This window comes from Curcuma longa, unplaced genomic scaffold (genome assembly GCF_044706935.1).
Source record: "Curcuma longa cultivar G26 ecotype Majalengka, Jawa Barat unplaced genomic scaffold, ITB_CL_G26_1.1 utg2646_np1212_2152390_RagTag, whole genome shotgun sequence".
NCBI lineage: Eukaryota > Viridiplantae > Streptophyta > Magnoliopsida > Zingiberales > Zingiberaceae > Curcuma > Curcuma longa.
In genome coordinates this window covers 1535025-1603626 of record NW_027435599.1, presented here as the reverse complement: position 1 = coordinate 1603626, position 68602 = coordinate 1535025, and the positions used below count along the sequence as shown (strand labels likewise).

Genomic DNA, 68602 nt, shown 5'->3' with positions numbered 1-68602 from the left:
CGATGATGGAGGGCTCTGCTTGCTGCAGGAGCCACTGGATGGTCTCCCCGTCGGACTTGTGCCCCAATTCCCGCGTAAGCTGGAACACCCTGGCGGCGCACAGGGCGGGCATCCTGATCCTCCTCCCCCGACCGTCAACTTTGGTGTGCCGGTCCTTGTTGGAGCTCCTCTTGGGCGCAAGCTGCCTCCTTTGCTCCGCTGCCGCCCCCGATCCCGTGGAAGGCAAAAGGTCGCTGCTTTGTGATCCGGATGAGACCGCGGCGGCATCCCCCTTCTTCTGCTGAAACTTGGGGACCTCCTGTGGCACCTTGGAATCCATCAAAGTGCGAGATGGTGACCTTGATAGAGGAGGGGGAAAAGGCAGGATTTTGGGGCCTGTGGCAGAGAGATGGAACCGAAGAGGGAGAAGAAGTGGCCTTCCCCGCCTCTCCTCCAATGATTAGCCTTGCAAATTTACCATCGCTTTTACTCTTTCTCTCGCTGTTAACGATCAATTTCCAGCGAAGTGGACAACTTGTTGGAGTGTCCCAATCCAGTGAGACTGTCTACTCTACGCGATTCATGTCCTCGACTTTAGATTTCTTTCTGCCTTTTGACTTCTTGTCCTCAATCAGCGACTGATGACGCTTAAATATTCCTTCCTCCAATTCAACTGATTGGATTCCCTGTCTCATGATTACTTCTACTGCCCTGTTTCCCTCTTTCCACCCTGTCTGTGACATGATTGCTCAGGACAGTGAAGCTGCACCACTTGGCAGGGATGAACGATTGGCCCTTGGTGTGGACGATCTTTGCTGATTTTTCTTGTCCTTTCTTTGTAGATTTTCTCCGCCCTTTCTTCCACGGAGCAGACAGCTTCACAGGCGATACAGAAACAGGATAATAGGTAGAAGAAAATGACAGCAGCTTCTTGGTCATCCTTTCTGTGTTTGTATGCCAAGCTTGAAGAAGCTCTCGATCCATGTCCAGTCATCACAGTGACAATCTTAGCTTCATCTTGTTAAAAGTCCACACACATCTTGATAAGATTTCACAAGACAGATCGTTGATAGAGACATTTTGTAGAGGCAAGGCAGTAGTAGGGTGGCATTAAAATAAGCCAAGCTTATCCACCAACTACATCATTGCCACACAATTTGTTTGACTCACAATTTGTTTGACTATCATCTTGAAGATGAAGATGACATGTGAGACATGGGTATCAAACAATTTTAACTGAAAGAAGGAATTTTTTGCCCCCATAAAATTATTGTGATGAAGCAAAATTAATCTCTTATAATACATGGATAAGTATACATAGATTGTTTTATTTTTAAAGGAGAGAAGGATTTAATTTTGAAAGTAGATTGTTGTATTTTATTTCTTCTTTTATATCTTAATAAAAAATTAAAAATAAAAGGATTTAAAATTGCATAAATTTATTTAGGGGTTGATAAATCTAAATCTTCTATAATTTATAATATTTTATTAAATTTCAATGAGTATATTTTTAAAAACTTAAAATATTTGCTTTATTAAATATTTTAAAGTTATTGTGGATAGAAAGTATTAACAATTATAAATTATAAATCAATCTCTTTTCTAATGTTAGAGTTTTTACTTTAATAATTATAATAATTGATGATCAAAGTGGCTAATAAAAATGATATCTATAGGGGTCATAGATTCTTTCTGTAATACTTGTTTCACTTGATGTCTCATTTTATTATAGCTACAAAACTATTTGAGTAGGATCATTTAATTTAGGGATAAACATTTTATAAGTAAATTTTACTTTAAAAAATAGAAACACTAGATAAGATAGAATAATATTCATGACTATTTAATAAAGAAGATAATTTATTTTTTTCCATCAAATTTTTAAGAAGCATTAGTTTAATCAAGCACCTCATGTAAAAAAGTTTTTAAAAAATGTTGTCATGGTAAGTAAAATGGAACTAGTAAAAGAACACGGGGAAAAGAATTGTCAAAAAAATAACTCTCACTTTTTCATTTATTACGTATTCATAACTAGTAGGATATAAAAATTTCAACCCTATCACACTAATAACAGTGTATTTATATAACCTCTAATCAATATTAATTAATATTATAATATAATAATATTTTAATTCTGATTAATATTTTAATATTATATTATAAAATTTATAATTTATAATTATTATAAGATAAATATTTCATATCAATATTATATTATAAATAATTTATTTTTTATCAATATTAATCTATATTATATTATAACAACTACTACATCATAATTATAATAATGCAAGAATTAAAGATAATTTTATATAATAAAATGTGTAGAGGCAAAAATGAAATTTTATTTTAATAATAAATAAAAAAAAAAGATGCCTTTTCGCCCAAAGAACATATTAGTCATACATATTAATAATAAACATTCTGTGTATGTAAGTTATTCAATGAGAAATTTTTAGTTGGCATAAAATATGCTGTCCTTGAACATGTCACAGTCTAATAATAGGTTCTTGTGATGATAAGTACCTTCTTAAGTTGGGAATGAAACATCGCATGCCTAACATTAATGAGAATGATAAAACAAGCAAATAACACTGTTGGCTAACAAAATTCTATCGATCACCCAACACCAGACTGCTAGTGAAGAGTTTCAAGTTAAACCCTGGAAGTGCCTAGCTTCCTCTCGAAGAGGCGACGCAGAAGAAAAACTTGCAGAACACTGGCGCCAATTAGGGCTGCTGACTCGAAAAGTGCCTTGTGAATCGCCCGCCGGCTCATGCTTTCGTTCACTGCATACAAATATAGCGCCAATCAATGTTAGGACTGAAATGATTATATATCAAAGTAGTGCATTCAAAGGGTTAGTCGGAAGTACTTTTGAAATTTTATGTCAAACAAGATTCAAATATCACAATCACTTCATGCCGTCATCAAAAAGTTAGCTCAATTATTTAGAATCAGTCACGCACGCTGGGCTTGCAAGACTATATCACCAGTATTAAGTATGAAAATCAATGTGAAAATTTTGATGATGAGAGATGGTTGTATAAATTATTCACTCTGATGAAGGTGCAAACCAATGAGTATGATATTTAACTCTTCTAGCGAAGAGGAATATGCCAAATGATTTGTGAGATAATCACAACACAGAATCATACGTCAGGTAGAAGCGAAAGTTTATTACGAGCAATTGTGGCAATAAATTCATCAAGCATACCTATTGCTTGGCGATCGGTCTGAGCTTCCAACCAATGCTGTTCAAATTGTATATTATAAAGAGCTTCTTCTAGTTTTCCAATCTGCTCTAGTAGAGGTCCAAAATGCTCTGCACATGTTCAGCTCATGAAGTAATTACCGGGAGAAAAAAGACCACATTCGTCACATGTTAAAGAAATTACCAACTGAAGGACAGTGATAAGTGTGCCTTACCGTCCTTCGCATGTTGCTCAAAGTATGAAAAGTGGCCAATATATACATCGAAATCAACGGTTTCATGGTATGGGGACTTATTTGTGAAACAAAACCGATAAAGACCTCGCTTCTGAGCCATAAATTCAAACTTTTCGCTTGTTTTGTCACGATAATCATGTATTTGAGTGCCTGAGGGATCCTTCACCTGATATATCATCCAGGTACAGTGGCAGGGTTAAAATTATTAGTATAATTGAGCACAAAGAAAAGCTCCATGCATCATAAGTTAATGACACAGGTACAATGACACAACAAAGAAAATAGTCGTCACATTTGAGGTGGTTGTGCTGCACGTTGTCTACCTTTGGTGAATTAATGTAGCTACTTCTATGCAACTAGTGAATCTGATATGAATTAGACAAAATTCTAACTTCAAACAGTTACAAGTTGGCATGACCACACTTCCTTGCACGTCACGATGTACCACAAACTCTGTAATATATTCATAACTCAAAGGCTCCACATCGTGTCACCCTGAGAAGATCCACAAATGGATATACTTTTCATCTCATGTTTGGCTTTCAGATTAATTGGTAATAAGTTCAAATTTATTCGCAATGAAAAAATTTGATTAAGAGGCTTAAAATCTATTAAGTTGTTTGATGAAAATTAACTGAATTAGAATGTGGGCTATAACCAAAAAAGGATAAATTGGAAGAAATTTGATTAAGTAAAAGAAAAGGCACCAGAACAAATTACCAGAAACTATAAAATAATTATTGTGTTGAAATCAGCTAGTGAACTTTTTCAAGCTAAAGTAGAAAAGGCAGTGTCAAGAGCAAATGTATAATTCAGTAGGTGGTAGAAGTATGCTGAGTATACCTATGGCATGATTTAGATGCCAGTTGGCATTAATATCAGCAAAAATAGCAATCCTGGTACCAATCACAATTGATTTTAATCAACAGAGGTTTACCACACAAATAATATTTGGTGCTATAATTGCAGAGATCATTACTCTTATTATTTCCATAACTACTGTGATTGTGTATCATGTTCACAATTATTATATGTGTTGTGATATTTTCTATAAACTCTTGTAAACAGCTTGTATAAATGCTAAAATATTATTTGGTTAATGATTTGGTGAAGATGTTAGCAACTTAATCATGCATGGACATATGAGAGAATATGTGGAGAATTGTTAATTCGCCACACATTTCAGAACAAAGTGCAAAATCAATTTCGACAAGTTTTGTGTGAGTATGAAATATATGTTGCACCAATGTTGTTACACCAAATATTAGCTGCAGTATTGGTGGGCAAATGTAATTCAGCGTCAAGCTAAATGATATAAAATGTTGCTTTCGCAATTACTTTATATTTGACTTTAGCGCATGAATGAGACACAATAGTTTGCTTTTTAGAATATCATGAAATTAAAAAAATACATGTTAGGTCCATACATGTTAAAAAATATAGGTCCATAACCCAAACAATACAACATATGAATACAACCTAGATCCATGCATGTGTTAGGTCCACATTTATATATATGCATTGATATGTGTTAGGTCCAGATACATGTTAGGTCTACATAAATACAACCTAGATCCTTAACCCAAACAGGACAGCATCTAAGTATATCCTTCAGCATCACATGAAGTGATAATTGAAACTATCCTCGAACCACAAGTATATGCAAAAAGCAAGTATTTCTTTATTTTATTTTTATTATCTTCATCATCAGTGTTTGTCCTATATAATTTTGTTATATGACCATAAAAGGCAAAATATTATTAAAAATTTGGTTTAATAACAAAAAAAGGCAAATGGAAATCTGAAACTAGGAAGTTGTTGAACCAATTTGATTAGGAACTTATAAACCATCTATATCCGGACCAAAATAGATCCAAAATTCAAGATATCTAATTTTGAACTTCTTTTGGACAAGAATAAGATAGCGACTAGGTGTTTGAACATTGTGATTCATTCAATATAACTGCTTTTTAAGTGCAAAATTATAGTGAAAACAAAGCCTCTGTCATTTAAATGGAATCAAGATGGTCAGAAACGTAGTTTTAGAAGAAATAATTGTGCCCATAAGAAATTGAAATTCTAGTGCTCAGAGAAGCCCAAAGCGTACCACAAGATCAACACCATCATCACTATAATGCCATGGAGTGTCTGCTTTAATCACAACAAATGAGACATGAACTGTATCTCCTTCGTATGGTACGGAATGAGAAAAACATTCCTCTCTATCTATCACGAATCTGATCCCAGAAGCAGGATACAGATGTAGGAAAATACCAAATAAAAAAGTGACAATGAATCTCTCAGAGAAGGCCAGCATCTGTAGACAAGAACATGCAAATGCATCATCTGATACAAGTTGAATCTTTACAAAGCACAAACATTACAGCAAAGAAGACTTGTTATATTTACTACCATGCATACGAAGACGTATCAGAATCAATACCAATCTAAACCAGTCAAACTCTTATCTATCTAAAGATGATTGGTAAAAGGAGGAATAGAACATCCATCAGTTGATCATAAATGAGCGAGAGCTTGCTAAGATAGGATAGCAATTATACACAATATATGACCATATGGCCATTCATTCAAGAAAGAAAAAAGCTAAAAATATATATTGAAAAAGAACTACTACATTCAGCTAAGGTTAGAGATTATTAACACTAAACATTACAATGGATTATAAAAAATCTAAACATGAACCTTGTAACACACCATGTACTCATGAATATTAAGTTATTGTTCACTCTGATCAACATTAATACTATCAATCTTATGTTTGCCCCATGGTGAAATTTAGTTGCAAGATGAGAAGCTTCCCAAATGATCACCCCTCCTGGAATTGCACCACGGCGAGCACGTTTAAATATAAAATTCTCATAGGGAATTCAACAAACTCCACCAAAAAGCACCTTGTTATATAGAGTACATACTTCCATTTAAGATATTTTACTTCAAGGTCTCAGTCACACTTTTGTTGATTCAGTGTGTGTTTCATTTCACTCTTTCCCATGCACTCCAGAAGCATGTTAGGAGTCACACCTTTTTCGAGCTCCCTACCCAATGATTACTCCGTCAAACAAGGTCCCATCGTGCCCACCAGCTTCTGCTTCGTTTGTCCTCAAACCATATAGCTACTAAAGAATCAGAATATGTAACATACATATACCCAAGAACATTAAGGCGGTGTTCACTTTGACTGATATCTCACACTGAATCTCACAGTGTTGCCCTATGATGAAAATTCTCTCTTAGATGAGGAGAAAGTGAGGAGCTTCTTGAATGGTCACTCATCTCAGAATTGCTCAACATTGAGCAAACATGGCTATAGAGTTCTTATGAAGAATTCAACTAATTGCATCAAAATGTGACTCATTATTAAGAATACATAATTAATCAATTTAAAATAATTTACGCTCATGATTCAGTCACACTTTTCCTGGTTTAACGTGCACTTTTGGTTCATTCGTACCCTAGCATCCTAGGAGTCTACTGCACCTCATCCGAGCTCTCTACCTCAGATAGACCAGGGTACAGCAAACCTTCATGTACACCCTTTAGAATGATATATTAAAAGTGCAGTAAGGCAAAATTACCAATTTTTTCAAAACAGCCAGCCTTTACCAAAACCAAGAAGAAAAAAAAACAAAAGAGGCAGCTTCACAAAATTAGGGTTACAAAGGGCAAACTTTGATAGATTGACAATGATGGAAGATATGTAGGGGATTTGACCTCGAACAGTCGGTGTTAACAACCGATCAAAAAACTTGAATGTAAAATAAGAACACAGACACCGGAGCTCAACAGCTTATTTGAATCGATCGCACAACCAACTGTAGATCGGTGAACGACAGCAAGAAATTCATAAAGCACAGACTCTATAACGAATTTGATGCAGATGAAACTATACACGACCCTAGATCTACTGAAGATTACGAATCAAAACCAAATAATAAGTGAGGAGCACAGAACGAATCGTATCAGGGAAATCCGAAGAAGCTAGCTACGAATCATAATTTGGAGTCCAAGACCTCATACACACGAGAAACTCCATTAACTTACCAATAAATGATTTACAAGGACTCCAAATCGCAGATCTAAATCAAGTACCTTGCCGTGGAGAGGAGGGGGAAGCTGGACGGGTGGAGTCGAGGCAGATCCACCGATTCTCAACGTCCAGAAGCGGAACGAGGATCGATCACAAACCGCGGAATATCGTCGGAGATAACGGCGGTGGCGGAGGAAGTCGGCGTGGACTACGCCCTCGTAGAAACCCGAATAAAACGTAAGCTAGAATAAACTTCAGTTTTATTAAAACTATAAATTCTAATTTACGACAAATTTGCAATAAAGGATGCTATTTTTCGTTAATGTCAAATCAGGGCTCCTTTATCAAAAATGACCTAAATATTGTATTAACCATTATCATCAGTTGTATATGCAAATATCGAATAAAAATTGTAAACTCTTAATAGTATTATTATAAGTAACCTTTTAATTTTAAAAAATTACTCATTTTGTTCATGGCAATTTTCAACATTAAAAAACACAAATTATTTTTATAGTTTAAATTAAAAAGGTTTTATTTGAACATAATTGTCAACGTCAAGAAACAAAGAAGGCTTATATATATGAACAGCGTGAGCGCAATTTTTTGAAATCAATCTGTTCGGAAGAGCCTGCGCGCACTCTCTTGTTCTCCGTTTTTGATCAATCTGTTCCGACGGATCTGTCCCGTGCGCTTCTTTTTCTTGATCGTCTGCAAGCTCTATTCTTTTATTTTCTTTGTTTTTTCTGATTGATCGGTGAAGTGCTTCGTATACACGATCAGATCTTTCTTCCTTTCACTGACGCCGCCGACGACGTTCTCCATGGCGACCTCCTCGCAGGCGGCCGGCGACTCGGACAAGCCATCCTCGTCGATGCCTCCGCTCGATCACCCAGACGAGTCCAGCAGCCAGGATGAGACTGCAAAGACGCTCTCCGCCACGCTCAGCGGCGTCGAGAAGGCCGACGAGGGCCGTGGCGACGCCGTCGAAGTCAAGGAGTCCGAGGCGGTCGCCGAAGAGATCAAAGAGGAAGAAGGACAAGGAGTCATCGACGAGGTCATGCGAATCAAGGCCATCCTGATGATTCCCGACCAGGTTTGTATTTCAGACAATTTTTCTTCTTCTTCTTCTTCTTCAAATCGTTTACATAGCTTGGTGATCAATCCGTCGCAGCACGAGGACGTCCTGTTCGATTCACTGAGCATCCTGCAGCAAACGAACATCACTACCGATGTCCTCCAGGTGCCCATTAAACGACCCATTATGCAGTTTCTACAATTGATCTGGAATCAGATTGACGATCTTCTCCATTTCTGTTTCGGCCACAGGCGACGATGATCGGACGAGCTGTGACTACTCTGCGCAAGCACACGTCCAGGAAAATTCACCACTTCGCTCGAACTCTCGTCTCGTGAGCGTCTCTTACTCTGCATAAAATTCACACTTCGAGTCAAATAGACTGTTCTTGATCAACTTTGTTCTTTATTCTGTGCAGAGACTGGAAAGCCGTAGTCGATGAATGGCTTGCAGCGAATCCTTCCGCCGAGGTTCACGTGGAAGGCCTTGGTCCCTCTCCTCAGGTAGAGGAGGGAGCTTCATCGGCTGCGCCGACTCCCTCCGCAGAAAAGAAAGCATCGTCGGGCAAACGAGCTGCTGTTGCTGAAGAGGAAGAAGGGAGGAATCAGCTCAGAAGAATCGGCGATGAAACGAAGCCATCGGAGCTGCAGGGAACATCCACAGAAGAAGCAGAGCCCGTTCTTGGACAACCTGATCCCAAGCCTGGTCTGGATGTAAGTTCCGCTGCTAGTCTCTAACAGAGAGTGTACATAACGTAGTTGGCTAATGTATTTCTTTGATCAGGAAGCGTGCCAAATGGGACAAGACAACCCAACTGGAGGGGTTGAGGAGCCAAGTGGGGTCGATGGGTCGAAGAACCTAGGCGAACCAGATGAGCTTCTGTGTGATGAGAAAATTGAATAGGCTAAGCAAACTAAGCAGCCAGTGACGAACCCACCAGCTCAAGGTGGGCGAAAAATCAATGTAAGCAGCATGGTTTGGAAAACTTGTGCATAAACCACCTGATATGACAATTTCTTGCAAATAGTAAACAATGATTCACCAGATCCATTTGATGATCTGCTCAGTGCTCAATTTGCCAAATCACGAACCTATTCAATGCTAGAATGTTTACTCCACAAGAATTTACAGAAAAAACAATAGTATTCCTTGATTCGCACATACCATTTGTTCAATCAGGAGTGTCAGCAGATGCAATATGATGTAGCGATCAAATAACTAGAAACAAAAGATCACCAGATTAGAGAAGTTCACAATTAGGGTTTAGGGAAGGGTACTAGTGGCGCGTGCAGAAACCAATTCAAGAGCCTGATATTATTGAACATATAATTTACATACATGAATTCTCACTCGACGTAGAAGGCATGTTTTATCACAATATTTAGGAAGTTAATAGACGAGTGAAAAAAAAAACCACAGACTGTTAATCTATGTACAATGTATGCTACAGAGAAAATTTGGATCTTCTGGGATCCACCTTATTGGACAACATTGCTGCGGCAGTAGTCCATTTCTATCCTAGACCAAGAGCTGCATTTTATCCTTCCCCCGACCATGTTTGAGAAAGAAATTTTCGTAGATGATTTTGCAGCTCACATGAAGCTTCATATGAGAGTTATCATACAATTTGATGGACGAAAGATTGTTCATCTCCACTATCACCCTTTGAAAATGAATGAAGGGTGATCAGTTTCAGAATAGGAGTGTCAAAAAAGTAACTAATGTGCTTCAAAAGAAGGGTAAAACACAAGTTATGAAGATTAAAAATGGAGGAATGTAATAGACATGGCAAACGTTCATCAAAGGCTTTGAAACCATGCTTGATAGGAATTTAGATACCAACCACTGTGCTTGAACTATACCACTGTGACAGAAATATACTTATTTCTCAAATTTGTTAAAATTTTCTAGTATTTTGTAGAGTTAAGTATCTATTTATCATACTTGATGGGGTTAAAATAGAATAATATAAACTTGGAGCACTGTTTATACAGACAGGTGCTTAATCATCTTCAAATTTTAGTTCAATAAAAAAAATGTCACTACTACTGCAATTCCTAGGGAGGAGTAATAATTTGATTATGTGCGTAGTTTAATGAAATTATTATGTTTACTTGGACATCGTATTTGGGGTGGCCATCGTATTTGGGATTTGCCCTTACATTATTGCTAAAATTATTGACAACAGTCAGTATCAAAATCATTAGTTTTGCCTTAAAGCTATAGTTTGTCTTCTTCACTAGCTAGCTAGAAATAGCTCAGTGATAAACTGAGGTGGTTCTTCACTGAGATCCTAATTCCTGAACTACCTGAGTTGCTGTTTTGTATTTCTGGATTGGATGTGTTTACTATTTGATGCTTAGTTATGCAGAGTTCTGATAGTTATTGTGTGAAGCACGGTGATTGAGGACATGTGTGCAGTGATTATGATGAACTCTCAACAATGTTTTTATATTTACGCCAATTTTTATGTTGAGTTTAGAGTGGTATGGTATGTCTATGGATTATTTGGTTATATTCCATGGTGTGTCCTTCATGTGGGTCTTAGTGTAACTATTCTCAACTAGGTAAACTTAAATCTAAATCTTGTGCAGGATTGAAACTTAAAAATAAAATGTAGATAGCTAATTGCATGACAAGAAAGATCAAGCCTCCTATTCAAGGCAGATAGGCACCCTATCAGCTACCACTCTGTACTCTTTATTGAGAATTTCTATTCCAAACTCTATTGACTAATTGAGAATTTCCAGCAAATAAAAATTGTCAGGAAGCGGAGGTGCTCCTTTACATGTTTTAGATAGTCATGCCATTCTTTTATGATGCAGTTTGACATAACCAGAGGTTGCCGATAACAGAGTTGAACTATTTCCATGACCCTGTTATGTCAAATTACTTTTCTTCTGCTTACAATATATGAACATTAATTAAATAAATCTAAGGGTGCAAGCTACAATTCAGTATTCACATAACTTGCAGCAAGATTAGAATGAAGGATATATAATAACTGAGGAAAATAAGTTACAGCTGCTTACTGTAAGAATTAACTCAATATTCCATTGAGAAGTGCCTGATGTTGAAGTTGTTGAATACTTGTGCCACCACAACCTTACTTTGACCTACCTTCCCCATTTAATATGACTATTGATTCTTTTTTGTTGCTGTTTTAAAGAACCTAGTGAGCTCCCTGTACAACTGCTCCCCTTCGAAAGGCTTTGTCACATACCCATCCATTTCAAGCTTGAGGCACTTCTCGTGTGTTGCTTGGATCACATCTGCTGTCATGGCCAATATGGGAACATGCCAGTTTAATACATTCCCCAGAAAATTCAGTGGCACTTCCCCACTCTTTATTTTATTATTCATATCAGTTTCCATCTCCCGGATCCTTCTTGTAGCTTCAAATCTAAAGATACACAAAGTTATTATAAGGCCAAAAAAAATTGCTCACGAATCCTTTATTAAGTATACTTGAGGTGTGAATAATTTCACATCTTCTGCATAAGAGAATTTCTATTGTTAGAGAAACCTAAAAATGCATCGACAGACAAAAATCTGAAGGAAATGTAAACTATAAGGTAAAAAGTATAGTCAAATCGTATGCTAAAACAAAAGTTTACACATGCTAACAAGGATGTGTAAATGTGTAAAAGAATTTCTATTAGTAGAAAAGCCTAAAAATGCATTGACGGACAAAAATCTGAAGGAAATGTAAACTATTAGGTAAAATGTATAGTCAAATCGTATGCTAAAACAACAGTTTACACATGCTAACAAGGATGTCATTATTTTCAAGAGAACACTGAATTCTGAGAATCAATCGTGGAAGAAAAGGACAAGTGACAAAGCAAGTATATGGGATGTACCCGTCAATTTCAGGCATCTGGATATCCATAAAACAAGCATCAAATCTGTGTGGTGGCTTGAGCATATTTATAGCAATTTTCCCACTATCTGCACAAGTTACTTCAGCACCATATTTTTTCAGAGCCCCAGCTGCTACTCTTAGATTCACAACATTGTCATCAACAACCAGAATCTGTTTCCCATGAAGAAGGCTATGCAACGGCAACTGAGGAAGCCGTCCATTCCGGGAATGTTCCCCATCTCCACAACCCATAACCCTTTGCATAGATACTTGGAGCATGCTTGCTCTTAGTGGCTTTGTGATTATAGTTGAGACATTTTCCATTGAACTAGAAGGGTTATTTTTTGAAGAAGTTGTAGGATTTGCCAAAAGAATGACCTTAGGGATATCCAACTGATCATCCTTTAATTTGTTCATAATGAAAGACCAGATGCCAGCGTTTGTCAACCATAATTCCTGTTCAATTAGCATCAAATTCATAGCTACTGTCCCACTAGTTATTCGGTTAAGAACTTGATTCGGGTCCATTTCTAGTATAGCATTTATTCCCAGCCTCTGAAGGTGGTATTTAGTGACTTTTGCTCGTACTGGTCTATTATCAACTACCAATGAAGTAAGCCCATGAAATTCAAACGATTTATACTCATTTGAGTTATTAGATGATCTTGTAAGGACCACTGTAAAGGTAAATGTGGAACCAATCTGAGGTTCACTCACAAATCCAATCTCGCCCTTCATAAGACCGACTAGACACTTACTAATACTCAGTCCAATACCAGTCCCCCCATGTATACGAGAAATTGATGGTCTCACCTGCATGAAAGGAGTGAATACCCGTGATTGGGCTTCATAAGGAATACCCACTCCTGTGTCTTCAACAGATATTATTAGGTTTATTAGATCAGAAGTTGTTGATACAAGCGATGGATCAGATGCTGGGAGTTCCCTTTTGAAGATTTTGAAATTTTCCCAGCTACGCCTTCTATCTGCTACCGGAAAGGCACTCAAGCTATTTGTGGAATGGTATTCTGTTTCTATGTCCAATGAACTCATCACCTCTTCAGTAAGTTGGACAGTCAAGTATATATGTCCTCTCTCAGTGAACTGCAGAAACAAAATCATCTAAGCATATCGAGTAGCTTCAGTATGAATATTTCCCAAGGGCAAAGCTAAATAATTACCTTTATTGAATTTGCTATCAGATTTGTGATGATTTGGCGCATTCTTCCATGATCACCAATGACGACTTCAGGAACTTGATCAGATACATATACTGCCAACTACACAAAATAATCAAGCAGCACAAGAGAAACAGAATTAGTTTCTGGGACATCGAAGTACTAGTAAGATACCAAAAATTCATAATACCTCTAATCCCTTCTCCTGGGCCTTCCCATAGAATAGTGACAAAATATCATCCAATACTGCCCGTAAGTCAAATGGCACGGCTTCAAGCTCAAGCTTACCCGACTCAATCTTTGCTTGATCCAAAACCTCATTAATTAGCGAGACCAAAGCTTTACCACTGGCATGGGCAGTTCTAACATAGTCTTCCTGGGTCATGTCAAGATCGGTATCCATAAGCATTTGAAGCATTCCTGGGAAATAAAAAATTGTTAGCATCTGATCATGAGTAATTATTTTCTAATAGTAATCAAGTTAAAAGAAATTTTGACTCACCCAATACACCATTCATTGGAGTTCTTATTTCATGAGAAACAGTTGCCAAGAACTGAACAAGACAGGGTATCAAATATTACACGTGCAAAGAAAGCACACAAAAACAATGAGAAACCACCAAAGACCAATAATGTACCTGAGATTTGGCAACATCTGCAGCTTCAGCTCGTTTTTTAAGTTCCATCATTTTCCTATAATCATCTTCTACCTTTGCAATGCGGCTAACAGTTGCATGAAATATGTATCCTACTAATAAAGCAATGACAAGAGTTCCAATTGATGTTGTTAATGCAAGCCAAGGCAAAGGGGCCTTCTGTTTGAACCTGTTAAAAACATAAAACATATAAGAATTGTTTATTGAAGTTCAGATCCATAGCAAAGCCTAGTTTTATCTAAAGCAATATCTATCAACAGAGTCGTGTACATTACCTGCAATGCATCTCATGCTTTCTTATTGGATCACCAAAATGAAGGGTACTAATATGACCAGTACCTGTCACAGTTGAACCATACATGCTAATTGGTCGATCAGGATCTGTTGTATCATAAACATTGACCACAATGGAATGTTTGCTAGCAAGTTGGTGAAGTAACTTATCCACTAGAGACTCAACATCAAATATTCCACCTAAATACCTGCAAATGTCAAAACATAATTAAAGCTAAATCGTCAAGCATGGAGATGCTTTATATATATATTATATATAAGCATGATTAGTATCTGAAGTGCTACCCAATTGCTGCTTTGATGCGTTGAACTGGTGTTGCGTTTGAAGGAAGTTCGGACTTGTAAACTGCATATGTGAGAATAACCCCTAGCCTTTTTGATTTTAGAAGTGGAAAGGGAGCAGTTAAAACACCCTTCCCAGATTTCCTTGCACGTAGGATGTTTTCACGATCTTCCTGTAGATAAGGAATTATCATTACTTGATGGAAAGCCTAGGAATCATTAGCAATTCATTGGGTAAGTTGAGAAGGTTCTCCTAAAATAAGTAAAATCAAGGTCACTCTCAAATATGTAGCCACTAAGCACGTGTCTTGAAATCACACAAATTAAGAAAAGGGTCACATCCTTTATAAGAAAGAAGGCTATTTGTTGTTTCTAAAAAAAAATGGACTCACATACCCAACTAACTCCCTAAAACCCCTTGGCTATTTACAATATTTAAGCATAGATTAGCAACTCAGCATTAAGTTGCCCAGTCAACAGAAGATGGTCCAGAGTACCAACCAGCATACCATGTGTAACTATGGAATCAGTCATCACTGGTTAGGAGGAATAAAAGCCCTTGCCTGTATAAGATCACCTAAGATATTGCTTCTGCTTTTTCCATAGAAACACCTCTACTTATTTGAAAGTGCTGTTGCCAAAGAATAGTATTTAAAATCTTGGTTTCTCCCAATTGCTTTCAAAAGGGCATTTCATTCTAGTTCAAATATAAAACAAAGAATATTTGAAAAATAATAATACATCAAAGTTCAAACATATCATATAGTGCTTGAGAGTTCATTTTCTATCTGATTGCATCTTTATTTTGTATGTGAAAATCAGAATTGTAGCTCATTTATGCATCTAGAGATTAACATTGCAAATGGCACCATAGACTCCTTTTGTATCACTTTTACAGTAAGCAATTGATCAATAATTTAACATGCAATCCAAAAGCCTATAAATATAATAAAGACAGCTGAATATATGAAAGTAGATCCGGGAAATTTATTAATTGGTTATAAGTCCAGAAGTTTGTCATCAATGCATGTACAAAGCATTTGAATATCAAAAGCTTGCACACTGAATTCAAAAGGAATATAGTTTGTCACATAAAAATAGCATATGATCGATATGGAATAACATATTGCTAGAGCGGGCTAACAAATATTACATAAGCACATAAATGCCATGTAAATATAAATGATTGATCCAAAATCTTATGAACTGTGGGAATTGAAAGTCATCTGAGAAAACAAAAACTTATAATCTCGTGTAACCCTCATATAGTCATTCGTATTGAGTCCAGTAAAATAAATTCATCAACAAAGTTACTGGACAACAAAAAGTATGTTATTGACTCCATTGGCAATCCTCTAACTTACTAAAATTTTAAGAATACTAAGTGAACTCAAAATTTATAATCATAATATAAGCTTTCAGATCATATCATAGCTCAAATAACATAGGTGGATTTAAATTCAGCGATGTATTTGGTGATTTGGGTTAAGCATATGGTTCTAGCATTATATCAAGACCAGTGGAAGGGTGCATAGGTGATACTACTAAATAAGAAAAATTATGAGTAAAAATATGAATGTTATCTCACATTTTTAATCTTTCAAATTATAACACCTTCAAAGGTGCAACTTCACAATGAGAAATTCCTTAAATACTTAACTTACTAAAGCCAATTGTAGGGGAATAAATAGTGTTAGGGTAGTTCAGAGTATAGTTTATTAAAGAGCAAAGAGACTAAGTTGGATAAAATTGAAAACTCCATCAAAAAGTATAGGTTGGAATGCACAGACTATGCTAATCCATTTCATATGTAGATATAAGTCAATGAACAATGGTAAATCGCCATCATAAGATTCAGACATGTACCAAAACTAAGAATTACAATTTAGGTAGCATTTAAATGTGTAATTAGAGACAATAAAAAGAGGCAATTCTGTTAACTCATCAGAACTTGAACAAAACAAAAGCAATAAAAATACTAAAGTGGTACTCCGTGAACAAAACCTATTCTCCATCCTACTTAACGTTCAAATTTTAGGAACACTGCAGTTGCAGTCTAAACATAAAGAAAAACTGTCAGAAAGGCAAATATAGTATCTCACCTTTCCTGTTAACAAATCAACTGAAATTACATGCTTATAAGCGTCCTGGGCAAAGATAACAGGAGCATATTCATCTTGTATAGGAGATATCTCTGGGCTCTCGAGATCTGCATCTTCTTCTCGAACTGGGGGCTGCTCTGTTAAATCCATTTTCTTAATTCTCCATCCATGTTGTTTCTCAAACAGCTCTCTTTCTGAATGCCACACCTTTACAGCATATGCCACTCCACTAGTTAGCGGCCTCTCAAAAGCAGTTCTTTCCGCATATCGAGCAAAAGTTATCTGCACAATTAGAGGTTCTTTTTCACAATCAATAGAACAAAGGGTGGAAAACAAGAAAATACATGCTACTTTTTATATAACAGCAAACTGAACCAAATAGAGCATTCTGATTAAACAAATCTTAAAGCGATTTAAACTTAAAACATCATATAGGACATTGAATATTCTAGTTAAAGTTGGGAATATTCTAGACAAAGCTAGTACCTGATCAATAGCAGATGGTTCCTTGGCATGATGAAAAGTCGAGATCAGAATAGCTAGGGCCTGAAGATGGTTCATGCTAACATTGAACTGATCCTGAAGCATTCTTGCACGTTCATCACACATGCTTGCTAGCATCTCTCTCCTCTTTTCTACTGCTTGCGAGTTCATAAACCAGAAAATCCATATAGCACAAAGGAACCATCCAGCTAACCACAGGAATAGCAACCTCCTTGAGGTCTCCTTCAACTTCTTTGATCCAAAATAGTGGCTACAGAGATGATTCCTCAAACCCCTTACTGAGAACTTTTTTGGCCAACCCAACCATAGATTGAACTTCTCACTAAGATAACCAGTCTTCTGCTCCATTATTTGAGCATCAATGAGCCAATTCATGGGTATCTCAGAACATTCCACCAACATACCATCAAAAATAGTAATAGTAGACTAAATCCTGAATCAATTAAGCAAATAACTCATCCACATCACGATACATTTGGCACCTTTATCTGAAAGCCAGTTAATCCACAACAATTCAAGAACCTGGTAGTAGGCAAAAGCCAGAACAAATAGCATATGTAAGAAAACAGATTGAATTTTTATTAGATTATCCAGAAGTGTTGAGCGATGAAAGACATAGTCAAATGTCATATTTTAAAACATGCTAATATTTTTATCATTTCTCAATTGAACAGAACATATAAAATTTGGATTCTTGCTTTTAGATTATAGCTATATAGGCAGTAACAGTCAATATTAAGAACATGATGTTACAGAATTCTGAAGCTTTGAGTATGGAAAGACAAATATCATTAAAAAATCAAGAAACAATTGGCTCTAAAATAAAATTAATGTAGCAGAGATGATAATACTAAGATGTTTGTGCGGGATCAATTGAAAGGTAAAAAAAATACAAATATCTGAAAGCAATTAAGTTCAACTATAGTTGATGATAAAATGAAGGAAAATATACTAAGGTATTGACATGTTCAAATTTAGAAGAGTTGAATCAATTAGAATGGAAGCTTTATAGGATAGAGGAAGATCACAAAAAACTTTAGCTAACATAATAACAAATGATTTAAATTGATTTGAATATAATTAGTAATAATGCGATATAGCTTGGCATAGAGCTCAATGGAAGGATTAGATCCAAGTAGGCAACTCCAAATAGTAAACATGGTTGGCTGATGATGATGATCATCATCATCAGGAGAAAAAAATTTGTCAAGTATAATTTGATGCTACTGGTTTAGACCATCCAAATTTACTTTCATCTGTTTATCTTAACACATTCCCCTAATTGGAAATGAATCCATAAGATACAATTTTCAGCAGACTATTGCAATTGGCAGGACAAAGCGGTTTTGTTTTAGCAACTCAAAAGTTACAGTTGGGAACAACCCAATCAGATATATACTAAAGGAGCAATTAATCAGACAATTCAAATCTAACAGTGCACTTTACCAGAAAACTAAGAATGGAGGTGGAGAAGTATTAAGTATAAAGTAATGTGTCTGGCCTACTTAACTGTTGAAGTTTCAAGTCAGTTGACCATTTTAAAGCATATGTTTATTCTTTCTAGAATACAAAAACTACCATGTAGAAGAAATGTGTGTGACTGAGGTGTTTTAGAGTAGTTGAATTGCTCAGTTGTCTGCCCCAAGATTGGGTTGTGTTAGTCAACCTTTAGGCCAGGCAAGTTTAGAATCACATTGGTGGAACCAAGGCATCTGAGACTAGTCTGTCAAGTTCTTGAAACTTGGAGGGGGAGCAAATTATGGTAGTCCAGCTCAGGTACACAGAACAATGGGACTTCATTAGATAGTAGTATAGCAAAATATATTGAACAAAAGCAAGTAGAATGATTTGTATTAAGGCTAGCCAACAGTAAGTGACATTATTAAGTGATGATAGTAAGCCCATTAGGACGTTAACACAATATGTGGGGTTTCACACTTTCACTTATATCATGTGTGATTTAGTGTTCATAGCAGTATTGATGTAAGATAACATATAAATGCATTTGCCTCATACAAGGATATATGAACATCAAGACAATTATAAGAACGTTATGTGAACATGATAGTGAGCATCTTCACATTATAGTGAGCCATTGTAGTCTGTCTTTTTCTGCTCATACATAATCAGATCTCCTTCCTACCCATGGTTCTCCCCCCGAGTGGCATCTTTGATGATCGTGTTACATTTAGCAACAATTGACATTAAAGTCATATCAGCTCCAAACAAATGTGTATTAAAGAGATTATGTGATTTGGCAACAAATTAGTATTTTAGCTATATAAGGTCCAAACATATTGGTTTTAACATGATTATGAAGTTTGAATCTTTAACAAATTAAATAGTATCATAGTATTACAGTGACCATGTGCTATTTAGATCAGTAATACATAATTTTCAAGGTAGCCCATTCGGCTTGTCAAAATGAAATGATCATCAAAAGCACAAGATTATGAACTAGATTAAGTAAATAGAATAATGATCTCCAATAATATACACCCTGGAAACGATTCCAATACTAACAACTAACTGGTATTGATGCCACAGAGAGCAGTACCAAAATTAAATTACAACCAGGACGCCAAGGATCATTAAGATCAAGTAACCTAACAAGAAATCTGGAGCAAAAATACACTTACTCTTTTCTCTTCCCAGCTTAAATCCTCACGCTCGATCCCTTCCTGAGAACCGCAGAGCCATAAAATCGGCGTCCCAAGCCCCAACATAACATAGACACAGACAAGCGGAGCTCGAACAAATACTAGCAACTAACTGGTACTGATGCCACAGAAAGCAGTACCAAAAACAACCTGCAACCAGAACGCCTAGGACCATTAAGATCAGTTACCCTAGCAAGAAATCTGCAGCAAAAATCCACTTACTCTTTTCTTTTCGCTTTAAACTTTACTCGGAACTCGAGCTCTTCCCGGCTTCGATCCTCAGGCCCGATCCCTTACTAAGAACGGAGGAGCCAACAGAACGTCTACAGAAACCAGCGGAGACGATCTGGCGGGCGGGCGAGGGCGTGTCGCAGCGAGCGAGGTTTCAGCTCGGGAGGTCGCGGAGGAAGCGATGGGAGACGCGACGGCGGTTGAGGAGAGCGCAAAAGAGGCGAGATCTGGTCTCGAGGGGGCGGCCGGCGGGGAGTCGGCGGCGATCAGGGAGAGAAGAGGCGGATCGGAGGGTAAAAAAAGGTGACGTGCTTGTTGGCGAGTAGGGAACTGCGTTGGTTCGTTGGAAGATGAGATGAGATGAGATGAGATGAGACCGGAAGAAGTAACTCGAGTTAGTCGGCAAGAATAAGTTAAGTTTGATGCGGAGCGAAGCCAACTTTTTCGAGTTATTATTATAAGCGATGGGGGCGTCCCGAGCACTATGCCACACTACGTGTCAAACACCCATTTCGTAGGCCCCACCATCCGAATAGCTCCAAGCGTCCCGGTTTTCATTTTTTCCCTTTTCATTTTTTCCCTCCTTTTAGGGTAGTAACTAGTAAATAAGGAAACTGGCAAGGGGGAAAGAGAAAATTGGGAGGTGTGGTGTGGTGGGGGAAGATTGGGAAATTTCCCAAACTATGCATGGCGTTTTCTGAATTGTAGAAAATACTCTTGTTTTTTTTTTAATTTTTATTAAAATGTGATTTGCAAAATAGAAACTTTTGCTTTTGTTTTTTAAAAGTGCCCCTTAGTTTTGGAATCATAAAGAGTTGCCTCTTCTTCATTCATAAAAAGTCTAAACATCTTCATTCGATCCAACATTAATCAAAGTTTGATTACATTAATACTTTAGTTAACCGCGTTTATCACCCGATCTATTGAATCCTAATCTTAAGCTAAGCTTGCCCAACTATGATCCTTCTTTTAACTTGATCTAAAATCCTCCTTTGTTTTATCTTCCTAACTCAAGAAATCATTCTTGTAAAGCCAACCAACAACAAACTAAGAGTCTCCTTTTTAACATATATGAGTCGTATAGTGACACCATTCTCATTTGGCTTCCACGTGGTGGATAACGAATAATTAAACCTTTTGCACTATACCCTACATTCATTGCATCTTCATTATTAGAATCTCATATCGCCCTTGCTCACATCAACCCAACTACAATCCTTCTTTCAACTTATCTAAAATCCTCCTTTATTTATCTTCCTAACTCAGAGTCTTGCTTTTTAACATATATGGGTCCAAAGATGGATCTTGCTTAAGGTTATCCTGGACTCTAACCTAATCTCAATATACACCACTAAAGTCCACTTCTTTTACATCCAAAGCTCAGTTCACCTAATTAAGTTCAAGTCACTCCCAATTCTAATTCTTAGATTCGTCTCTATATATGTCGTATAGCGACACCATTATTTTTGGCTTCCACGTGGCGGATAACGAATAATTAAACCTTTGGCACTATACCCTACATGCATTGCATTTGCAAAAGGGCATTTTTTTGCCCCATAAAACAAATAGCTCGAAAGCATAAATCATAGAGATGGAAGGAGATGCATTGTCCACACCCTCTTTTAAAATGGGATGGGTATTATGTTGCTATCTACTAAAGCAACATACCAAATTCACTTGCCTTTTAGTGTTGTTCCTCATACATGTTATTATTATAAAGGGCTTTCGAATTGGAACTATTCCTTAGCTTGTCACATTATTGAACTTATGTTTAAAGGCACTTGATGGGTCCCTTCCCTACTTTTGTTACACTAAATTATATTCATTCTTTCTAAAGAAACAATAAATAAATAAATAAAGATCTACAAGTTCATGAAAAAGAAGCTTGTGTGTAACATAGTTTATGCATTTATTTGGTGTTTGATAAAAGAAAGAAGAGTCTTGGTTGGGACAAAAATGTTTTTGGTCAAAGTTGAAAAGAGGAGAAACTAGAAAAATATATATATACTTTATTATCATTAATAGTTTAAAATTTGAGATTACTTAGTTGGGAGAATGAAAATAAAAATTAAAAAAAAATTATTATAAAAAAACTTTCCTCTATTTATTTAGTGATGAATTATTTTTCTTTATTTTATTTATCTAATAGGTAGATGAATTTATTAGATTGTTTTTTCATCCGTCTAAATCGAGCTAAAAGTAATTTTGTCCCTCTCAACTATGCAGTTGAAATTCTCCTTATTTGTGATCGGATCTCACGAAGCCTCAAACGATGACCCTGCGCGATCACGAACAGTAGCCTAGCACGATCGCAGACTATGATCCCATGCAACCGTAGATGGCAGCCTCGTGCAACTACGGATGGCAGCCACGTGTGACCACGAACAACAACCCCATGATGTTACCGAGATTCAAACTCTTACTTTTTCTGTAAGTCTGTTCCGTCGTAATCAATTCAGTTATGTTCATTTTAAATTCTTTAGTATGTTGGGTGATATTTCATATATGATTTGGTCTCTGAAATTATAAAATCTAAATTTGGTAATTGATTTTGTCAAATTCACACCCTGAGAATCCTCGAAGCTTCCTTTTAAAGTTTTGTCACATATAAATCAATAATTCTATTAAAATAAATTATTTTTATAAATACACCAATTTATGTCAGATATATATATTTATTTATTTATTTTATCTCTGTTAATTATATTTTAAATTGAGTCAAATGGAATTATATGTGATATCGGACACTCAAAACACATGCAGTCATGCAGATTACTTGAACCAACCAACTACTATTTTTTTATTCCATTTAATAGTATAAAAATTTCTTTTTCATTTTAATCCTAACATTTCTACACATTTTAAAAATGTCTTTTTTAAAATTTGAAATCATCAAAATATCAACAGGGGCATCATATGCACTTTGCAACTAAAATTATGCAAATATCTAAATAAAACCCCAGTAATGTAAATATTTTTAGAAAAAATAATACTAGATTTATTAAAGAATTAAAAACATATAAAGCATTCAATAAATATAAGATAAGTTGTCCTGTCTCTCAATGTATATGTACATCATCTTAAATGTATATTTCAAAAATTTTCTTGATAATATAATTTTAATATTTTTATTTTTATCTTTTTCATCCTTCATCACTTAAATTATAAAAAAAATAAAAATAATAAATTGAATAGTTAGCCTTATCTTTTGCTTACGATCAAGCATGGTGGCCCCATGTCCAACTTATTGATTGGTGGACCACAATTGAACAACTGGTCCCTTTTTGCGTCGATAAAATTGACATGAGCACCCATTGGCAACTCCACTGTTCTAAATTATTAATTTATTAATAAGAGTAAAAACATTTTGGCAGCAAAATAAAAGCGTTTTAATATTTAATAAACATTTTATTAATAATTATCCATTCGAGCATACGGAAGAGATATATAAGCGGCTCGTAGGGGAGGAGGGACCCACCGTCTGTTAACAGAGTGAGCCGCGGGGCCCGGACTCCACTTGGTCCCTTGGTGCCTTATCCAATGCATTTACGTATTAAAGGACACGCAAATAATACCTAAATTAATATTACTGAATATCCACATCCGTTGACCGTTGGATCAATACACACAGGGTTTAAAATATTATGGGCACAAATAACGAAGCCACCTTTTGATTATTTATTTATTTTTTCCTTCCAATTATGGACATCTCACTTTAATTTTGTATGAAAAGGCATTTCATTCCATTATTAAATCGTGTATATTATTTAATTATCCTTTAATATGATTTAGTAGTATTATTTTTTATCTAATTTCTAAATGAATTAAACAAATTATAATAATTATAAAATTATAATTATTATAATATAAATAAATAATAATTATAAAATAAAAATTGATATAATATATCTGATCAATTTAAAATTTAAATGAAAAATAAATATTGAATAGTCAGAATAATAGAATGTTTTTAATAAAAAAATATTAAAATGGAGTATCCTCTAATGATTTGAAAATAAACAGATTTACTTTTGATTTTTGCTCAAATATTATTAGGTAAAAATAGTAAAAACATAACATTTATTTCAAAATTAAATAGTTTGGGTCAAAATAATTATATAATATAATAATTTGTTCAAAATTAATACAAGGTAAAAAAATTTAATATAGTGGACGATGCAAATTTCATATTATATAATATAATGATTTTAATTAAAATGGCTATAATTTCGTAATAATTCGCTACGTGATATAACACCTTACAATTTAAGGCACAATGCAATGATTTGCCAAGCATACAGATTAGTTTAAGCTTATATAATAATTTCGATTAAAACTATTATATGCTATCGCTACATCATTCATCATTAGAGCAAGAGAAACAAATTTAGGAATAAAATTTTCTTTTAATATTTTTATAACATAGAATTAGAATCATAAACGAATCAAGCCAAGCTAATTAAATTTTGCAACGATACAATAATCAAGCTAAGTCAAATCAAATTTAAAACGAACTCTAAATTTTGTGATGATACTAATTGAGCTAAGTTAAACCGAATCTAAAATAAATTTTAAAATATTAAAATAGTTAATAAATTTGACTTGATTTCTTTTTTATGAATTTAGATTAGTTCAAGTTGAATTTGAGTTTGATTTGTTTAAATATTATTAATCTCTTAATTTAAATTTGTTTGATAGTTAAATTTTTATATTTTTAAGCATGGTTTGATTAACTGAATTTGATTTTATTTATTTTAAGTTTATTTATTTATCAATATCAATAAGAGTTTATTGTTGAACACAGTTCACAATCTCTTTTTATTATGAATATTAATAAATTATATATATATATATATATTTGTTTTTTAATTTATCTTATAATCTATATTAAAAGAAGATAAATAATCTTTTATTAAGTAGAACTTATCATGTTGGTTAACAAGCCAAGACTCATTAAGATTACGATGTTGTCCCCAGGGCAATGGTATTGCGGTAAGATATTCAGATTGTCACCCAAGCATCTACGGTACGATCCCCAACTACGATGTATTTATAGGAATTTTCCTTCAAATGGGGAGCACAATCAAAGGATGGTTGGACGTCTGGACTGACCGCTACGTGCACTTCCCGATTTATTCTGGTGGCCGGTGGAAAACTTCTGTAGGGTCAGATCGATCACCCTCATAGATAATCAATTAGGCTAACTGGAATTTATGATTAAGATCACGATGTTGTACTATACATGTTTTCTAAACTGAAGACCAGATTGGATTGGAACGACTGATTGAAAATTGAAGGTCAGGATCTGCTCAAACTGACAAGAATCAACAGGGCCGAATCCTAGGCCTAATCCATGTACCAGCAGATGACAGAGAAGCAGGAATAAGCTAATAAAATGAGGGAAAATTATATTCCATTTATAATCCAGTATTCAATTTTCTAAATTGATTAATTTCGGAAATAACTAATCTGATCTTATAAAAAAAATTTATTGATCATTAAAATAAATCAAAAAGCATGAATAACATGATATCTTATAGTAAACATTTTAGAATTATCTTTTCATTCAAAAAAATTAATCTACAATACATCAACGTTGATGGTTGCAAATCAACTAATATTGATATTTGAGATCAAGTTGAAAAAAAAAAATATGATCTTCAAATTTGATTTAAAATTCAAAAATATAAATAATTTTAGTTCTAAGTTGATTCAAAATATAATTTAAATTCAAATTTAATTTGAATTATTTAAATCTTAATTGAAGTAGGTAGAAGCAATCTACCATCCAAAATCACTCAATGCAAGTTTGGTTTGAATTATTCAAACCTTAATCAACCAAGCTAGTACGTGCAACAACATAAAAATAGACAAATTAAAGTTCAATCTGAATTCGACACTACCACCACATGGTTGAATATGCCTAACCTTTGCTTGAGCGTTGATATCACCACAGAGAGAAGAAAAGAAAAGAATCGAATACTTTGAAGAACTTCCAAAATGCAAATGCTATATATACACAACCACTTCATCCTTTCCTTCTCTCCTCTCCTAAACCCTAACAATATAGCCAAACCCAAACCTACCTCCTCACTTGTAGCTAGCTATCGAGAACTTGGAGATCGAATTAAGTCATATACTTCAATGGCCACCTTCTGGGCTTTCCTTAAGCACCTCCACTCGCTTGCAGGGTAATCCATCGATGCATGGCCATGGCCTCATTCCCTTTTCTTGGCCTTCTTCTAGCTAATCCATATCTTCTTAATTCTTGTATAATTCTTTAATGATATATCATTTACCATATCGCAGGCCCGCAATTACTCTTCTCTTCCCCTTGTAAGTCCGATCCGATCCTAGCTCTTCCTATCTTCAATTCGTCATGTACATTCATTCTTCCTCTCTTTAATTTGCATAAGTACGTGCAGATATTCTTCGATATGCGCCATCGAAAACAAGTCCAACCGCGAGGAAGATGAACAATGGTTGGCCTATTGGATCCTCTACTCCTTCTTGACTCTCTTCGAGATGGTAGCTGAGCCTATTTTGTATTGGTATGGTATATTTATCTTCAATTAATAATGTTTATCGTTACGAAGAGCATCGAATTGACTACTTTGATTGGGGGGGTGAAAACAAGGATACCCTTTTGGCACACGGTGAAGATGGTGTTTGTGGCATGGTTGGTGCTCCCCCAATTAAGGGGTGCATCCTTTGTTTACGAGGAGCTCGTGAAGGGCAAGCTCAAAAAGTATCTATGTAACTTGGACTCCAAACCTCTCAAACCAGAGGTTACTCACTTTCTATCTATTAAGTAATTAATACCAAGTGTTCGTATTAGTTTTTAAGATGATTTTAACGATCGAAGAGCGTATATATTTTGCAGATGGAAGACTAGAAGTGAAGGGGAAGAAAGGAATCGATGGACACAAGAACAATTTAACTATCTTATTGTCACTAAATAAAGTTGTAAATTAGACTCTTTATGTTCATGAGAAGAGGAATATCAAAGAGTTTGGTGATCAATTAATCCATTGTAAGTGATGGAGTAGCTGGTATATGATTAATAAGTTTGGTGCTTAATTTGATAAAAATTTATTACTATAGAATAAAAATAAACAAAATTATAAATTCAAATTTAATCCAAATTCAAAAAATTATTAAACATATTTTTATAAATTATTATTATTTTTGGAGCTGGCTGTAAAAGCTATCACTAGCCAACTCAATTCTTTTACACAAGCACATCAAATAGATCTTGTTGGATTATTGGAACAAACTGCTTGAAACCTATATGAAGGAACGCATCCTTGGTCTCACAATGGATTGAGCTCCATCCACAAAGATGGTGGTGCCAGTCATGTATCGCGAGTCGTCTCCCACCAGGTATATCACCGTGGAAGCGAGGTCGTTCTTCGGATCAAGCCATCTCAACAGTGGCAATACATCTGCAGTAGACTTCTCGACCTTGTCTTTCCCAACTGAACGAGGGTACTCATCGTCCAGGTGCAAACCACGCGCAACTGCATTGACTCGGATATTGTACTTGCCGACCTCCAAGGCTGATAACTGCAATGGTGAGATAGATAGATTCAGAAATAAATTTGTTCTTATGCATTATAAAGGACATAAACAAACATGTGTAATAACAGTGAACAACATTATAAGTCATAATTCGTATAAGTTGAGATGAATGTTATGATGAAAACAATTTCATCTTTTCATGGTAAATACTCAGTTTCAAATCAAAGTTGCACTTCGAGAAGAATGTGGAGCTAAAATATACTTACTCGAGCCAATTGTTGTACTGCAGCCAAACTTGAGCCATAGGCGGCAGCACCTGGATACAAGCCTCTTTCTGCCCCGAGGATCTGGGATATGAAAACAATAGATCCACCTGCTTTATGATCCTGCATCCGCTTTGCGACTGCTTTTTGTAGAAACCACGGTGCCATAAAATTAATTTTGACTGTCTTTTTAAACTCCTGTTCGGTCACATGTAGACATTCTTGCATTTTCCCTGTTCAAAGAGGAAGAATACGTAGTTAGCAACAAAAAGGTCATCTAATGATCACCCGAAAAAATGAACTTGACTGGATCATCAAGATATCAATTAAAGATAAGAATATATGTGTAGGCTTCTAAAATAGGATTTCAGCAAACATTTTTTCCCATTTGACTAAAAGAATTCAATGGGTAGATTTGGTGAAAACATTGTGTCGATTTTACAAAGTAAAGATCTGATATAGTTACACCTTAGTTTTTTTGTCACACAATATTCTAGGTTAGTTAAGAAAAGTTACATTAGGTGACTGAGTTACTATTGCCTTCCACTTAAGCTTTTGGGGTAGTGGTTAGACGCCTGACTAAATGAGAGAACTTGCCCATTCTGGCCCAAAATAATTGAATCCTAGCTAAAGAGTAGGCCACTCATCTAAAGCTTATACACTCTCTTAATTAACTCACAACTCACCATGTAAGACTCACGTATATTGCTGCCTAAAATTGGTGTAGAGGAGATATGCAAGAGTGGTATTCAACAGTTTGTTCGATTTTCCTCTTTTATTGGTGTTCATTTCATAGATCCATGTTGGAATGTGCCTAAGACGTGATACATTTACCTATAACCTACACTACTAAATCCATCAAAGTAAGTGAGATGAAGATTTTCAAACATCAAGAAATTTTTTTTGACAACTTGAGTGCCCAAAGTGATGCACCAAATTTTGGAGTTATCAAAGGTCACCTCTATTCGACCCACTTCAATGGATCCGTTACTGCCCAAGCCATAAGTGGATTGACTAGTCAACTTGAAGTGACTTAGTTGACTAATCACTATTAAACATCTTTTGATAAAAGTATTTGATAGACATAGAAAGCTGAAAATCGAGAAAAATGAATATGGACAAACACAAGAGAACCTCAGGAGTGCAACGATGCCAATTTGGCACAAATCCGAGTATTTTTAGGGCCTTCTAACATTTTTAGGATTTTAACAAAAAGTGTTTGATAACCCTATAGGGCTTAAAATATAGAAAAATGAGCATAAAAAGACTCAAGAGAACTCAAGGGTGCAATAATGCTCATTTGGCACTCAGGGTTCGAGGCCTCTAGGGTCATCAAACACTTTTGACCAAAAGTTCAATGACCCAATAGAACTCAAAATCTAGAAAGACGAAAATAAACAAACTTAGGGGAACTCCAAGAGTGCAACAATGCTCTAGGTGCAGATTTCCTTTTTCTCATATCTCTTATGGATTAAAGGATTTTTCATATATAAAAGTTTCTCACACATCAGAAGTTGCATGGTAACTACAGTTGTACCATCAGCCAATGGTAATAGTGAAAAAGTACATGATATAAAAAGATTCACAATTGTTGTTCATCAATACAAGAGCAGTGATACGCTTTACTTACCTTCATAGGAATAACAGTTGACAAAAGCATCAAGCGTTCCCAAAATCTTCCATGCAGTACCCACTGCCTTATCATAGTTATCCTCATGATCTTCGTCTATATTTAAACCAACCACTTTGACAGAAGTGGGTTCATTTAAGGATCTCATTATATCCTCTGCCATTTTTCGCAGTTGACTCTCATTACCCAGCAAAACCAAGCTATTGTCACAGAGCAACAAGTAGGATCAGAAGACATTATTAAGCAACCAATTTAGGACTTGAGAAAAATAGTTAAGTAGACTTTCTTTACAAAGGCTGTTCGAGCTCATTTGTCCTCTGGGTAAAGCACAACGCACAACATGAAATCCCAAAAATTATAGAAACCGGTGGAATGAGCTTTAAATCAATGATAAATGATCAAAAACAGCAGCAATATGGTTGTAACAAAGTCAACCTAACTGATTTTGCATGTACTTGGGGTTGGAAATCCGCAAAACTAAGCTAAAACACCAGAATAACTACTCAGCACGAAGATTATTACGTTCCGACCTTTCCAAAATCCTTTCTTTTTCTCCAACTACAGCTTTCGGAAACCCCTTTGTTCAATTCCAAGCTCACGAGGTTTCCTTATTCGGCCTGATGTAACTTCTCGAAGCAGTTCATCAGGCATCGACAAAATGCACCATGAACCCTAAGGTCCCTAATGCACAGAGCCCAACGATGAACACGAAAAAGCAGAGAAATGGGTACCTGCAGCCAGATTTGGCCAAGTGATAGGCGATGCCCTTGGAGACGTCGTCTCCGTTGGAGGCCAATAGCACCCTCTTCCCGGAACCCCCCATCCGATCCCCAATCGCAAAGAAGCGACGAAGGAGCCGGAGCCGGAGAATGATTCGGTAGGGCTGCAGAGCCACTGCTTTTATAGTGCCTGCTGGTTAATTACTTCAGTGCTGCCGTGCTTCGGGCGTAATTCTTTATTTATATTTTGGGTTGATGGCGCCATCGCACGTGCGGTTGCTTCCACTCTTCTCATTCTATACAAATATGGGCCGGGTTTTATTTTATTTTTTTAAAAAACATATAATAGAATTTGATAAAATACATATTTAACTTTCATATTTATTAAAATATATAATTATTTTTTTATTATACTCCTCCTTTATTAGCCATCGATGATGGCTACCGATAATTCATGAATCGATTGTTAAATTTTCTATTCATTAATTATACATTAAGTTTTTTAATAAATTCATTGTAAAATAGTATTAATTTTAAAAACTCATAATTTTCTATCTAAACTATAAAATCTATATTTGAATGCATAGTTAGTTGGGAGAATACAAGGAGTACAATAAATTTGATTTTAAATATTTTTGAGATATTTAAAATCATAAATAAATTTTGACCAAAACTTGTTCATAATCTTAGGAATCTCATAATTACTTTCAACTAGAATCATTACATTCCTAGAAGCCTTTTAAGTATAATCATGCTCTTAAACCTATATTTTACAATCTAAATTGAAAACTATAGATTTTTATAATTTTCACGACCTCAAGATAATTTAACTTTAACTCATTAAAAAGCTTATTCACTAACACTATCAAATGATTCCTAATAGTTTAGGGTGTCAAAATTTTAAAATTTAAGACATTGTAGGGTTATCATCAAATTTTAATTTTGGAAGTTCTAGTAGGTCGGGTGGACTGAGGAGCAAAAAGTTCTAGCTGCGGCTAGGTGGGAAGTCCTAGTAGGTCGGATGGATCGAGGGGCAAAAAGTCCTGGTGGATCGAGGATTCAGACATAAAAAATGACGTTGAAGGGGGCTTGTGGTCCTTTGTTTGAGGGGGGATTGTTGGATTGCAAGGGTGTAAACATAGTCCCACATCTAAAGTACATGGAAAAGATCATGGGGTTAAATGGATGGAAAATATCTCCATTGGTATGAGACTTTTTGGGGAGAGCCCAAGAATAAAATCATGAGAGTTTAGATCCAAAGTGGTCAATATCATACCATTGTGGAGATATTTTGATTCCATTGGTTCTAACATTATATTCATTTGCCAATACTATCAATAAGTTGAGATTTTAAAATTCTAGATAATGTAGATCCATGAACAAATTTTAATCAAAACTTATAAATAACTTTAAATACTTCATAATTTTTTTAAACAAAGTTTATCACACTCTTTGAATCTCTTGAGTATAATCATACCCTCAGATTTAAATTTTACAATCTAAATTGAGAACCGTAGATTTTTAAAATTTTCACAACCTTGAATCCATTCGATTGATCATCAAGATCAATCAACCGTTGGCTCAAATAATTTATGACAATCCGATAGAAAATTTTACATTCGATTGGTGTGGTAGGCTGAAATTCACTGATAGAGCAAAAAAAAAAATTAAAATGACAATAACAGTCGATTGAGTTAGAAATAATCGATGGTTGATAAAAGAAAGAGGTATAATAAAAATTAAATATATATTTTAATAAATATAATAATAAATTACCAAGTATAATCTAATTAATCATCTACAATAAATGCTAAAGAAATTTTAATTGAAAAAGTTAAGATATGGCGAGAAAGTCAAACATTGAAGTTAACGCGCCCCGACAAGTTATTAATGAGATGTACCGTAAAGAGAGAGTATTATGATTATTTTATTTTTTTATATGTAACGGTCCTGAACAAATTGAAATAGTTTTAATTAATGCTAAAGTAATTATTTATTAAAGATATTTGATAAAATTAAAACTGCGATTTTATTATTATTATTATTATTATTATTATCTGTTTATTCAATTTTATCTGATTATCTTTGGAGGTCTTTCCCTTTCATGGGGGGTCTTTTTTTAAAGCATATCTTGTATATAATTAGAAGTCGTCTTTATTTGATCCTCTTATTCTAATTCTATTTTAGTTAAAAAGGTTTAAAAAATAATAATAATATCTCAATATATTTTTTTCTTGAAAATATTATTATTCCATAGCAATTACGTACGTCTTAGCTACAATATATGTATATTAAAATATTATTTATTAAATTATTTACAATTATTAACTTAATTAAAATCACTTAACTGGATCAAAATAAATTTAAAACTATCAACTATACAATAATAGTTTACAATATTATTATAGCATAGTTGCGTCATCAATTGTAAATTGATTTTGACTAAGAATAAATAATTTTAATCAAATTTAATCGATTTAAACCAATTTAGTAAATAATATTTTATTATAATTAATTAAGTTGGAGTTTAAAATAAAGATATGTTTAAGATAAAAAATATATGCTATGATACTATTTTAATTTTATTTTCTTTTTGAAAAATAAGTATCCCTCTTACAAAATAATAATAAAGGATGGTGTTTTAATTTTTATCTAAAATATTTAAAAAATAAAGCGTCCTTTTTCATATATTAATGCTCGAGGATTTTATAATAAAAGTAACTGATACTCTCAATTTAAGTCATTTAGATTTGACAATATAAATATATTAAAGAAATTTTAAGAGTGTATCGATAGATTTAGAAAATTTTAAATTATTTTAAATCAAAATTAATATACTAAATCTACTTAATGTATTCATGTAATTGGATAACATAAATTAAAAATAATAATTTTTTAAATTTATAAAATTTAGGATGATGTTATTCACTAATTAATATAATAGATAGATTTTAAAGATTTTTTAATTTTAAAAAATATTAAAATTTTAAATAGTATAAATTTGTGAAATTATTAATATTTTAAATTATTTTAAATCAAAATTAATATATTTTTACGAATTCACAATAATATAATATAAATTTGATATATATTTTTTGAAATTATAAAAATTGGATGCATAATAATATTTTAAGATAATTTTTTTATGATGATGAAATCTGTTCTTCTAACGATTTCATACAGTCAATTTTATGACTATCTTATCCTTCTTCAATCATTTAATTAAATATTCACTATTCCAAATTCAACTGTAATATATTATAATGTATTTTCTTTTAATAAAAAAATTGAAATACTAACTATTGGATGTAGAATTGATCATCCATGAAAATTTAATTTATTTGATGATCCATGAAAATTTTATATAAAATGAATTGATCATTTTTAAAATTAATACGATTGGATAATTAAAAAAAAAATACCGTTTAAGGTTTCTTTCCTTCTCTTAATAAATTCCCAGCCTTCTCTCTCCGCCCGCTCTCGTTCTCTCTTTCCAGATCCATTCACAAATCTGAACGCCTTCCACCTTTCCACAGCAAAAACAATGGCAGAATCGCCGAAGTCGAGCGAGCCAGCAGCACGCTCATCCTCCTCTTCCCTTCTTAAATGGGAGCGGAATCGAAGCAACTTGACGTACAAACGAGGCTGTTCATTGCGCTGCTCATCGATGTGACAGCATCAGAAAGGCAGAGATTTAGTGGGTGGGGAATTCATTGACTCCATTAATTGCTACTCCTTGACTTTCGACCTTCGCCTTGGGTTGGGGGAGCTTGAAGGCCCTTCCGGTCCAGGTAAAGGCCTTCTTGTTGGCAGCCATGAGGCGTTGCTTAGGGTTTAGCTCCAGGGCGAAGAGGTTCTTCCTTTCTTCTCCAGCCAAGGAGAGTCCTTTGACCTGGGACAATCCCGTGGGGCGATTCGATCTTGATGTCCCGGACTTTGGTACGCTCTTTGTTCCTTTTTTTTTCCTTCTCCATTTCTGATACTGGAAGGTAAATGTTAGATTTTGGGGGGATTTTGTGGCTTATTGCATTTGAATAGATCGTTTCCTTTACTGCAGTGGTGTAAATGTGGCAAGAATGAAGAACTTGAGTTGTAGAGGTGACATGGAGGAGTGTAGGATTCACAGACAACTCCTTACTTGTTAGTCTTGCTTAAAACCAGTAGTCTAAAGGCCAAAGAGTCAGACGGAAAAGAGGGGTTCTTCGGAACCACAAGAATCCTTAGAATGAGATTTCAATGCAGTACCTTTTGAGATTTTGAGAAGAGTTGCTCTTGGGGGATTCATGGATATGGGTTGGGATCGATCGGGTGCGTGTGAGACGACAAGGGAGCAAATTCTTTGTTGGATGAATCCATCTATTAAATCGATCTTATTGGACAAATTCTTTGTTGGTTTCCTTGCATAGGTTTTAAAGTGAGTTTGTTTCGATGTTGGGAGAGTTTTTGCTGCTTTTGGTGCACCGGCAGTTGGCAAATTTGAAATTTCTCCCTAAAGAGTTGGCTTGTTCGATAACTTCGGCTAGATAACTTCTCTTTTTACTTAAACTCTTTCTTTATTTGCTCGTGTTTGCAATTTTTATTTCCTTCTATTAGATCTTTACTGAACTTATTCATCACAATTAGTTGGATTTCAATTTGAGGAGGCACTAGAAGTTGCAATGTTGAACTTGTTAAGTTAGTAACTGCTTAGGAATGTCAATGTTCATTATAGATATAGCTCATTCAATTTGTTTGGGGACATATTTAAGTAATAATCAAAATTAGCATACTCAAACTATCTATCTATCTATCTATGCAAATGGAAACCAGACCGATAAACTGATAAATCTAAATTTTCAGTTTGGAAGTAGTTTGGTTTATCAATTTAGGGTTGTTCATGCCCACCCCTGCAAAGAAAATGGACTTAGCTAAGACAAGTTCAGTTACTGATCTTTCTAAGATGACAACTTTGGACAACACTTATATTTTTTCCTGAAACTAGTCATATTCATAGCACAACATTCATCTTTTATTGTTACAAACATTCATGGTGGCAAATCTAAAGTTCAAAATGTTCAACAGCCTTTTGCAATCAACAGATTCTTATATTTTCAGCAACATTTTCCAGGACAAATGATCTATAATGACTTTTTTTTCGAGCATTAATTGTGCTGAAAAGTGTGATTCATTCTTGTTTGGCATCCATGCAGATGGCGAAGAACTATTCTTCGACTCGAAAGTATGGTTAGATTCTGACTGCGAAGATGATTTTTTCAGTGTCAATGGAGGTATTTGGCACTCTCCATGGTTTTTTTCTTGATGCTTCAACATGTTGTGATCATCATTGATACCAAATATTTCATACCCATTCATTTTGTTATGCAGACTTCACGCCGTCACGAGGAAATACTCCCGACCATCAAGCAAATGAACAATCAAATCATGTGCTAGATGATGCCATCTTTATCGACAAGCGCCTTGACTCCAAGTCTGAACCATCTCCAACTGGAAGAAAAAAACTAGGCGACCTTCTACAGGAAACATCTCGAGGAGAACAAGTAATTGATGCACCAAACGCTGCTGAACCGTCCACGGAGCTCAATGGAATGGCAGAAGTTGAGAAAGATAGATCAAGAGGATTGTCGAATGGAAATCAATACTTGTCTAATAATTCTCCCGATGAAGGCGGTGCGACAACTTCTAGTAGAGATCGGAAGAAGAAGAAGAAAAAGAAGAAGAAGAAGAAAGGCAAAACATGGAAGGATGGTCATTGTTGCTTGCCGAGCTTGCATAGTTTTGGCTTCGAAGAGAAGAGAGACAAGATGAATGCCGGGGCTTGTGATGCTTAGTAACATGCTGTTGTTATTGTAGTCACTGCTTTTGCTTCCTTCAGTAGTATCACCAAAGGGAATACCTGTAGGGCTGCAAGTTGAATGATTGTGATGACCGGAACCTCGACATAGCTTTTCGAACGTTAGCTACAGGGCGATAAGGAACTAGTTTTGAAGGTCGCATCCAAGCTATGGGATTGTTTGTGCCATCCTACGACGAAAGAATTTATCGGTATAGTTCTGAGGTTGAGCTTGAGGTTATCGTATCGTCATGAAAATGAAAACACACATGGTTTTTGGCCACACTCCACACTTCTCATCCTTTCCCTTCTATTTTCTCCCCTTCCAAGTAAACACAACACACATTCATAAATCTTTTTTTTTACAAAACGAAATATATCAAAATCTCAATGTTTAACATTGTAAATTAGTAAATATTAGGAAGCATTTTAAAAAGTACCACCAAAACAAAACCCCGTTCGAAGAAATATTTTTTTTAAAAAAAAGGGAAAAAAAAGGGAGGGAAAAATCAAATAATTCGAGGCCTGGTGATCGTAGGATACCTGGCGACGGCGTCCAAGATGTCGGTGTACGAGACGACACCCAGCAAGGTGTCGTCCTCCGACTCGGCGTCGACCACCCACACGTGCGTGGCCCTGTGCGACAGCATCTGCGCCATCACCGCCGCCAGCGAGCTCGTGTCCTTGCACCTCAGCGGCTTGCTGGCCCCCCACCGCATGCTCCTCGGCCTCCCCCCGGCGCCGTTCGACGCCGGGTGGTTCCATTGGCCCGCATCCTCCGCCCGTGAACTGTCGCCGTCCTCCACGCCCATCCCGAATTGACCCGCAGACAGGCACCTCAAGGCCCACGCGGCGGCCGGGCAGTCGCATTTCCAGAGCTTGTAGGCCGAGATGTCGCCGAGAATCCTGTGAGTGCCGTCGGGGTTCGTCTCCACCACTGCAATGGCGCAGGGGTCGTTGGGCATCTTGGCGATGGCTCGCATGGCGGGGGAAGAGGCTTCGATGTGGGAGTAGTGCGGGGAGAAAGCTCCGAGGGAGGAGATGGAGGAGAGCGGAATGGGAGCGAGAGCGCCGAGGTGGCCGATCAGGAACCGGACGACGTCTTCGCGGGAGAGGCAGCAGAACCTGTCGTCACGGTGAGAAGAAGATGAAGAGGAAGGTCGAGCGTTGTTGCTCGCTTTGGTGGCCATGGATTCTCGGCTGCCTGAGCTTTTGCGCACGAGCAAACATCTAACTCCTGTCTTCATCACCTCAAGAACATCAACTAACCTGGCAGGTCGCAAGTATGAGAAGCAAATTGGGAACATCAAGAACAATATGAATGGAACTAACATAACTTTGTAGCTTTGAATTAGCCTCTGAAGATATCAAAAAGATAGTGAATTGATGACCAAAATGATATGTCAGTACGTTCATCAAATTGTATGTCCAATTGATTGCGAATTCACAAGTAAATTCCAAAGTTTTACAAGTAAGAAGATACGCCCAAATCCTACAACAAAAGCGTGAAGAATCATGTTCTGCTGCAGGTACGAATTTGATATACCAAGAACACCTCGAGGATCTTGGGGATGTAGATAGGGTTCTTGGATCATTCACAGTGACGATCAAATTGGTGAGGAAAATTAAAACATGGAACTGGAATTCGATGATTCATGATCTTTTAACCGAATAAGTAAAAAAGCCGATCAAATGGATCGAGATCAACAACGAACGAGTTGGAAACAATCAAAAGAGAGAATAAATCTGACCTCACGCGGGGATCCACCTCTTTCAGGAGGCTGGAATTGGGTGTGACCACCTCCGAGACCGGCGTCCGCATGGCGCGGTCGTGATCGCCGTCGGCCCTAGCGAGGAAGGCGACCACCTCCAGAGAGTTGATCATCCCCAAGAACCTATCGGAGCACGGTATCCCCGTTGCATTCTCTCCCGGAGAGCGCTTGCGCCAGACGGGGATCGTGGCCTCGGGGGACGCAGCGATGGCCCGGACGGCGGCCTCCAGCGTCTCAGCCTCCGAGAACTCCACGAGCTCCGGCTTCCCCAGCGTCAGATCGCCCGCCGCATGGTTGTGGAACACGAAGGCCATAGAAATGGCTCTGCCTCTCGCCGGAGGAGGAGGAGGAGCAGGAGGAGGCGATCGGAGTCGCAACGGGGGAAAAAGGAGAGGCTTTCGATTGGCCAAGTTTGTGATGGGGCGTGAAAATAGCAGATAAGAATTAACTTCTCTACCCACAATACACTCAATTTTCCAGATGTGGGATCCACTCCTCGTGCCAAAAGGGCGCTCTGGTACAGACGTTGGTGCGGCGACGGCATTCTCGGCGGCCGTTTTCGGAGTCGAGACCTGAAAGAGAGTCGTTACTTTCCCGCGTGTGGTAGTTGGGTTTGAGTAACCTCATTGACCTTTACATGCTTATACAAATATACAAGTGATCATTTTTAATTTTTTTAAAAAAAGTCAACTTAAAAATATTTTTATTTTAGTATTATTTTAACAATTACGATATAACTATCATAAACAATTATTTAAATTTCCTCCGACTCATCCTCCATCACGTGCAATTGGATCAGTTCGAGATTGGTACTCAGCCCGAGTATGCCACTGTCCAACCTACTTCTCTCTACGTTGATAAGTCTCTGTTTGGTATCCCATCTTTTTGCATTCTTGATAAAATGCAGAAGTCATCTCATATATGATCTTCAAGTCCACTTAAACCCCTGTTAGAAGAGTTATGAGAACCTCATGAATTCGTTCTCCAAAGACAGGAATCTCCACCATTAGCCGTGCATAATCCAATCACTCCCACATGCCCGTCAAGCTATCCGTGTACAATGGTTTACCTACCTTAGAGCCAACTTTGCTTAACACCAATTGTGACCAACAATATGGAGGGAGCTTATGTATTTGTATCAACGCTAAAACATATTGTCCATCTTCTTTAAACATGAAGCATTTCGGCATGATCTTCAAAAATAGAGGAATACCAAAAATGAAATAAGGTCCGCCATGTAGCACTATCTCCCTGTCTTCTTCCTTGTTAAAATGGAACATTATCCATCCACTTTTATACATGAAATACCGGTGAAGAATCTTCCATCAATGATGTGCACCCCGTCTTTGCCCGGATGCCTTCCCATGAAACAACCTACAAGATAATAATCAACTTTCACACTATCAATATCATCATAGTTGAACTCTAACCTTTTTTTTTTTAAAAAATTAAATTTGATCAAAACAATTATGACATAGCTATTTTACTGAAGCAATTTTGATCAGGTAATTTTTACCACATGGATAAAGAGTATCTCGATAAATAATATTATATATATACAATAATTTTGATTAAATTAAAATAATTTTATTCTATACTAGAGTAGTTATATCTCAATTATAGTTGCTACAATATCGTTCAAATTAAATATTTTTTAAATAAAAAATATGCTAGAGTGCTGTTTTGAGTTTTTTTACTACCCTTTTGTAATTATGATATTATATAATCAATGTACTAATTATATTATAATGATTACAATTATAAAATCAATATTAATTAATATTATCTTATAATATCATAATTATTATAATAATTATCGTATTGTAGCCTCGAAAATAAGCATAGTTTTCAAAAGTTTTTTTTAAAGCGCGTCGTAGACACGCCAATGAGAATAAGAACATTCTAGTGGCGGACTCCAAAGCAAATATAAATTGCGGTTTTCGAATCCGCCCAACGATAAAAGGCCAAGGAGCGGCGTCGCCCGCCCCGCGTCGCTCTGTCCGATTAAGTACGCTGCCGTTGCTGTCCCAAACCCTAGGGTTTCTGCTGTGTTCGAATCGATCGCCGTAGAGGATGTCGGGAGCTGGAAACGGGGAAGACAAGAAGCCGGCGGATCAGGCGGCGCACATCAATCTCAAGGTCAAGGGGCAGGTTTGCTACCACTTCTCCGCGTTTCCTCCACTTACTCTTGCCTACCTGCTTTCTCTGTGTGTGTGTTTTTCTCGGTTGTTAACCGGTATCTACGTGTTGAGAATCGACTGCGGTTTCTAGTCCCTCGATCGGAGATGGAGTGTAAGGCGAGTTGATGTAAAAGTTTCTCATTTTTTTAATTGTCTTTCTTACTTTCTTATGATTCAAATCGCTCATAGTTGCAAATGAAGATTCTCATTATGCGTTTGTGTAGTAGCCCTGTTCTCCTTTTCTTTTGTTTGCCTCTTGCGAATTGTAATTGCAGTTTTACATCTCTGACTCAGAGTTTACACGTGACGCATGATTATTTTAGATCTATCATAATTAAGGATGATAGTGATTTCTTAGCAAGGGTTATCATGATTCTCCAATCTCATTCTTAGCTATCTTTGGATATAGGGTTCTATATCTTAAGCCTATATGGGCTTTGAGTTCTAATTAACCAAGTAGGTTTGGATGACAGGTTTGCCCTTTTGAGCTTTCCCTCTCTTCTCTAATTGGTGACATGTATCAGTCTATTTCACTTTAATCCTATTTCTCTTTGCTTCCTCATGTTCATTATTCTTCCTCTACCCAGACTGTTAGTTGTTGTTCGAACTTCATCTTTTACAAAAACGTAGTGAAGTTTAGCCTTTTGTGTCAATCCATCAACGTTATTATTGTTTCTTTTTTTGCCATGATTTCTAGCTTTGTCCAACTTGATTTGACGTACAATTTTCATTGTTACTTTGCTTGTCAGTTGTTGGTATTATAAACCTTTGTTTTTGTGTTCATTATTTGAAACATGCTTAGTATCTCCATGACTCATAGCACTGTCCGTTAACATTTGGATTAGCTGGTGATTTTAGAAAAAAATAATAATCAAAATTCACAATAAATTATTCGAATATCATACTTACATCAACTAGTAACTTCCTATAAATAATTGTTGCCTCACGCATTAAACAAATCTTAGTATATCTAGGGTAGCTTGTACTAGCGCCTAGTGCCCCAGGCAATATGCACCTTGGCACCTTGGCACCTTGGCACCTTGGCACCTTAGAGTGTCTTGCACTTTCTACAATAATAGTTTTAAGTGCGATTTTCTCATTGCTTGCAAACAATTTGTCCCACTGCAAAGTTGGTAAATCTTACATGGGTGTATTAGCCTCTCCACGGTCTATATAAAAATATTTTTTAAAAAAATTATTAACATATATAACAAAGTAGTATATTAGTTGCCCTATCCAATAAAAAATTCCACATGAAAAATATATGTCAACCATACAAGGTAACACAATGTGTAACCATATATACTAGACATCAGTATAAACAGATCATATAAATGCCAAGATCATATGAACATGCATCATGTAAACATTTAGAATTTATCACATCATACATTGGCTTATAAAATTGTTATACACTCAGAAAAGTAGTACTTTTCAGTTAGAGACAAAAGCGCTAAATCCCTTATTTGATAGCAGATAGTGCTAAAAGTTTTTATTTGGTTTGGCTCAACTAAAACTAGTTTGAATGAGCCACAATTTTAGTTTTTGGGTCATTGCAAACAACTATTGAAGTAAACCATGAAGAAGGAACCACATATGTATACATGCTGTGGCTCTCTGCCACACATTTAGGTAACCACATGTATGACTATTTGTATCACTGATCATATTTATCAATTAATCCAATTTCTTTAATCACAACAAATGGCACTAGAAAACAAGTTACACTTGTTTACACTCAGTGACAGGTTTGAGAGTTGGCTGCTTTTAGTTTAAAAGGGGCACTGCTTTTAAATGTCCATGCTACTACAAGGAGAAACAAAATTGAAGGTTGACAAAAGTCATTAGATGAGCTGTTTGAGTAAAATTATGGTAAGACGTTTCACAACTGCAAAATCATGAGCCTACATTGCAAGCTGTATGCTGTCTGCACCCTTTCTACTATCTTCAAGATTTTTTTTATCAATTTCAAACAAAAATTCTGATGATGCCCCTATGCTTTCCAACAAAGTAGCTTGGGTAAGTCAAAACCTTCTGCTTTTTTACTCGATCTAATCAGGGCCCATAAAGATATGCTGTCATTTTTTTTCAGCACATAAATCTTCATTCAACCCTATACCTGTGTCAATTATAGCTACTGCTTGATTTAGCCTATCCCAAACCTAGCACGACAATGGTAAGACTGGTCGATAAGTATTTCCCTCTTAGCCTTGCAGGCAACGATTCGTCTCAATCTTTGTTTGAGAAAGATACAAACATTTCATGATTCAGGTGGATAGTTTAAGAGGAGGGTTATTTTTTACATTTTGATCCCAAGCTTGGAATAGCCTTATGGGACCATGATATTATGCTATTGAAATGCTGGGCGACGAATTTTTGTTCTCATGTAATCGAATAGTTAAAATCATTGAAAGAATAACCGGATGTATCAGTTCTTATTAGATATTATGATCTGAATAAATATGAATAAACGTGTGATTCCCTTAAGCCCGAAGTTTTATACCTATGATGCCAAAATGAGAGTTGATTGTTTTATTTTATCATTAAAATATCTTATTTTCATCTGCTAAAGTTGCGCCTCTTTTTTGTTCTCTAGGATGGAAATGAAGTGTTCTTCCGGATCAAGCGCAGCACTCAGCTGAAGAAACTCATGAATGCCTATTGTGATCGCCAATCTGTGGATTTCAATTCCATTGCTTTCCTATTCGATGGCCGTCGGCTCCATGTCGAACAGACTCCAGAAGAGGTGAGTAAATTATCACTTTGATCGATTCTTTCTTATCATAGTCGTGTCCTCTTACCTTCCTCACTTGTTCTCGCCTTTCTTCCCCAGCTCGAGATGGAAGATGGCGATGAGATTGATGCCATGCTGCATCAAACTGGAGGTAGCCTTCAAATCTAGAGGACCATTTTGGTTCTTGATTTTGCTAAATATTATGACTGTAAACTAAACTGGACCGAATGCATAGATTCGCTAGCTACATGTTTTAGTTGCTCAAGAGTGGTGATTGGTGAAGCTTCTATAACCAGTACATGTATCGTATCGCTATACTTTCAATAGTCGTGTTTTGTTGAAAATTATGTTTGCCTTCTACATGTGTAAGTTCAAACCTTATCATACATCGGAAAAGCATAAGCAGTAAATCAGGCTAGTTTTTGTTGGGCTCATCATGTACAAAAAGGTTTTTATTGTTGAAAAGTATTTGAATAAGAACTTTGTTTTTTTAAAACTTATCATTTTAGTTCGTTCGGAATATTGTTGTGGCATCGTGCCAATGTTTTCGCCACTTCTTTTCATTCGACTGTCTTCGCCTAGCTTGAGTTGCTTTGGTTAATCGATACTCTTGCTTGGTTTGGTTCGATTGTCTTATTAGGTAGTTGTGCTATACAAGATTTCTTTAGGAATCGATCGTCCCCAGCAAATTTGCCAGTTGAACAGAGAGAAATAGATCAAATTCAAAATATCAAATTTGCACCTTGATTTGAAAATTCACAAATTTTATCAAATATTTATAGATATTATAGAGGAGGGGAGTGAGTTTTGACAAACAAACGGTAAAGTTGTCATGTAGAAGAAACGACTTTCTTACTGCACTGGACTGCTCCTACTTGTAGATATTATAGAAAAGCATAGAGGTCATGTATTAATTAAATAATTAATTATATAGACTAGAAAAGCATTTAAATAATATCAAGTCAGTATTTTTTGTTGTTGTTGTTGTTTTCTGACAAGAAAAAGACAAAAAGCTGCTTAATTCATTGGAAATGAAAATGAAAGTTAAAATATACAATGCAATTAAGCCTTTACATCGAGCCAGTGGAGATTAATCTATATTAGAAAGGAATATAAACTGAGCATTCACAGAAGTTATCCACCATAGGAGAACACACATTTAGATTGATACAAGTTCTATTCGCTGGGATATAAGCGATCGATCGATCAATCTAAATGCTCTATACTGATGAACGGGCTATTTAGAGCAAATTTTGTATTCAAAATGTGTAATCCAATTTCATGATGGAAAATCAGCTATATGAAGATGGATACTACCCTTGAGATTTAAGGGCGTCCTCAAAAATGTAGGGCGCAGACCCTGCGGAGCATCTCAAACAAGTTCGAATCGTTCATGTGATATGCCAGGGGAAATCTTGCGGCACCAAGAAGCTGATCCACCACAGTTTCATCTTGGCAGAGTTTCGAATGTGGTTGGTGGTGAACCAGCAGTACTTGAGAGTTCCTGTCTATCTCCATGGATTGGACTCTCTCAGTGACAAGCTCATGTAGAGGTTCCCAGTGCTTTCGCATGCTTCGAGAGGATTTTTGTGAGCATATTGAATTAGATGATTACATCTTCTCGTAGAACAGAATGTAGGCTTCACAGTTAAGGACTTCAGATAAAGAAGCCTCCCTGATATGAGCGTCGCTGGCGTAAAACCAAGAGGATGAATTTACATCCTTCCTCGCTTTCCCAGTGTTCCTTTGACCTCGCACGTAGGCAATATAGTGACCACCAGCCATGCCCCCCGAGTGTACGACCACCCCAAATAGGGAGTAAATGCAATTTTCGTTTTCCTCGCACCTGAAAGAAGAAACAGGCAACCATTAAAAGAAGAAAACAACCTTGTTATTATTTCGTTCACACAAGTAAAACAATCTCATACACAAATAACCTTCATCAATCAGGGTAATATAGGAACAAAATATGCACTTGTTCCCTTAGTAGAGGAAAAAACAAACCGATAGATCTGTTGGATGAACAGGTTACATGAGAAGCATAACATGAAATTCTAAGCATTGTACCAAACAAACTCTGCAGGACTCCAAGTGAAAGCCAGAATGTTATGTAATTTCACTACTCACTAATCCAAGTTTTGCAGAGCATCTCTGTTATTGCAAGTCAGGAATTAGGCTTAATGCTTTTCATCTCAACCATTGAAACCATGTTTTCTTATGCACTTTCACTTTGATGGAAGCGCCAGGCAAGGGATGGATGATGGAGGGATGAAAATCCATTGTTTACTTGGAGAATAGGATGATAGGCGAAGGAAAGAGAGAGTGGAGGTACTTGCAAGCATTCCTTTCTGCCAAAGTTATCGAAAACTACAGGGATAAGAGAGAAGCAGAGATCAACCAAATTTGTTGACCAGAGACCAAGATATATACATAACATTTAATGTTTACATCCTTAGCCTCCTACTGCTGGAAGTAAACATGTCCATGGATCCCTTGGTTTCTCACCTTATCTCCTTGCCTTCCTTTCCCACTATATCAGCAGGAGTAAACAAAATGGTAAAGAAACATATAGATAAATGGAAGATAAAATGATAAAACAGCTGAACTAATGACAAGATAATAAATTATGAAAAGGGTGGTTGACAGTTGTATTTCAAGATAAGCTTTTAAGCAATTTCAGCAGATCAGTTGCAGTTTTTGTTTTACCAATGATTCTTAGGTATTGCTAGGACAAGCATGTTAACACTTGGTGAGGAAAGCAAATTCCACCCTACTGAGCCCAGCATTGATAAAATGCACGAAGAACAACAAATATTAGAGATTTGGTCCAGATTTTGGACTTTGGATGTTGTAAGTGGTTGAGACTGCTCAAGCGGTGCGGTATGAGACTGGCAAAGAGATAGAATCTGGCATTCACATGTGCTGGTAAGCTTCATGGTTTCTCTTACATCTGATAGTTGAAGAGCTTCCACTTTGAACTTTAATGGAGAGTATAACACCATTACTAAAGATCTTTCTCTCCTGAGCTGAAGAAAAACAACTACCTCAATCTAAAAACTCAAATTTTCATTAGTGACTATTCACTAATGCATGTAGTAGCTTTGATATTTAACTAATTCTGCTGCCACAGAAGATATGAGGCTCATAGTTGGGCATCACCTCAAGAGCGGACAAGACCAACTTTTCTGACTCTAGTGCATGGTGATGGCAGATGTGTTCACAAAGGTTCAACCAACAAAAAGAAGGCCCTCTATGTGGCTGTAATGGGGAAATAATAATAAAGAATTTCCCTTCATTTGATGGTGAGGTCATCTAGACAGTTGCTAGCGAGCTCACCCCTCACAGTAATTGCTTATCTTGACATCAGATCAAGTTTGAATTCTTGAAACTTCAAGCTCTTTGGTCAAACAAGTCCAGGGTTCCAATCGTGTTTGAGAAAAACACAGCCATTCCTTTTCACTTGGACTTGATCAACAAGTGGTAGAAAGGCTCGACTTGTAAGAAGTCACCTGCAAAGTAGCTTCTGATGTTATGTAGGTACAAGCACAAGCCTGCAATCTTGAGTCCTTGACCACGAGCAATCTTCTTAATGTTCTTTATCCTTGTGGATTTCTTAATATGGTACCACTTCTAAAATTCCTCCTCGAATTCCCATGAGAATAGCCATGGTAGATGTTTTCTGCCTTCTTGCTCCTTCACTGATGATTGATGAGTTGTCAGTTGTATGGCAAGCACCTGAGTTGGTACAGCTGAGCTTCACTTCGTAACAATTAAGAAGCAGTGTCTTGTAGCATTTGTAGTTGCCATATCACTGCTCTGGTCAGATAATAAACTTGTTTTGCTTGTCTTCAGTAAAGATTGGCTTTAATATAGGATGCTACGTGTGCACAGGCTAGAAGTTGATAAGTAAATGTCACTATTCCACAAGCCACATCTTGCCCTTAAATTTATCAATAATTGGGATGATCAAATATTCTCTATGATAATAAATGTGCTAAACTTAAATACAATTTGAACCAGCAATTGAGCAATGAGATAAAAGAAGAGGTGTATAGAGATTCAAAATTTTGACCTGTACTTTTCTGATTTTCACTCTAACTTTTTTAGAAATCTTAGTATCAATAGTGACTGGAGTTTGAAAAATATATGGGATCCAGTAACGTAGCACATTAACTCCTAACTTATGCCAATGGAAGAGGATGGTTATTGCTCAAACTCTTAGGGAATGCATTAGTGACCAGTAAGGTTTGAAAGATCGCTCCATGCTTGAGTATTAGTCCTCGCCAGAATGGTTCTGATACCATGCCATGCACAATACTCTATGCACTTGCCAAGCATAGATGAATTCAAATGGGTTTTACATCTTAATCTCTCTCCACTTATTTACTTTCAGAAACAACAATATAACATTGTGATAACCAATTTACAAAGTTGTGTCAATCAAAGGTAATTAATTTGATAGTTGAATTTAACTATAAAATATAATTAACGTGTAAGTTGTGAATTAACTATTAAGTGTAACAATAAAGTTTATTAGTTGACTATGAAATAAACAGTATTATCAATTGAATGATATTGGTTATTCTTAGTTATTTAATAATTATTGACTAAATATGAAGTATATAATCCCTAACTAAGTAAATTTAACTATAAATTATGTAAAATTAATTACCTTTCCAATAGCATACAAAGATATAAAAAACTACTCGCAAATTTAAAATTACAACTTAATTAAATACATTAATTTAATAATCATTTACCTACCTTATGAATCCTAATTAATCATAGTACCACAATATTTAATATCAAAGTTAATTGATATAAAATTATAAATTGATTATGAATTATTAAATATAAATAAATTTTTATGTTGTAATTTATACTTCATTTATTACTTTTAACACATCCCCAACCCCCATCTCATGTTGCATGCAATCCAAGATCCCCATGAGTCGCAACCCTATTCTAAATGTCAACGCATGGCAATTTGGGAGTAGGACAAACAACTACCTTGCAACTTAGTCTTGCTAATTCTCTTTTTCCTATTGGATATGAGTCTAGCTCATTGCAATTAGCCAACAATATTTCTCCCACGCTGGCCAAAATAGCATGGTATTGTTAGAAAGAACAAAAGGCCAAGCAATGCCTATTGGGTATATTTGTTCATTAAGAAGGCCAACCTTCCAATTTATATATAATAAAAAACTATAAAAGATATCAATTAATCATCATATAGCACATCCAAAGTATAAGTACTCGGCACATCCAAAATAAAATCATTATTTGTCAAGGTTCGACTTTCTAGCTAACGAGATCTAGCAAAATCACTTCATGACTGAGACAAAATAAAATGAGGTACAAGATCAGTACTGAGGTTTCAGATATGGATTTCTACTCCAAGACTCCAAATGGCAAACAAAGGTAGCATTGGCAAAATAGAAAAATAAATATTTCTTTCCTTTTACAAAAAATACCTTGGATCCAGATAAGGCCTCAAATCAAGTATCTCCTGGAAGAGAACATGGCCTCTCAACTTACTTAATCGGCCTCGAGCATCTTGACTAAATCTCTTCAAATGTACAGTCAAAATAGGTGGTGTTTTGCTGATTAAAATCCTTTTAGTTGCATCCCTCTTGAACTTCTTCTTTGCAGGCTCCTCTTTTTTAACCCTTATATATTGGGCTGGACAAGCTTGGCTTGACAGATTTGAACACTTTTTCTGTGAATTAATTGCAAGTTTGTTATTTCTGCAGGGGTTCATCAAGTTTTCCACAATATCATGTGGGGAATTAGTCAAAGTAGCTGCTAGAGCATGTCCACTAACTTGAGCTTCTTCCTTGACACTTACGGTTTTGTCACCCTCAATTGGCTTAGGCCTTGAATCTGTAAATTCCTGATCTTCTGTCATCACATTTGGTTTGTCTATTTGATCAATTGATATGTAGTCTGGAAAAACTTTGTTATTACCAGCAGTGATTTCTTCATTTTTAAATTTTATTTCCTCCAAACCACAACCAACATATGATTTCTGCTCTGAATCGGGCTTTTCTGAGAGTAACTCGGTCTCTGCACTGACTGATGCTGTCCGTCTATCTCCTAAATTGCTAAGACCAGTTGAATGGAGGTAGCTCGCCTGGAAATCAAGAGAATTTTTTTCAGTTGTGCATTCATCCCCTTCATCCTGAAGCTTCATCATGCTTGTGTTGCCTAGTGTTGGTAGAGGATCACTCTTGCATGTCTCATCAGTAATCATGTCACTTGACAAGGCTTCCGAACAGTGCTCACAGTACCATGCATGTTCATTGGACAAAAGCTCCATGTTGGTAAATAATGTTAGACAACTTTCAATAGAAACAAGATTTTCACTATTATCCACTTCCTGATTAATCTCGCCACTGTTATTGGTCCAAAGAGTCACATGCGTCTCTTCAGCCATGCCAGTATCAGCCTTGAGCTCTGAAGTAACCTCTGGTTCATTAAATAGATCACCAAATCCATCAAACTCGACATCTACTTGTTCAGAGTCAGCAATGGCAGCCGGCTCGACATTTGGTTCCTTCACCAAATTTTCAGAGGAAGACTCATTATCAGGACTCTGAGAAGAATTGAAATCAAACATGACATCATTGATGTGATCTAGTGTTTTATAAGGAAGCAAAATAACTCCAGGATCATGTACGCATGAAGAAGAAGTATCGTTTCTGCTAACATTATCAATGTTAGAATCCAAAGAAACTTTTGGTTGCTTAGGAGAATTGTCCACTTCTGATCCAACGGAAATTTTGTTTTCATTCTGAAATAATTGAGTGGTATTAGGAGGGGGAGAAGATTGAGTAGCAAAATCTAAAGCATCTGCTTTCATAATGGGTTCTGCAAGATAATCCATCCATGACGAACCCTCAGCTTCTGGAGCAATATCTAGTTCTGTTTTTGCTGCAGCAGTGTCCCAGTTATGGTTTTCTTCTGTTTTAGGTGGATCAGATGACTCACAATAGTCCACTGAGGAAGTAACTCTTTCTTCAGGTCCACATTGAGGCAAGACAACAGATCCTCTGGCATTTGCTTTTTCTCGAAACTTCCTACTTTTATTTCTTTCTTTTGGAGGTGGCTTCCTTTTAGGTGGAGAAGGTGGAACTTTCTTGGAAGTTGACTTCTTTGAAGGCACTGGCAGTGATAAATCTAGAAACAACTCATGAACTGTAGAAGAATGCCCACATTCAACACAACGGACTGTACTAGATAGCTGACCACCAAATACGTTATCAACCATGGTGCTCTTTAAATTTGGTGAGCCTTGATCATCAGTATCCTGCTCTTTTCCAGCATTGCTCTCTTCAGCATGCAACCCATCAAGCAAGCAACGTAGCAATTCATGGCTGTCCTGCTGCTGGTAACCTCTGAACTGAGGTGCTTTGGAACATATACATCCAAAAAGGTTCTTTGGGTTCAATACACCTTTAGTAGTTGGCCCAGTACTTGTTTCACTGAATAACTTCTTCAATGCCATAGTAAGCGGTCCAATAGGCCTGTTCAAGCTCAACATGTACTGCCTGAGAAAATCTATTGCCAGAAGATTCTGCATCACTGAATTAAAGAAACAAGTGTTTCCCAGGTTTGACAACCCTCTTATCACATATCCCTTCTCTTCCTCCATGGTAAAAGGCTCAGCCTCTAAAACTTTAATCCTCTTGTCATCTCCAACTGACTTAGCCTCCTCCTCCTCTGCATTAGCGTTTGGCAATTCAATATGGATCGCTGAGTTGCACGAGAAGCACCAGCCAATTTCAGGCTTGTCATATCTCACCATGAGATCATGGTGCACCTGCTTCCAATGCCTGCGAGCATGGCCATAAGGCACCGAGTCATTCACTGCTCCCCTGCAGAAGCAGCGATTGCAACCCAAACATACCCAAACGGGATGCACGTCGGGCCTCTTCGCTCCTCCTTCCCTCTTTTTCTTTTGCTTACCTTTCTTATCCAAGACTCTTTTAGCAGGAGGATAATCCCTGCAGCCCTCGCAAGTGGGGGCAACATTGGATGACACGATTCCAAGAAGAACCTGATTCAATTGGGTATTGTCTTTACTGTAATGGCAACAAAATCCTCCGCCCATGACATCCTCACTATCCACATCCTCCCCCGAACCTCTTGCCCCTGGGTTGGGAGCCCGAGGATGCACTCCGCGGGCGTTCAACCTTTTACTTTTCAGCTTCTTCCCCATTGAAACAGATCAGGATTATCCAAACCAAATCCAAATGAATCAAATATCCAAATCCAAATGTTTTTATAAAAGAAGATAGTGATCCAGGCACAAAGAATCAAACAGCAAAACCTGCTTCCCTATCCTAGTGGACTTGATTTCAAGAACAGAAATTTCACAGAATTACCAAGACGGAGAGAAAAGGATCCGATCACTGCGTGAGACGAGAAGAGTCTGATAACAATACGATCGGAATCGGATGATCCAAGAAGGCGTGGCGGAGAGAGACAGACCTCGCGGCTGCCCTAAAAATCTGCAAAAGGGGAATTTGAAGGTTTTTGTTGGAGAGAGAGCGATCGAGAGAGAGAGAGTGTGTGAACTGGCTTGACCGGAGATTGACCCAGGCCATTTACAAATGGAGGATAGGCCCATGATTTCCAACATATAAGGATTTTAAATTTAGATTTAAACCCTCTGTTTTAATAAAATCATAATTGTTAGGATCAAATATCCATGATTTAAAGAGATATTTTTCATACAGAGCTACTAAATATTCATGAATAAATTTAATATTTAATTTAATAAAAATTTATTTTAAATTATTTAATACATAAAATTAATTAAATAAATAAGTTTAAATAATTTATTAAACTTAATATATAAAATCAATTAAATAAATAAGCTCAAACAATTCATTAAACTAAATGAACAAAGTTGAATATATATATATATTCAACTCATTAATTAATGTTTATAAATAAAAATTATGAATTATTTATAAATAATATTCATGAACAAAATTAACAACTATGTTCATTAATAAAATAAAAATTTTAAAATAAATAAATAAATTTATATTATTAAATTTAATAATCAATCAAACTCTATAAAATTTTTAAACAATCAAATAAATTTAAACTGAAAACTCGATAATATCTAAATGAACCAATCTCAAGCCAAATAAATTTGAACCAAATTCAAGCTTGTAAAAAAACATAATTTATTTTGCGCTTTTATACAACTTGATTTAATTTGCATTTTGTATAATTAATTTCTCCAATAGAACGTGCCTATCTATAAATTAGGAGTTTATTTTTATAAAGTATTCATTTAACTCCTAATTATGTTCGAAAATTATAACATATTAAAAATTTTAAGCAACTAAGACAACTTTAAAATTTTAAATAATCTTAAATAAAAATTTAAAAAAAATTCCCAACCACTTTCATTAGGCATCTTCAATGCAAAGCAAAGAGTTTTATCACAAATAGACAAGAAAGTGACTAAAGAAACATAAATCTCTTAGAACAACAACAACCAAAAAAAAAAAAAAATCCTATGAAATACATGCAAAACAAGATGAATTAGTTTGTTTCAAAAAAAAAAAAAAAAAGTTTGATGCTGCTACTGCAACAGAATTCTTATACAAGTCAAACATCAAAAGAGAGGACTTCATGTTCCTTCTTGGTTTTTCCTTTCAATCCAAACAACACTCATCTCCTAAAAGGGCCAGAAGTCATCACCACCAGGCTTCTTCACAAAGATCTGATTGTACTCGGGCCGTGAAGTCTGAAAAGGAATCAGAAAATTGTCATGATAACTCAGAAATATAATCGACGCAAAGACACAAGTCGAATCAAGAAACTACGAGTTGCTTGACTTTCAAATTGCTTTATTTTCTTCCACCTATTAACAAGGAACTAGTAGGCAGTTTGGACTTGATTCAGCAGAGGATATGCGTAACTAACAACCTACTAGTGTTTTCCCCAACATTACAGATTTCAATCAAATGCAATATCTGATCTTGTTGTATCGTAACTATCTGAGGTGGTGGAAGACAAGGATCTTGAGTCTCTCACTTGTCAGGAAGACAAGACAAGGATTCCCTGGGTGTTGTAATCCATGGGCAAAAAGACAAAGCTCAGAGGGAAACTACTTCAGTTGAGGCTAGAGTTGAAGTCTCTCTTTTTAAGACAGGCAACCCCTCTATGGTGCGAACAGTGGAATGACAATTGTTCTCCAAGTTGCAACGGCCTCCTCAGTAGAATAGTAGCACTCAAAATTCTATGGCCTGCTGAACCCTTTCACGCCTCAAAATTCAACCAGAGAGAAGATGCTAGATTACTTTTTATCTTTTGAGTGAATGGAAATGTAAAAGGGAAGTTCCTTTTATAGGATGGAGAGACACCACAAAGAAACAAATGAATGGGTATCTCTTTATTCGAATTCGAATAAAGGATGGAATCAAATGAAGAGTTTAAACACCCTGCATGGCGGGCTTTCCTATCATGCTCATATTCAAGCTCATGTCTTATCCAATCGTAAATTTGCCGAGACATTTCTCTATTACTCAACTAGCTCATTTTTGGACATTAACTTTTCATTCATCCAAGAAATTGATTTTATGATATTCTACTTGCAAAATAGATCATACATGTCTAACACCATCCATTATCAAATAACAGATTTTACTTAATCTTGCGAACATCAATTTCCATAATATTCACTCATTTGGTGCCTAATGTTACTAGGATTTCATGAGAGTTTAATTAAAAATCCTATTTCCTTAGTCGATCAAAGATATGAGAGAAGGCCTATGCTCCACACAAATTAAGACAACACATTGCCAGAGAGATAGTGATACACAAGATTAGTGATATAAAGTCATCAAAAGAAAAAATAAATAAATAAAAGATGGAAGATAGACAACACACCTCCTGTGGTGAACACAAAGAATGTATGAATAAGAAATCACAGATATGCATATTAAACCAATAAGAAATCTAACTGTGCAAATAAGAAATCTCAAACGTTTTAAATGATGAATTAGGTGCATACTTATAACAGCCTTTTTCATTTCATGTGCATTTGCTCCCCTCAATATGCAAGAAAAGAGGTTCAATAAAGAAATACTCATCTAAAAGTAACATATTCACTTGTTTACTAGAAGAAATATGAAAAGGATACATGGATGATCATTTTACATTTCCATTTTATTCTAAACCATACTAAGTATTTTTTAGTACTAATGTTTGATTTCACACAACCAACACTATATTATCTCAAGCAATGATAGCAACCATGAAATGCAAACTTTAAACTTCAAACTTTTATTTAATGTCTCTCTACTTATGTTAATCCAGCACCTAGACTAGGAAGATGCCAGCACTTACACATAAATCTCCTTACACTCTTGCAAATTATCGTGCCCTCTTATAACCAAAAATCTCCTATATACCATTTCTTTGTATCAATTTTTTTTTTCAGATTACCATCTCCAGTGTATGATCGTCTGCTTACTTTTTCTATTTTGAATGACCTAGGCAAGAATATTATTTCAACAGTGTTGAAACAATAAAATATCTAGACAAAAACAAAAGAAAAATTAACAGTAGGTACAAGTTTCTGCTTATGTAATTTGAGATAGCCTTTTTGACAGAAATACCTGTTGTAATTACCAAATAACAAACGTCTCATGGGAAGAATTATGAAAATATTAAGTGTGAAAAAGTTGTATACTGAGTGTTGGATCCAGGGATAAAGGAAAAGCTGCAAAATATGGAAGTGTATGTTGAAAAAGTTGTACACCAAGTATTGGATCCAGGGATGAAGGAAAAGCTGAAAATTGTACCCACTTGTGTAAATGCCAGTGACTGACTTCCCAGTTTTAGTTACATGCTAATTGGGCTTCTGCTAAAATTGTGATGGATGAAAGGTTCTACGTTTCATATAGTTTTGGTCAAAAAAAATAATAATATGGTTGAGAAACTTCCATTTTACCCCTTGTAATTTACTTTTTTTTAATAACCCCTACACTTTCAAAGTTAACATTTTACCCCTAAAATTTAAAACTTACCAATATGCTCCATCCACTGTTAACTAATAACGAAGCTAATAATTATGTGAATTATGCATGGTAGAAGAATGTACCGTATGTTGATTTGCAAATCATCTTGCAATTTAAAAATCAAAGATTTTGATTATTTTGAGCTTGTCAGCACCACTAAGGTGTTAGAATCTTAGAGACATATATCAGAAGTTTTTCTTGCCCAACAAAAAGTATTTTTGATAAAAACATCAACTAGCTAATTTGCAATTTAGCTTATGTGGAATTTCTGATGGTGTAAATTTATTTGAAAATCAACTTGCGATCTAAAAATTAAAGATTTTGGCCGAGCTTGTCAGCACTTATAAAGAGACATATCAGGGGCTTTTACCCAACTTTATACTAGTTTCTATCAGCAAACTAAGCACCCCTTATCAAAGGGAGACCTTATCACTCTTCTCATGAGTGTGCCATATCTAACAGGTACCCACAAAGAGGCAAAACAACTGGTGATAAGCAAAAATGCATCCATTCTTGTTCTATATTTGATCAAATAAAACCAAAACCTCCTTTCTTCTTCCAAATTTTCTATCTTCTCATTCATTTCCAGTGGAACCCTCCTACCTTAACTCCTTCCATTCTATCAATGAGTTACCTATAATAATTCACAAATCTGAATTGACTAATTGTTCTTTGATAGCATTTGCTCTTGCAGAGATTTCTCAATTTCAAAATGGCTTGCAGACTTGGGTAAAAAAAAAAAAAAGTGGTATGCTGTAAAGAACAACTTAAGTTAGTCCCTACCAAATAATCAGAAATCAAAGCACGCAAATCAATGCACAAGTTGATTAAAACATAAAATTGAAAAAGTCTACCTAAAGGTGATTATTACACAAGAATAAACATGAAATGGTGAACACTATTAATCAAATACGTGATCTAGAGTGTTGGCTCTAAGGGAGTGGTAGAGCGTCAACCTATATGTACATGGGTGGGGCTTTGGCTCATTTATATATTCTCAATTAAAGCTTTGACCAAGTGCATGCGGTAGACCTATATGCATCAAGGTGGAGCTTCTGTTGATTTACATTCTATTATTGATGCTTTGCCTTACGGATAAGATGATACATTTTTGTAGGTAGTAGTTTTGGCTATAGGATTCCCCTAATGTAACATATGATGATTGACAATAACATAAATATAATGAATGATGATAACATACAGCTAGATATTTGTTGATAATATAAAGTTGGATAATTGGAGATAACTTAAATTTGCTAATTTTATTTGAATTCTTTCGGAAGAGACATGCATTCCACAATGCATGTTTGCGTTTATTTCTTTGTTCCTTAGCCTCTGGATTTGCATTGTCAATGGAGACCAGACATCGAGGTGGTTTGATGTAGTTTTGTAAGGCCTCTTGGAGTTGCTAAGAGATATCTGAAGACACACGTCGAAAAGTGATTACTTATCTAATTATTGTTTTACTTTTATCTCCTTTAATGTAGTATCTCCTTTTCAAAATCAAACATGTTTTTCTAGTTCCTATAAGAAATATACTCCAATGTCCTTGCTTTGTATTATAACATATTCCAATGCAATCAACAACTATTTCTTGTTTCAAAAGAAGTTCAATAAACAAAGTTTATCTTTATCTTGCACATGTGCTTCTTTATGATCATGATATAGGTGGTTTGTAGGACTTAAATTATCTGCCCTTTCTGTGTGTATAACGGAATTCTCTGGTCTGTGAAAATGGAAGATAATATCGAACATATTTAACACGGTTGCCTACAGAAAACATGCTTTTGACATTCATGAGAGTGAAATTTTATAACATTTCCCTATCAGAACTGATCGATCAAAAGAACTTCGATCTAATCCTGCAATCCGAACAACGTGATTTATATAGATCGACAAAATCCACAGGATCGTAGACTACAATCTACGGAAATTAGGTAGGATTACAGACTCACCAGATCCTTGAAAATTAGGAAGGCGATAACGAGGAATAGGAAGAAGAGGATCTCGAACTCTGCGAGCCTAACGAAAGCGAACACCGATCTCACCGCCCTCGTCAGCAAGGGTTCCCGCCGGACTGCAGCTCCGCCGCGCCTCTGCATCGCAAAACCCAGAGATCAATCACGGCGACCAGCGATCGGAGAATGATTCGGGAGGAAAAAGTATCGAAGCTTCGAATCGGAGGAAATTAAATTAAAATCTCCCTCTGGGAAAAGGGAATTTACCGCAACGCGTTTAAAGTTTTTATTTATTAATTAATTAATTTTTCATATCCCCATTTTAAATTTTAGTTTCAAATATTTCATAAATTATTTTGCCAAAAATTAAAAAAGACATCCATTGGCTACTAGGATTCTAGGAATGTTAAAAATAGCACTCATTATATTTCTCATTTAGATAATATTTTTATTTTAACAAATCTATCGTAACTATTATAATACAGATTATTTTTTTTTAAATTTATCTCTAGGGATATGTTATAACAGTAAAATACTCCAAAAAAAAATCAGAATTCTAATTCTATTAAAACAATTATTCTGAAAGTCAACTTCTTCTAGCGTGCATAGGATTTATTCGTTAGATGAACAAACTTGCAATTGCATGAAGATTGATAAAAAAAAACATATATCTTGCAAATTGACGATTCTCCCTTCAAAATTGGTGCGAGACTATGTTAGAGAGGAAAAAATTATCATCAAATGGCACAGCACTAAATGTTTTATCCTGATGTTTCCGCAACTTGAATTCATGATCACAAAGTTATACATCACAAAGATAGTAACTTTACCGTTGCACAAAGCTCTCACATGACAAACAACGACAGAGGATTCAAGTGACTTGAGAATTGCAATGATCACCTAGTTGATACCCATAACAGAAATCGTGTGAATGGTCATATAGACTGACTTGCACGTCCATAGTTGATATTTGTCAAGAGGAGACACAACAATCCCATCAATATTGAAATATCGTCTATGAAAATTGATCACTTGATTGATCTCTCGACAATTTAACAAGCAGATGGCGAACAATTCCTTTTTTCACTTGTTTTCTTCACTAGGATCAACAGCTACGTTGAAGCCAGGAGGAATGAACACTATGTCATCCCACTTCGACGAGGAGTTTTCCTGCACACATTGTAGCGAGCACTGAGATTTTGTCGGTAGCAACAGAGCTATGTGAAATATGCCACCTGAAAACTCACCTTCATAGCAGCAATTATGTCCTCTAGAACTGAAACCTTCAAGTAAACACACAGAAAGGTCGATCCACAGAAGAAAATAGGAAATTTAATTCCAAACTATTCCCAAAGTTGTAAGGAGTACCTCAATGTCTCCCTTCCTTAAAGCAGGATTTAACTTTCCTTTGCTGGCGGGATGCTCTGCGTAATGAGTCGTCTAGGTCCTCCTTAACAACAGTATGTTGATTACATATTTTACAGTGACTACAATTATAACAAAGAGAAAATTATTGAGTGACAATCGATCACCTTTCTGAAGAAAGCTGGACGATATTTCTTGTCTTGACTCTTCAAGACCAAGCTCCTTGACTAAAAGGACAAAATATAGGCCATTATACAAATATATTATTGAAAGGAAAAAAAATGCTTCATTTGATTGAAAACGAGCAAATTTTCAGAAGCTTTGTGGGTTTTGAAGTTGAAGACATTAAGAGGAATGGTGAAATCCCCATAAACTGTACCATGAAGTGTTAAAACAGTATTAAAAAAATATATCAATAAATTCTATTTGCTCGTTGAGAGTTTATAATCTACTAGATTTCATTTGCAAACCACTGAATTTCTCGTTGGGAGTTTATGGTGAAATTCCCATAAATTGTACCCCATTCCATTTACTTCCACTATAGAAGCGTCAACACTAAAGTCACCCACCACCATTAAAGACATGACCAACCACTAAATTTCATTGCTCACATAGCATCTACTTCTACTTTGAATCCAACCTTTGAATTAGATCTTGTTAGTGTTCTCTAGAAAGATATTCATAGTTGTTCCACCTCTCATTCTATTTTTTATCACCAAGCTATTTTACGTTTATTTTTCTTTGGCTTCACACTCTCTTCTTAATGCTAAAGCACTTTCACATCCAAGTAGAGACACATTAAGGTCTATGAGATACTAGCATTACATTGTTATCTTACATAGGAGTTGCTACCTATCCCTTGTATTTGCATTGTAGGTTAAAATGGGTATTATTGGCATATGGATTAGTTGAAGGCTTAATTAGTAGCTAAAAAATGCACTTGGGTTTATGGCGTGGATTGCTTAGATACTTTTTCCTATATGGCTAAGATCACTTCAATCTGTTCATTCCACCTTAGCATTCATATTTCAATAGGTCCTTCACCAGTTAGATATTATGAATACCTTTCTCCACAGCTAATCACAATCACATGGAAGAAGTATACATAGAGCAAGCTGAGGATTAGTTGCTTAAGGGGATAGTGATCTTATGTAAAGTCTATACAGTCTAAAGCAATTCCATAGACTATGCTTTGGTAACTCTCATCTTCTCTCCTTCGTTGGGACAGTCTCTACACACGAGTTTATCTAGTTAAGACAAATGAGGAACAAGTTGAGACATACTCTAAGGCCTAGAAAGCTGCACTGTGATATCCAAAGTGTGAAGCGTATAGTTTCTAATCTAGCATATGGAGATATGGCAAACCACACAAAGACTGAATGCCATTTCATCAAAAAGGAGCAATGCAATGAAATTATGACATCATATGTGAGCTCCAACGATCAATCAGTTAATTTTCTAATGAGTTCTTAAGAGGTCCTAGGATCTAGGATCTAGTATGTATGTAACAAGCTAGGTTTTTATAATATCATTAGCTTGAGATAGTGTTAAGTGCCTACATGTAAATACTAGTAGTGCCTAAGTGCAACTACCATATATTACAGAATTAAATTGCAATATTAAACTAATGAATAATGTATGAAAAAGATTTTAGAGGAGAAAAAAAACTAAGAACGATTTTGCATGTTGAGACTCAAGGATTCAATTAAAGTAAAGTTTAAAATGAGCTAGTTAATATATAACATCAAAGTGCAGCATGCCATCTAAAGGAAAATAAGGAAATGGAATCAAAACGATTTAAACAGGCCTTATTTCCAATCGTACTAAATAAGCCTATGATTTATTGATAGAAGCATCATACAAGTACATTGCACCAAACCATTGAAGATGCAAAACAGTAGGGGTGAATAAACTGGCATGTATTTGAGGATGCAAAGTTGTCATGTTGAGGCTGATAATAGTAATAGGTAAATTAGAATTAATTTACAAAAATTTAACAGCAGATATGCATTTATTCTCAAAGACTAAATTACGAAAAGAAAAGAAATTGATTGCAAAACCAAAATTTGTAAAGCATTATTATTCTGTCATGACAAGATGTGTGAAATGGCATAAATCTTTCCACAACTTCCCATATCATCTGAAATGCTATGAAGTAGTCAATATCATCAAGGATTAGCAATAACATAACCTGATAATACATAAATCTACCAAATCACATGGATATCGATAGCATAAAAGGCATAAGTTGAGAGCATTAAAATTAGAACCTGAAAGATAGGAACACCAGGAAAATCATATACAGGATGCCCTTCGTACTCCTTCACCTGCAATATAGATTCCATCAATCATGACTAATGAAAAAGGATACAATCTTCAATCATATACAAAACAAAAATATATGCAAATTCATAACCTCAGACGTTGTAGATTTTGTTACTTTCCAACAATATTAAAGCCATAAAGCTTTATCTTGTCAAAAGAACAAAAATATAATAGTAGCTAAAAAAATTGAAGACTTGACATACAATTGGTTGAAATTCATACATAGTTAATAGTTTAGCCCCAGATTGCTAGATATTCCTTTGGAAGTTTGGAAGAGTTTAAGAGAGCATCATAAAATCATGATAAACTATTTGATAAAATTCTAAGACAGAAGATGGTAAAGAAATGGAGAAAAGGTCATTTAGTAGCTAAAGTGGATTTTGGAAGGGACCATATACGACACATGTAATCTACGTATGCAATGAAACAACCTTAGTTCATTAAAAATAACTTAAACTAAAGCAAATTGGCTTGAACCCCTAAGCTATCTAGTTAATAGTTTGTAACTTATAAGTGTCAACTTAAAGAGTTGTTTTGCAAATAATAAATTCTTTACATAATATAAATATTTTAATATTTTATACAGACCTTGCATGCATTTGCATACTGCATATGTGTTATGCAGTGGGTTTGACTATACATTGCTTGAATGTGTCTTTTGAAACTTAAAATTTTGCTAATTTGCAGCTTAACCGAATCTTTTTACACAAGATGTGTCAGTGGAGTTGGTCCCAAAGGATCACATCTTCGAGATAATACAGTTTTGTCTATTTCCCTATGAGTGGAGGAGAATAAAATAGAGGGATTGGGGAATCACTTTACCAAGGAAGACCTGGATTGGGTTTGTGGAGAGGACATAAAAGGGAAGTGAAGAGAGAATCTGTCAGAGTTGTTGTTGGGGTAAGGAAGAAAGTGACTATTACACTTGTTGGCGTCTATGTCCGCGATGAGTGTGAATGGGGAGGGACATGACAAAGAGAGGGAGAAGATTATTGCTTATGCAAAACAGGGAAACAAGGATCGCTGGCTATATTTGTGAAGGATGAGAGAGCGACCAAAGAAACATGGGGAGCAGAGAGGCTATTGCACAACAAGGGGGGTAATTTAGACCAAATGTGCGAGAGAGGGAGTGCATAGGTGACAAAAAAAAAAGGGGAAGGAGGGAGGGCCTTGTTGGGGTGGAAGGATGAGACTAATGCACGATACATCAAGCTGGTGTTGAGAAGGCAGTGTAGCAAGCAAGAGGAGAATACTCCATCCAAGAAGGCTCTTGGAGTTGGGAAAATACAAAGAAAAGGCAGTTTTTTCAAAATTAAATATCCAGTATGTTTATAATTTTGTAGGGAAAAAACGGCCATCTACTATTAATTGTGTTCCCTTGACTGATTATTACAAACAGGAGAAATAATAACACTCTCTCCCAAACAATCTAGGGCCGGTTACATTGCTTCCCAACGAGCTAAGAACTTGTTTTAAACGATGAGCAAGTTCATACCTTAATTGCGTTTGCAATTTGTGATGAATCAGGTAGAAACCTCAAGGCAACTCCATCGACCTTAAGCTGAAAAACCTGCAAGCTTGTCGAATCAGGCAAACATCCAAACAAAAATGAAGTGATGAACTTCAATACACCTGAAGCAAACGGCAGCACGAAATTCCAGAACACAAATAAAATTAAGGAGAAGTATCAGCTTCAAAGAAAAGGAGGGGAAATGCTTTCTTCAGTGAAAACCAAAGAATCGAGATAAAAGAATCTACACAACTAGAAATGAAAATTTCCAACGACTCAACTGGGAAAGTCCAGAATCGTCTCACCTTATTGAGGGCCACAGGGACCACCTTGGCTCCCTGCCGCATGTTCACATTCATGGATCTCATTTGCTCCAGCAGCGCCTCGGCGTCCTCCTCCTTGAAGCACAACAGCCCCAAGTTTTTGCCACTGCGCACGCCGGAGACGAGAACGAAGTCCTCCTCGGCGTTGCTGAGGGCGTAGACGGGCACCCCGGCGAGCCGCTCCTGGATGGCGTCCATCGACAGGGTTTTGTCTCGGCCGGCAGTGTCTTCAGGGAGAGAAACACTGGCCCAGGGACCCGGCGATGAGGGCGAAGGAGAGGAAAGTCCGTGGAGGAGGGACTGCCGCGCTCGGTCGGCGAGGGTTTGGACGGCGGAGTGGAGGCGGATTCTGAGGGGAGAGGAGTCGGAGAAGAGGGAGTTGATGTGCGATTGGATGGTGAGGAAGAAGGGATTCGGTTCGCTGGGAATTGACGAGGACGACCGCGACGACGACGGCGGCGGCGGCGGAAGGTTTGGGGGTTTAGGCCAAGGGAACATTTTTTTCTGCGGGCGTTCGATGGAGGAGGAAACGGCCGGCATTGCTGTTGTAGGCTTTGGCTTCTTTTATGCGAGGATTCGTGGAGGAGTGATCTGAACCCTCCGTTAATCTTGTGGATGGATCAGATTAAAAAGAATTTTTGAAATTAGGCATCTACGATCTATACAAGCGGCGGGATGGCCGGTTCAATCGTTTAAACCGACACCGGTTATTAATCCGGTCCGATGATATAAAAATAACACATTTCAATTTCAAGGCAAATTATAATAGTTCAACTCGCTTGCTAGGGTTAGTTTAAGTCAACCTGCTCTTCCCAAATTTACTTAGTAATTAATCTCTCTATAGTTAGATCATCCAACTTCAAAATTAATTAAATTATAAAAATTAAATATCTAAATTAATAAAAATAATAATAATAAGACAAGTCAAACTTCATAGTATTCAATCTCAAGGTAACTAAGTTAAAATTTTAAATGAATTAATATTTTAACTTGTATTTTTTTTACTAGTTCAATTAGTTTAGATATTATCAAATTTTAAATTCGAATTTATTTAATTATTTACAGTTTTATATTTTTATTTATTTAATTAGTTAATAACTTGATATCATTTATAAATTAATTTATTTATTTATAAATGTAATAAATATTTTATGACATTAATGAATCGTGTGAGAAAATTTCAATATTACCCCTTTCATATATTCAACTTTTATAATTGTATTAAATCAAAACTATTGTACTCTTGAAAACTTCTTTAATCTAATTGTAACATAAATTAAGAATATTAAAATTTTAACTTATCAAGCATAAAATTTATCACAAATCCATTCCTTAATCATGATAAATTAATTTCAACTCTTTTTGAACCCTTATATATGTTCTTCGCATCCATTTGTACATTTTTTTTAAAAAAGATCATTTTATAAAAAAGTATATGTCTAATTAAAAGTAAATTTATACTTATGTAAACTGTTATAATGCGCAGAAAAAATAATAATAATTAGCTTGGAAACAATAGGGCAATAAATGCTAGAAAATTATGAAAATCACACTTTATAGTATTATCACTCTGGCAATAACAATAAGTGCTGAATCAGAAACAAAAAGAGAGAGACCTCTGAATCAGAAAACACCAGAACGACAACATTGCAGATTAAAAAGAAGAAACAGTACATTTAAAAACCAATCAGCTGAATCCCCTCAGGCTGCACTGTCAATGCTCATGGGTTCTGTCCCCTGCTTCGATTCAGTCTTCTGCAATAAAACAAAAAACAAAAAAAAGGACCACTAAGTCAGCTGATGAAGTATAAGAACATCAAATACTGAAATGGCTGTAGGATGCTTTACGTTTGCTTCTGGGGGCTCCAATTTGCTCAGCTTGGCAAACATGTTCCCATAAAATTTAGCATCTCGTTTGTTGTACTCCCGGACTTTCTCCTTCAACACTTTGTATTCCAGCTTCACATCTCTGAAATTAATTATGAGAATACGTAGAAAACAAAGGATCAGTTTAATCCTGAAGAAATGTTTGACCCGTACCTGTTGTCTGGATCAATTTCGAGTGCCTTCTTAATGTCCGACTCCGCCAAGTCCAAGTCGGCGAGTTGAATGTAAGCTTGTGCTCTTCTGTATAGAGCCTTCACGTTTCTGCTCTCGATCTCTAGCACCTATATATTTTTTCATTTTTAAAATTTGTATGCAGTTTAATGAAGCTGATATGAATCGAGTGTTGTACCTTGGTGCAAAGCTTTACTGCCTCTTTGTAGTCTTTGAGCTTCAGCTTGCAAGCTGCATTGTTCAGGTTGCATGCCGCCTTAAGTGCTTTAGATTGTTTCTGTTCCTCCTCTGAGAAATTGCTGTCGTAATCTATGAACTTTGATGCCTGGAGGTTAAATGAGTAAGCTGGTGATGCCATATTTAGGAGTTGTGGAACTAGAATGAATAAAAGAGTGTTAAGCAGAGCAGACCTTTTCATATCTCTTTGAAGCTCGAGCATATTTCCCAGATTTGAATAGTGCATTTCCTTCCTCTTTCTTCTTCGCAGCTGCATCAATTTTCTCTTGATTGTTGGTGAGGTCCCATGATTCCTTGTCCTAAGAGCAGTGGGAGTAAATTAGTTGCAGGACCTAATCGAAAAAGGTTGAAACCAATAGAGAAAGGAATTGAACCTTGACAAAAGACACCATTTCCACTTCAAAATAGACAGTGCTATTAGGAGGAACCACAGCTAGTTCCTGCTTTGATTCAGTGGAGGCATATGCATATTCAGGCGGGATAGTAACCAGGGCAACTTCCCCTTTCTTCATGGTTGCTGCAGCTCGGTCGAGACCCTCGATCACTTGTTCTGTTAAGCAAGTTAATTCAAAAAGGTTAAACAAACGACCAGTTCAGTGAAATCCCAGAAACACATACAACCGAACTTACCTTCATCAATTTTGAACTCAAAAGGTTCCTGGTCGTCATGCCCCTTCTTCACAAAGACTGTCCCATCTTGTAGCTTACCGATAAATTTCACTGATAGAATCAAAGTTTCATAGCTAAGAATTTGATCTCTTTTATTATTGCAAAGAAATACATCAAACTTTGCATTACCTATGACTACTGCTCCATCATTTGGTCGTTCATAACCTTCTCCTTCCTTGAGAATCTTTTTCAGTATCTTCTTATCATTTCCTATTTCAGTAACAGTCTTCCACGAGACTAATTCAAGTTCAATCTGAAGGGTGGCATTTGGTGGCACCGCACCCTCATTGCCAGCGGCTGGCCTACCCTTCTCACCAAATGCATCTGTCCTCCCAAAAAAAAAAAATATAGTTATGAGATTCAAGTTATGCACTAATTTAAGAATACACCAAAGAATAGTTTTGTTGCTCACATTGCGGTTTTACCGTGAGAAGAACTTTTTCAGCTTTCTTCATGGTCTTCACAGCTTTAGAAAATGCAGGAATGAAGTAACCTGAGCAGAAAAATTGTTCCAGTAAGAATGGGCAGTTAAGATCCACTACAAAATTCATCTCATATCCATAACAATCAACACTTACCGTCTTTAACTGTGAACTCAGCTCCTTCAGACTTTGAAACCACAGTTCCATCTTCGAGCCTTGCCTCATAGTTCACTGAATAAAAAAACGAAGATTGTTAAAATTTATTATTTCTCAAGATAGGACAGATAAAACAGTCAAAGGAAAAAAAAGGTGCTTACCAAGTACTTCATCTAAATCTTTTGGGTTCTCATATTTCACTCCTTCCTTCAGGATTTTCTTGATTATCCCTCCATCTTTACTAATGTCCTTAACGCTAGACCAAGATAGTAGCTCAACATCAAATTGGAGAATAGCATTAGGTGGGATAGTCGGTGGAGAACCAGATTCACCATAGGCCAAATCAGGAGGGATGGTGAAGATGGCATTTTCACCCTTCTTCATGGTCTTAATTCCTTGATCCCACCCCTTTATTACTTGACCTGGATAGCGTAAATCAAACAGTAACAATCAATCAAATAGAACGAGCCATTTATATGCTTGTGTAAGTGCCAACAGATATAGAAATACTTCCAACGGTGAGCCAGAGGAACTGCAACTAAGGATAGTAGTATCTATTGATCATTATAGCAAATGATCCAGTGATTTAAATCACCTAAAGATGCTGGATGCATCACTCTTTCTTCATACCAAAAATCAAAAGTTTCAACAAATTAAACCACAAACTTCTCAATGAAAGACTTCATAGTGAATATGCTATAAAAAAATTGGACAAAAAAAATCTAGCTAACCTAATCTTGAATAATATTTGGTGAAAAGGATTCGACTGTAAAAACAAAATCCACTAAATGCTGAAACTGTGAATTAGCGTTCCTGATTACAGATCGCAATCAAAATAAATATGGACAGACATGAATAATGACGGAATTTTGATGGACAAAAAAGAAAATATGTCATGCTAGGCACAAAAATCTCCTACCTTGGCCGAGCTTGAACTTGAAGGGTGTACCCCGATCGCGGCTGGAATCAAACTTAGTCCCGTCGAGCAGCGTCCCAGTGTAGTGCACTGTCACCAACATCTCAAATATTAAGATCTTTTCACTAAAAATCGTCAAAACTCATGAAATGCGAAAATTTTCCAAAGTGTAGAACCCAAAATGCAGTGATCGCAACAGGATAAATACGGAGCCGCGAAAATCGCGTACCTTCAACCTCGTCTCCGACCTCGGGCATGTCCCAGCCTTCCCCCTCCTTGACAAGCTTCTTCTTGAGCCCCTCTTTCCCGATCTCCTTCTCCTCCCCAACCTTGAGGACGGGGCCGTCGTCGGGGAGATCCATCATGCCTTCGTCCATCATGTCCTCGCCGGAGGGCATCGGCATGTCGAAGTCCTCATCCATGGCCGATTCGTGGGAGAACGGAGCGTATGTGGCAGTGTACTGATTTGCGGCGAGCGAGAAAGCGAAAGGAAATCGATCTGAGGAAGAGGCGAAAAGAGAGGGTTTTATACAGAAATCAGGGTTCTAGAAACTTCCCGAGGACCATGATTCTTCCGGAGAAATCTTTGCGTGTAATGTATGAAAAGCTCCAAATTTAGGACTGACTTCTTATTTTAAAAATATTATTTTATATTTAAAGTGTAAAAGATAAATTTATAAATAATAGGCCTGATATTAGTGTATTAAATATTAAATATTAATATTATATTTAAAATTTGAGTTTCATGTGGCCATTAAATGTGTTTTATTTATTTGATGGTTGGTTAAACTAATTTTTCAGCTAACTTAATAGTCAATTTATATCACTTCGACTTATTTCAACGATAATAAATGTAATGGATAAAGTGTATTTTGAAAACATACAAAGAAAATTAAAAAATAGAGTTTGTGTTTAAGTATTTTATAAGGTTAAATGCATCTTTTAATAAAATCGCTAAATAGTATAGTTTGGTATGTCTAATCTAATTTAATTATAATAATAAATATTTTAGAGATCGAATATTTCAAATTTATTCATAAATTAAAAGAAAAGGTGTAAAAATCAAAAGAACATTCTTATTTTTTGAAATGATTAAGGCGTTCCATTTTAATTTTATATGAAAGGCATTTCACGTCATCAACAAGTTATATATAATTATTTAATTATTCTTTGATACTTTTTTATTATTATTTTCTATTTAAATCCTAAATCAATTGAATTCGTTATAGGAGCTGTGAAATTGTTATTTATAGCTGTTACATATATTATAATAATTATAATTTTGTAATTATTATAATACATACTTGACTTTCAAAAATATTTATATTGAATAATTACTATTTCATAGTTACTACAATATAAATTCAATTTTATTCATCTATCATTCATATTGTAGCAATTTTGAAATTGTAATTGTTATAACTATTATAACAACTATAAAATCGTAACTATTATAATATGTATTTGATTTGCTCATCTAAAATTCATGTTGTAATAGTTGCAAAATCGTAATTGCTACAATATATGTAATAGTTACAGTTTCATAATTGTTGTTTTGGTCAAATACTGCAAATGATCAGGCCACCAGTCAACAAACAACCCAATGTTGACGACCTCCTAGATGAGTTAGGACGCAAGAG

General features: G+C 35.8%; 12 protein-coding genes across 12 annotated transcripts in view; 3 read left to right on the top strand and 9 right to left on the bottom strand.

The window, feature by feature from the left end:
- The window catches only part of LOC141819990 (transcription factor TCP20-like), a 1308-nt gene extending 851 nt beyond the window's left edge, over positions 1-457 (bottom strand). The window contains exon 1 of the mRNA XM_074707262.1: positions 1-457. This exon is cut by the window's left edge and continues 851 nt beyond it. Within this exon, the coding sequence (XP_074563363.1) occupies positions 1-319 (319 nt within the window). The 5' untranslated portion in view covers positions 320-457.
- Positions 458-2412: 1955 nt separating this feature from the next.
- On the bottom strand, positions 2413-7707 carry LOC141820003 (transmembrane emp24 domain-containing protein p24beta2). The gene is made up of 5 exons (XM_074707278.1): positions 7540-7707; positions 5537-5746; positions 3409-3595; positions 3197-3304; positions 2413-2768 (listed from the first exon to the last, which is right to left on the bottom strand). Exons 2-5 carry the CDS (start codon positions 5744-5746, stop codon positions 2635-2637), a joined length of 639 nt encoding a protein of 212 aa, XP_074563379.1. The 5' UTR covers positions 7540-7707; the 3' UTR covers positions 2413-2634.
- Positions 7708-9842: 2135 nt separating this feature from the next.
- On the bottom strand, positions 9843-20734 carry LOC141819880 (putative histidine kinase 3). Its single transcript, XM_074707135.1, has 13 exons — positions 20319-20734; positions 20076-20246; positions 17419-17958; positions 16933-17214; positions 14834-15003; positions 14530-14736; positions 14237-14423; positions 14101-14152; positions 13789-14018; positions 13602-13700; positions 12419-13524; positions 11588-11958; positions 9843-10218 (listed from the first exon to the last, which is right to left on the bottom strand). The coding sequence occupies exons 3-12, from the start codon at positions 17836-17838 to the stop codon at positions 11694-11696; spliced, it is 3018 nt and encodes a 1005-aa protein (XP_074563236.1). The 5' UTR covers positions 17839-17958; positions 20076-20246; positions 20319-20734; the 3' UTR covers positions 9843-10218; positions 11588-11693.
- A 5734-nt stretch (positions 20735-26468) lies between these two features.
- On the top strand, positions 26469-27282 carry LOC141820113 (protein HVA22-like). Its single transcript, XM_074707393.1, has 5 exons — positions 26469-26518; positions 26637-26663; positions 26753-26878; positions 26965-27115; positions 27211-27282. Exons 1-5 carry the CDS (start codon positions 26472-26474, stop codon positions 27220-27222), a joined length of 363 nt encoding a protein of 120 aa, XP_074563494.1. The 5' UTR covers positions 26469-26471; the 3' UTR covers positions 27223-27282.
- A 327-nt stretch (positions 27283-27609) lies between these two features.
- Positions 27610-30594, bottom strand: LOC141820107 (uncharacterized). Its single transcript, XM_074707388.1, has 4 exons — positions 30473-30594; positions 29742-29941; positions 28115-28344; positions 27610-27893 (listed from the first exon to the last, which is right to left on the bottom strand). Exons 1-4 carry the CDS (start codon positions 30562-30564, stop codon positions 27615-27617), a joined length of 801 nt encoding a protein of 266 aa, XP_074563489.1. The 5' UTR covers positions 30565-30594; the 3' UTR covers positions 27610-27614.
- A 3633-nt stretch (positions 30595-34227) lies between these two features.
- On the top strand, positions 34228-36486 carry LOC141820111 (uncharacterized protein At3g27210-like). The gene is made up of 3 exons (XM_074707392.1): positions 34228-34399; positions 35650-35727; positions 35825-36486. Exons 1-3 carry the CDS (start codon positions 34276-34278, stop codon positions 36286-36288), a joined length of 666 nt encoding a protein of 221 aa, XP_074563493.1. The 5' UTR covers positions 34228-34275; the 3' UTR covers positions 36289-36486.
- Positions 36487-36750: 264 nt separating this feature from the next.
- Positions 36751-38422, bottom strand: LOC141820067 (CBS domain-containing protein CBSX6-like). The gene is made up of 2 exons (XM_074707350.1): positions 38042-38422; positions 36751-37559 (listed from the first exon to the last, which is right to left on the bottom strand). The coding sequence occupies exons 1-2, from the start codon at positions 38374-38376 to the stop codon at positions 36800-36802; spliced, it is 1095 nt and encodes a 364-aa protein (XP_074563451.1). The 5' UTR covers positions 38377-38422; the 3' UTR covers positions 36751-36799.
- Positions 38423-40037: 1615 nt separating this feature from the next.
- Positions 40038-43336, top strand: LOC141820070 (small ubiquitin-related modifier 1-like). The gene is made up of 3 exons (XM_074707353.1): positions 40038-40213; positions 42839-42988; positions 43076-43336. The coding sequence occupies exons 1-3, from the start codon at positions 40136-40138 to the stop codon at positions 43142-43144; spliced, it is 297 nt and encodes a 98-aa protein (XP_074563454.1). The 5' UTR covers positions 40038-40135; the 3' UTR covers positions 43145-43336.
- A 710-nt stretch (positions 43337-44046) lies between these two features.
- LOC141820124 (ubiquitin carboxyl-terminal hydrolase 2-like) lies at positions 44047-51546 on the bottom strand. The gene is made up of 2 exons (XM_074707404.1): positions 48451-51546; positions 44047-44822 (listed from the first exon to the last, which is right to left on the bottom strand). Exons 1-2 carry the CDS (start codon positions 51195-51197, stop codon positions 44588-44590), a joined length of 2982 nt encoding a protein of 993 aa, XP_074563505.1. The 5' UTR covers positions 51198-51546; the 3' UTR covers positions 44047-44587.
- A 986-nt stretch (positions 51547-52532) lies between these two features.
- LOC141820073 (uncharacterized) lies at positions 52533-57216 on the bottom strand. The gene is made up of 2 exons (XM_074707357.1): positions 56979-57216; positions 52533-52745 (listed from the first exon to the last, which is right to left on the bottom strand). Exons 1-2 carry the CDS (start codon positions 57123-57125, stop codon positions 52677-52679), a joined length of 216 nt encoding a protein of 71 aa, XP_074563458.1. The 5' UTR covers positions 57126-57216; the 3' UTR covers positions 52533-52676.
- Positions 57217-57904: 688 nt separating this feature from the next.
- On the bottom strand, positions 57905-63029 carry LOC141820031 (protein TIC 22-like, chloroplastic). Its single transcript, XM_074707311.1, is given in 8 exon segments — positions 57905-58151; positions 58229-58264; positions 58350-58388; positions 58390-58431; positions 58514-58573; positions 60617-60673; positions 62167-62241; positions 62487-63029. Coding segments are annotated over 8 exon segments (912 nt in total). The 5' UTR covers positions 63003-63029; the 3' UTR covers positions 57905-58064.
- A 1013-nt stretch (positions 63030-64042) lies between these two features.
- LOC141819887 (70 kDa peptidyl-prolyl isomerase-like) lies at positions 64043-67451 on the bottom strand. The gene is made up of 13 exons (XM_074707143.1): positions 67192-67451; positions 66966-67052; positions 66208-66468; positions 66047-66121; positions 65881-65961; positions 65598-65792; positions 65430-65519; positions 65174-65349; positions 64973-65098; positions 64741-64887; positions 64545-64672; positions 64353-64473; positions 64043-64259 (listed from the first exon to the last, which is right to left on the bottom strand). The coding sequence occupies exons 1-13, from the start codon at positions 67382-67384 to the stop codon at positions 64206-64208; spliced, it is 1734 nt and encodes a 577-aa protein (XP_074563244.1). The 5' UTR covers positions 67385-67451; the 3' UTR covers positions 64043-64205.
- Between the last annotated feature and the right edge of the window lie 1151 nt (positions 67452-68602).

Excerpts from the sequence above, each read along its gene's own strand:
- LOC141820073 (XM_074707357.1), bottom strand. The coding sequence starts at position 57,125 with ATGCAGAGGCGCGGCGGAGCTGCAGTCCGGCGGGAACCCTTGCTGACG. Across the intron at positions 52,746-56,978 it reads TCCTAATTTTCAAGGATCTG|ACTTCACGGCCCGAGTACAA; the intron begins GTGAGTCTGTAA and ends ATTCCTTTTCAG.
- LOC141820070 (XM_074707353.1), top strand. The coding sequence starts at position 40,136 with ATGTCGGGAGCTGGAAACGGGGAAGACAAGAAGCCGGCGGATCAGGCG. Across the intron at positions 40,214-42,838 it reads ATCTCAAGGTCAAGGGGCAG|GATGGAAATGAAGTGTTCTT; the intron begins GTTTGCTACCAC and ends TTTGTTCTCTAG. Across the intron at positions 42,989-43,075 it reads TCGAACAGACTCCAGAAGAG|CTCGAGATGGAAGATGGCGA; the intron begins GTGAGTAAATTA and ends TTTCTTCCCCAG.
- LOC141820067 (XM_074707350.1), bottom strand. The coding sequence starts at position 38,376 with ATGGCCTTCGTGTTCCACAACCATGCGGCGGGCGATCTGACGCTGGGG. Across the intron at positions 37,560-38,041 it reads GAGGTGGATCCCCGCGTGAG|GTTAGTTGATGTTCTTGAGG; the intron begins GTCAGATTTATT and ends GCGACCTGCCAG.
- LOC141820124 (XM_074707404.1), bottom strand. The coding sequence starts at position 51,197 with ATGGGGAAGAAGCTGAAAAGTAAAAGGTTGAACGCCCGCGGAGTGCAT. Across the intron at positions 44,823-48,450 it reads AGGCCTTATCTGGATCCAAG|GTGCGAGGAAAACGAAAATT; the intron begins GTATTTTTTGTA and ends TTCTTCTTTCAG.
- LOC141820111 (XM_074707392.1), top strand. The coding sequence starts at position 34,276 with ATGAGGCGTTGCTTAGGGTTTAGCTCCAGGGCGAAGAGGTTCTTCCTT. Across the intron at positions 34,400-35,649 it reads TCTTGATGTCCCGGACTTTG|ATGGCGAAGAACTATTCTTC; the intron begins GTACGCTCTTTG and ends GCATCCATGCAG. Across the intron at positions 35,728-35,824 it reads TTTTTTCAGTGTCAATGGAG|ACTTCACGCCGTCACGAGGA; the intron begins GTATTTGGCACT and ends TTTGTTATGCAG.
- LOC141820107 (XM_074707388.1), bottom strand. The coding sequence starts at position 30,564 with ATGGGGGGTTCCGGGAAGAGGGTGCTATTGGCCTCCAACGGAGACGAC. Across the intron at positions 29,942-30,472 it reads TTGGCCAAATCTGGCTGCAG|CTTGGTTTTGCTGGGTAATG; the intron begins GTACCCATTTCT and ends CTGTGACAATAG. Across the intron at positions 27,894-28,114 it reads CAGTACAACAATTGGCTCGA|TTATCAGCCTTGGAGGTCGG; the intron begins GTAAGTATATTT and ends TCACCATTGCAG.
- LOC141819887 (XM_074707143.1), bottom strand. The coding sequence starts at position 67,384 with ATGGATGAGGACTTCGACATGCCGATGCCCTCCGGCGAGGACATGATG. Across the intron at positions 65,793-65,880 it reads TCTCACGGTAAAACCGCAAT|ATGCATTTGGTGAGAAGGGT; the intron begins GTGAGCAACAAA and ends TTGGGAGGACAG. Across the intron at positions 64,260-64,352 it reads TGGAGCCCCCAGAAGCAAAC|AAGACTGAATCGAAGCAGGG; the intron begins GTAAAGCATCCT and ends GTTTTATTGCAG.
- LOC141820113 (XM_074707393.1), top strand. The coding sequence starts at position 26,472 with ATGGCCACCTTCTGGGCTTTCCTTAAGCACCTCCACTCGCTTGCAGG. Across the intron at positions 26,519-26,636 it reads CACCTCCACTCGCTTGCAGG|GCCCGCAATTACTCTTCTCT; the intron begins GTAATCCATCGA and ends ACCATATCGCAG. Across the intron at positions 26,664-26,752 it reads ATTACTCTTCTCTTCCCCTT|ATATTCTTCGATATGCGCCA; the intron begins GTAAGTCCGATC and ends AAGTACGTGCAG.
- LOC141819880 (XM_074707135.1), bottom strand. The coding sequence starts at position 17,838 with ATGTTGGTGGAATGTTCTGAGATACCCATGAATTGGCTCATTGATGCT. Across the intron at positions 14,153-14,236 it reads CAGATGTTGCCAAATCTCAG|TTCTTGGCAACTGTTTCTCA; the intron begins GTACATTATTGG and ends TGTCTTGTTCAG. Across the intron at positions 13,701-13,788 it reads CCCAGGAGAAGGGATTAGAG|TTGGCAGTATATGTATCTGA; the intron begins GTATTATGAATT and ends TATTTTGTGTAG.
- LOC141820003 (XM_074707278.1), bottom strand. The coding sequence starts at position 5,746 with ATGCTGGCCTTCTCTGAGAGATTCATTGTCACTTTTTTATTTGGTATT. Across the intron at positions 3,596-5,536 it reads ATGATGGTGTTGATCTTGTG|GTGAAGGATCCCTCAGGCAC; the intron begins GTACGCTTTGGG and ends ATGATATATCAG. Across the intron at positions 3,305-3,408 it reads TGAGCAACATGCGAAGGACG|AGCATTTTGGACCTCTACTA; the intron begins GTAAGGCACACT and ends GAACATGTGCAG.